At 50.0% G+C, this 71,750-nt stretch overlaps 1 long non-coding RNA gene across 1 annotated transcript; it reads right to left on the bottom strand.

The window, feature by feature from the left end:
• Nucleotides 1-22,728: 22,728 nt before the first annotated feature.
• LOC118353959 (uncharacterized) lies at nucleotides 22,729-43,385 on the bottom strand. Its single transcript, XR_004813700.2, has 3 exons — nucleotides 43,001-43,385; nucleotides 35,237-35,408; nucleotides 22,729-24,836 (listed from the first exon to the last, which is right to left on the bottom strand). It is a non-coding gene; the product is annotated as an uncharacterized LOC118353959 (long non-coding RNA).
• Nucleotides 43,386-71,750: the final 28,365 nt, after the last annotated feature.

Genomic DNA, 71,750 nt, shown 5'->3' with positions numbered 1-71,750 from the left:
CCCCTTCTCAGAGCGCTTCACTAAAGGAAATAAATCCTAATGAATAAAAGACAGCACCATTCTGAATTTGTGTTTTCCTGTTCAGAGAGCTTAGAACCAGCAAGCGAGGATGAGGGAGAGGTTGAGGGGAGGAGGGAAGAGAGAGGGGCACAGGGAGGGAGAGAGAGAGAGAGAGAGAGAAGAGGGAAACAGAGAAAACAGCCATCCTGGGAGAGGAAGACATGGGGCTCTGAAAATACGACCAGGCCTTGGGTGATCCCTGTAGGGAACAGAAGTTGATTATGAGTCAGAACAATAAAACTCGCAGAACTGGATGCTTTGCAGAGGTCTCCAGACCTCCGCTCTCTGGGCTCAGTTTACTCTTTCTGCTGTGTGGAAAGCTAATTTGTTCATAAAGAGCAAAGAATACAAAATGTACTGCCGTGCTCTCTGAGTGCCAGGTAGGAATCTGGGCAGGTGCGCACGGCCATGCTTCCGTGTGCCAGCAGGTCCCAGGCCCAGCCTCTTGCTGCCGACTGCCGATGCGATGAGCTCCCGGGCGTAGATGAGATGGTGACAGCCAAGCAAGGCTTTCTTCCTGGCTGTAGACTTCGACGCAGTGTCGGGCAGCCTAGCAGGGGCAGGCACTGGCGTCTGGATGGCAGGGCACAGGCATGGGGGGTCTGGGGTGAAGAGCACTCCTGGCTCTGTGGCCACGGCCTCTGAATGTCCCCATCTCTCTGGGCTGTGGATGGAAATGCAGCACCTGACAGCAGGCCTGGCCTGGCCAGCTCTGCTCGAAGCAGTTTGCATGGAGTAACTGATTTTTTTTTTAAAGATTTTATTTATTTATTCATGAGAGACACAGAGAGAGGCAGAGACACAGGCAGAGGGAGGAAGCAGGCTCCATGCAGGGAACCTGATGAGGGACTCGATCCTGGGACTCCGGGACCATGACCTGAGCCAAAGGCAGACGCTCAACCACTGAACCACCCACATGCCCCTGTACTAACTCAATCCTCAAAAATCCCTGTGAGGTCTATTGCATTAGCCTTCCTATTTGACATATGAGGAAACTGAGGCACAGGGAGACAAGTGATTGGCCTGAAGCCAAGAAAGCAGTGTCTGAGCCGGGGTTCGAGCCTGGGCACTCTGGTTTTGGAGTCTAGGCCCTCAAGGGCCGGGCCAGGACAGCAGGGGTGATATGAGAATTCACATTTCTAACGAGCATCCAGGTGATGGTGATGTTGCTGGTCTGGAAACCCCACTTTGACAACCACCGGTCCACAGGAGTAGCGTTTATTGAGTTACTTACTGCCTGATGGCCCTGCTGTTGTTACGAGGACCATGCCGGGTACCTCGCTCTCTGCCTCAGTTTCCATCTCTGGAAAATAGGTTTGTTGTGAGGCTGCAGTAAGTCAGTACGCCGTGTGAGGTGCTCGGGCTGCAGCTGCAGGTGGAGAGTACCCAGGGGAGCATGTTAGCCAGGCACGGGGGTCTCAGCCCGGTTATCCCATAGCCCTAAGTCAGGTCAGACAAGACACTGGACGGACAGGGGGCTGAACAAGGTGGGTCTCAGCTGCTCAGGGGTCTTGCTGGGGGAGCACCAGGCGAGGTGAGCATCTCCCACTTTGAGAGAAGTCGGGGTCTGGGACTTCCCTTCACCCCCCTTCTCTCCTTGCTGGGGCTTCTTGGGGTCACTTCCCAACAAACCACTCACACCCACATCCTCCTTGGAGGATTCAGCGTGGTGCAGCGCTGATGTGCTAACTGTGGCTGTGGCCCCTCCACTTCCTCCTCGGTCATGGTTGTGCACCCCTGGTGTCCATTCACGTCCACTCCCAGATCCATCCGTAGCACAAGCCCTTTCCTGATGCCAGTCTCCAGGGGTGGGCACCTGGAGGGGTCCAGGCCTGACAGCAGGGCCGGGGTACAGTGACCGAAGACCCTCTTGCAGGGATGTTAGATCCAGTGGGGCACCACCCACTTCTTGTTTGGATGTGAGTCTCAGAGAGGCGTGTGTGGACGATGCCCTTAGTCAAGTGGGGTCTGGAAGTAACTCTTCCCCTGTCTGGTTTTTTGCTCATCTCTTGACATGGTCACTTTTTGCCTTGTGGAGTGACAGAAATAGCCTTTCCTAGGGATTAATGCCCAAGAAGTGTCCTAGGAGGGGTTGTGACTACAACCTCGGGAGGGAGAGAGGCAGGAATCTGCTCTCCAGCTGACCAGCTGTGTGGCCCTGGGGGGGTTGCAGCTGCCTCTGAGCCTTCCTGTCAGGGAAAGTCAGCCCACGAGAGAGTCTTAAAGGTAATGCCGCCCAACTCACTCATCCAGACAGGAAGGATGAGGCCCGGGGAGGCCCGGGGAAGGGAGGATGGCAGGAATGGGCCATACCTCTCGAGCGTGCCCCGTGACAGGAGGCCTTGGCAACACAGAGCTGGATCCGAATCCTGGTCTGGGTGACCAGGGGCCAATTACCTGACTTCTCTGTGCCTCAGTTTCTTCATCCCCAGCAGCCTCTTTGCAGAAAAGCAATGCAGCAAATGAGCAAGTTCCCTTCTCTTCCCACACCGGCCGTCTGCGTGTTCTAGACTCATTCCCCCTGTTCTAGACTCGTAGCCCCGCCTGTGTCTGCGCCTCCCTGGTGAGGCAGTGGCCTGGAGTCCAGGACCAGACCAGGGCTCGTGTGTCCGCCTGTCACTGGGCATCTCACGTTTCATTGAGCAAATAGATTTTTGGTAAATTGGTCATTTGATGAATTGACTATTTACTAAATGGATTTTTTAGTAAATTAACCCAGAATCTCTTCTTCTTAGGGCTTTCCACAAGAACTGGTAAATAAGATAATGCATGAAAATCATTTATTATAGGGCTGGCGCGTGGTCGGTACTCACCGAATGTTCCCATTATTACTATTATTGTTGTCACGGTTGGGGATGCTGTTGCTGTAGTGACAAAGTACTATGGATGTTGGCCGGTGAGGATGGCAATACCCCACTCTTGGTGGAGGGGCAGTGGGGCTGTGATTTGGCAGAGGGAGGGGCTGCAGGAGCAGAAGCAGACCTGGTCCCAGGCAGGAGCCCCATTATGGACTGAGCCGGGACCAGGTGCAGAGGTGGTCACGCTCAGAGTTTCGGAGCAGGGACAGAGGCCTGGGATTGGTCCCTCTAGCCAGACATTGGTCCCTGAGCCCAGGGAGAGGCACAGCCTAAGGGTGGCCTCTGTGCCCAGAGTCCCCATTTGGCTCTGCCCCTCCAAGCTGCAGGATCACCCCTACCCCGGGGGGCTGAGCTCACCTCAAGCACAGCGAAGGCTCCTGAATGGCCTCCTTGTGGTGCCGGGAATCCTTGCTAGCACATCCTGCCCTTTGGGGTCAGCACTGCCCTCTCCAGAGCCCTTGGGGGGACCACCAGATGGGAACCTGGTGTTGGCTGTGAGGTCTGCTGGGCATCCTGCCTCCCCACCTGAGACACACACCTGCCCTGGGAAATGTTCCTATTTTAGCTCAGCAGCCACTGAGCTGAAATGACCACCCCCCCACCCAGTATAAAGGGTGTCAGGCTTCTAGTCCCACAGTGAGCAGCATGGGGAAGCTCATGGGTGACTGCTCTGTGCTGGGCCACATGCTTCCTGCCTCAAGGTCACATTGTCTGCCACCACCCTTTGAAGTCATTGGCCACATTTTATAGATGAGGACACTGAGGCTTCTGCAGGTGGAGGGACCTGCCTAGGGCTCCAAACAGGACCCTGGCCAAGACACTGTCTTGCACCCAGCTCCCTTCCCTCTTAGCTTGGTGCTCAGACCCTTGGGTGTCAGCGGACAGGGACCAAGGGGCCTCGTCCAGGCATCTCCACAGGCCAGTCTGGAGAGTCGAGGCTCCAAGCTGGTGGACAGGAGACAGGTTCATGGTGTGGGAGTAGAAATCCGAGCATCAGAACAGGCCAGATTCAGATACATAGGGTTTTTTAAAATGATAGTTTAAAAGTTTCTCAAGTTGCTCATCTGCTAGAAATCTTGACATGAATACCCACTAAATTCAAGAGTTGTTCTCTTTCTGCATCCAGAGGACAGCAATCCTTCTCCCTACTCCGTGCTTCAGCACTTCTGAGGGTAGGCCTCACCTCCCCTTGCTCTCTCCTCTTTCTCTCCGGCCCCGCTGCCAGTGCAACCGGTAAGGTTCCAGTGCCTCTGGAATTGGGGTGCGCAGGAAAGAAGTCCTGTATCCTGCTGTCCCCAGCATGGATGGAAAGTGAGTTGGGGCTCTCTGGTCAGGAGAGCCTACTGGGCTGGCTGAGTCAAAGCTGGGAACTGATTCCAGAAACATGTGCTAACGGGGAGAAGTCTCACAAGAGGAGGAGGTGACAACCCTTGGTTTTATATTTTACTGAAATAGATGTGGTAAGTATCATCATGAATAATAAAAATGAGCCTTCCTCACTCACTTATCTGTAAAATGGGAATGATAATAATCCTGCTTCACAGGGCAGCTGTGAGCATTAATGAGAAATGAGTAGGGAGGAGGGGTCCTCAATTTTGGCACTGTCGCCACTTGGGCCAAATACTCCCCTGTCGGGGGCTGTCCTATGCATTGTAGGGCACGTACAACATCGTTGGTCTCTACCCACTAGATGCCAGTAGCGGTTCCCACCTCTCCCCATGCGTGACAACCAAAAGTGTTTCTGGACACCATCAAACGTCCTCTGGGGACACCCCCTGGAGTAGAGAGAGCTCTGAGCACAGAGCCGGCACATAGAGAAGACGAAGGATTGCTATTTATCATTGCCATCATGATGATGGGTGTCCAGGGGCCTCACCTGGCCTGTCACTGCTGTGTCTCTGGGGCTGGCACTGGCCCAGCACATAGCAGGTACTCAGAGGTCACTGCCCATGGCGGGGTCTCCCCAGCACAGGGGGATGTAGCCCACCCCGCCACCCAACGCCCCTTCTGCCACAGGGACAGCAGCAGAGCCATGTGACTCTTGGAGAAGGCATACCTTCTGGAATTCTCCATCTCTTTTTCTCTTTCTTCTCACTCTCACCCCCTTCCGTGTTCGTGCCAGCTGGTCCCTCACAGAGCGGGTGGCAAAATGACAGGAAGCTGAGGTCTCGGTGGCCTTTGCTCCGCCTTTTATCCACCCGATTTCACGCAGCCAGATTCTTGGCTGCCACTCAGCTGGAGAAATGTCAAAACTGTATTAAATCATAGGGCATGAGCGAGGCGTAAGAGGACACTTATCACCCACCCGCCCCCCGGCGGGGGGGGACCACCTCGGCCTGGCTCCGTGTCCTCTGAGAGCCCTGCTCTTTCCCCTGCCCTTCTCTGTACCGCACCAGGGGAATCGGAAGCGCTTTTCCCAACATGAGAGCTGGAGGAGGCTGGGGCTGCCCATCTGCCAGCGGTGGCCAGCGGTGACCAGTGGTGGCCAGCACGCCTGGCTCCCGGAATCCCCGCCAGGGTGGCGCAGGGGGACAGAGCACAGCAGATCCGGCTCACGGGAACGGCCTTGTGGCTGGCCTTCTCTTCCCCCTTTCCAATCTGACTAGGACATTTTAACAGCCGTGTTGAGGGATTACAGCATAAAATAAATTTCCCTTTTAAAAACATGCCATGTGGTGGGTTTGTTCACGCGCCATCCCCAGGGTCAAGATGAAACCATCTCCGCAGTCAAGAGAGGGAACAATTTCCTCGTGCCCCCCTGGTCACCCCACTGTCCGCCCCTCTCCACGCCCCTCTGCTCTAACTACAGATTAAATTTCATTTTCTACAATTTCACATCCGTGGAATGATAGCGCGTGTGTACTCCGCGTAGTTATATTGAGATTCATCTATGCTGCGGGTTTCAGGAGTTCATTTTAATGCTGAGTAGTATTCCGTCCTCTGGAGAAACAACGATGTATTTATTCCTTCACCTGTTAATGGATATTTGAGTTTGTCTCGGGCTTTGGCTGTTACCACATAAAATTGCTCTGAGCGTTCACACGCAAGCCTTCGTATAGACAACAAGCTTTCTTTTCTTTTGGACAAATAGCAAAGAGCGGAATGGCCGGATAATATGGCAGGTGTATGTTCCAATTTTTAAGAAATGAACACATCATTTCTAACCTATAGAAGTTGGCATCTGTGCTTGAGTTTCATCTCTTACACACGTCCTCACCAACCCTGGGTGTAGTCAGTCTTTTGAATTTCAACCATGCTAATTAGGTGAATTGTTACACATTTTATATACAAGTCCTTTATTAAAGGTATGATTTGCAACTATGTTCTCCTAGTTTCTGATCCATCTTTTCATTTCTTTTTTTTTTTTTTTTTTTTTTTTTAAGAATCGAAGTTTCAAATTTTCATGGAATCCAGTTCGCTAATTTCTTCTTTAAGGATGTGCTTTCGGTGCACCTAAGAGATTTTTGCCAAACTCAAGGTCATGTATATTTTCTTCTATGTTTTTGCTAGTAGTATTTATTTATTGATAGAATTTAGGTCTATCCTGAAGTGAGTTAGTTTTTGTAGATGGTGCAAGGGATGAATCAAGGAGCTTGTTGTTGTTTTGTTTATGGTCATCCTAGTGTTTCAGCATCATTGTTGAAAAGATCATACTTTTTCCATTGAGTTGCCTTTGTTCTGGTGTCAAAAATCAATCGTCCACATGCCTATGGGCTGATGTCTAGACGTCTGTGTCACTGAAAAATTTGTCTATCCACCAACACCACATTATCTTACTTTCTGAAACCTTACAATAAATCTTCAAGTCAGGTAGTGTTGGGCCTCTATTTTTTTTTTCTTCTTTTTGGCTCTTCTAGATCCTCAGCATGTCTATTTGATTTTTTGGAATCAATTTGCTAATTTCTATAAAAAAGCCTATTGGGATTTTGCCAATGATTGCTTTGAATCTATTGATCAGTTTAGGGAGAATTTACATCTTCCAAACAACACCAAGCTCTTCCCCATTTATCTAGATCCTCCTCAATTTCTTTCAGCAGCGTTTGGAAATTTTCAGAGTTTGGGTTCATCACAACTCTTGTCAGATTTAACCCAACGTATTTCAGGGTTTCAGTGCTATTGTAAATGGTGTTTTAAAGCTCTTATTTCTGGTTTTCATTGCTAGCATATAGAAATACAATTGATGTTCATGTATTATTTTACAGCCTTGCTAAATTCACTTATTTGTTCTAGCAGCTTTTATTGTAGATTCTGTTATATTTTCTACAAAGTAATCATGACAGCTATGAATAAAGACAGCTTTACTTCTTCCTTTCCAGTCCTTTGCCTTTATTTCTTCTCTGGACTTATTATACCAGCTAGAACCTCCCATAAAAATTTGTTAGAGGAGATGAGCACAGGGATTTCAGTCTTGTTTCTGATCTTAATAGTATTTCACTATTAAGAATGATATTAACTATAGGTATATCATAAATGCTCTTGGTCAGGTTGACAAAGTTCCCTTATGTTCCTAGTTTGCTGATCACTCATGTAATTAATGTCAGATTTTGTCAAATTTATTTTTGGCATCTATTGTGACGATTATATGATTTTTCTTCTTTGTTTTTTAATATGGTGACTTACATTGACTGATTTTCCAATGTTAAACTAACCTTGCATTCCTGGGATAAATCCCACTTGATCATGATGCATTATTATTATTATTATTTTGTATTGTTGGATCTGATTTGTCAAAATTTTGCTATAAAATTTTGCATCGATGCTCATGAGGGACTTTCCTTTCCTGTAATGTCTTTGTCAGGTTTTGTTATCAGGGTGATGTCAGCTTTATAGAATGAGCTGGGAAGGGTTTTCTCCTCTTCTATTTTCTGGAAGAGTCTGTATAAACTGGTGTCATTTCTTCCTCAAACAGTAAAATTCTCAAGTGAAACCATTTGGCACTGCAGGTTGTGTGTGTGTGTGTGTGTGTGTGTGTGTGTGTGTGTGTGTGTGTGGGTGTGTAGGGGGAAAGGTTTAATGAGAAATTCCATTTTTAAAGTATCTAGAATGTCTATTTCTTCTTGATTGGGTTTTGGTAGCTGATATCTTTCAGGGAGTTTGCTCACTTCCTCTATCCTGTCGAAAGTTATTGGCATAAAAGTGTTCATTATCCTTTTCTGGTGTCTGTTCCTTTCCATCTGTTCCTGAATCCACTTGTTCCAAATCTGTATGATGTCATGTTCTCCACCTGATATCAGTACTTTTATGTCTTCTCTTTTTCTGGACCATTTGTTTCGAGGTTAATCAATTTTATTAATTTTCTTGAAGAAGAAGCTTTTGGTTTTGATTTCCTGTCTTGGGTTTCTGATTTCTATTTTGTAGATTTCTGCTGTTTCTTATTGCTGAGTTTGGGTTTAATTGCTTTTTTAAAGTTTCTTAATATGGAAACTGAAGTCATTAATTTGAAATATCTTTTCTTTCAAGGAAAGACATGTGGTGCTAAAGTTTCCCTCTTACTAGCATCCCATGAATTTTTAATATGTTGTGCTTTCATTTTCATTCACTTTAACATGCTTTTAAATTTCCCTTCCAATTCCTTCTTTGACCCATGGGTTATTTAGAAGTATGTGATCTAATTTTCAAATGTTTAGAGACTTTGTATGAAGCTGTCAAACAATTTTCCAGAATGGTATTTTGCATTTTCACCAGCAGCAATGAACAAAAGTTTGGGTTGATCTGCTTCCTCGCTAGCGTTGGTCTTTTATCTTAGCCATTCTAATGGGCATGTGGTGGTGTCTCACTGTAGTTTTAATTTGCATATTTCTAATGGTTGATCGTGTTGAACATCTTTGCATGCACCTATTTGCCATCTGTCTCTGCCCTTTGATAAAATCCCTCTTCAAGTCTTTTGCCCATTTTAAATTACATTGTTTGTTTTACTGTTGAGTTTAGAGTTCTTTATATATTTTAGACACTGTCCTTCTTTGGATAAGTGGTTTGCAAATATTGTCTTCTGTTTTGTAGCTGGTCTTGTCACCCTCTTAAGGAAGTATTTTGAAGAGCAAAAGGTTTTAATTTTGACGAAGTCCAGTTTATCAGTTTTGACTTTAATTGTACTTTTGGTGTCATTTGTAAGAACTCTTTGTCTAAACACAGGTTATGAATATTTTAACCAAAAGAAATGTTAGTTTTACATTCTGTTTTCTATATTTATCTCCTATCTATATCCATTTTGAGTTAATCTTGTGTAAAGTGTGAGGTTTAGTTCAAGGTTTTTTGTTTGTTTGTTTTTGTTTTGTTATAGTATGTTATGTTATTTACTTATTTGGGGGGGGGCAGGATATGGATGACCAGTTGTTACAGTACCATTTGCTGAGAATAGACCTTCCTCCATTGAATTACTTTTGCACTTCTGTCAAATATGAAATGATCATGTTTGTGTAAGCTTATTTCTGGGCTATTTTGTTCCACTGATTTATATATCTGTCATGTGCCATGACACATTGTCTGGGTTACTGTAGCTTTATAGTCTTAAAACCAAGGTATGTGTTTCCTCCACCTTTGTTTTTCATTTTCAAAGTTGTTTGTTCCAGTTCATTTGCCTTTTCATATGCCTTTTAGAGTCAACTTCTCTACATACACAAGGAAATTCTGTTTGAATTTTGATTGGTATTTCATTAAGTTAATAGATCATGTTGGGGTATATTGACCTCTTTATTGTGTTTTCCAATCCATGAACATGGTATATCTTTCCGTTTATTTAGGTCTTTAAAAAATTTCTTTCAACAGCATTTTGTAGTTTTGCCATACAGATACTGCACATTTTATTAGATCTGCACTTAACTATTGGAGGTTTTGGGGGGCTATTGTAAATGGTATTGTGTTTTCAAAGACTTTTACACTGAATATAGAATGATAGATTTACCATTTGTGTGTGTGTGTGTGTGTGTTTCAATCGCCTTTTAAAGAAAATTAAATAGTAAAGGAATCTTACATTTTTTCATGCTCTTTATTTCTTTGTGTAATCCATATTTCTACCTGATAATCATCTTTCTTCTATCTCTAATGTTTCTTGCACTGAAGATCTTTATATGTCTGAAGAAGTTCTTATTTCACCTCTATTTTGAAAGACATTTCCCCTGGTTAGAGAATTATAGGTTCACAGATTGTTTTTTCCTTTCGATACTTAAAGAATGTTCCTCACTGTCTTGCTCTCCTCATTCTGAAAGAAACCCAGAGTCATTGTTATCTTTGTTTCTTTGTACTTAAAGTTTCTTTTTTTCCTGTTGGCTTTTAAGACCTTCTCTTTATCACTGACTTTAAGAAATTTGATTCTGGTGGGTCTTGGTCTGTTTTTCTTCTTGTGTCTTAAATTTGACAGCTATTGAGATTCTTGTATCTTGGGGTTTAAAGATTTTATCAAGTTTAGAAAAATTATTTCTTCAAGTGTTTTTCTGACCTCACTCCCTTTCTTTCTTCTCCTCGGGGGACTCAGATTACATCTCTATCAGTTTCCTTGAAGTTGTCTCACGGCTCATGGATGTTCTTTTTATTTTTGTAAAAATGTATTTTTCTTTGCGTTCCCTTTTGGATAGGTTCCATTGCTATGCCTTCAAGTTCACCAATCTTTTCTTTGGCAATTTTTAATCTACTAATCCCATCTGATAAACTTTTCATCTCAGACATTGTAGTTTCCGTCTCTAGAATTTTGATGTACCTCTCATAAAATATATTCCATGTCTTTAACATGACTTTTGGAACGTATAAAATACAGTGGTAATAACTGCTTCAATGCCCTTGTCTGCAAATTCTAATGTTTCTGTCAGCTCAGGGTTGGTTTTAATTATTCAATTTTCTTCTCATGGTGGATCATGTACTCCTGCTTTGTATGCCTGGTAATCTTTAATTGGATACCAGGCATTCTTAATTTCCTTTGTAAGACGGTGGATATTTTTATATCCTTATAAATATTCTTGAGCTTTGTCCTGGGACCTACTTAAGTTGCTTAGAAACAGTTTGATTCTTTTGGGTCTTGATTTTAAGCATTGCTTGGCAGGACTAGAGCAGAGCTCAGGGCTGATTGCTCCCACTACTGAGGCAGGACTCATCTGAGTTCTCTAGCCAGTGCTCTGCAAGTCAGGCTCTTTTCCAGTCTAGATGGTGGCAGCAGCACCCTTCCCAGCCCAGTGTGAACTCCGGGCATGATTCCCTCCAATCCTCTTGGATGATTCTTTCCCAAGACTTCAATGCTCTCTGCACACATGTATGCTGATTAAACTATGCTGAATACTCAAAGAGGACCCCCTGCTGATTCCAGTACTCCCTTGGTAGCTCCCCTGTCTACAGGAGTCTGTCCTATGAGCTCCAGTCGCTGTGTTCTCCTAGGACTCACAATCCGTGGTGGCCACCGCTCTGCCCAAGTTCACCCACCCTGTCCTGGAAACTCTGTCACATAGGCTGGAGCAAACACAGACTCATTTCATTCATTTCCTGTCTCTCAGGGACCACTGTTCCTCATTGTCTGAAGTTCGGTGTCTTGAAAACTCTCGTTTCATATTTTTGTTTGTCTGGTTGGTGTTGATTACTTCAGACAGGAAGGTTGGGTCCAGACCCTGTTCCTTGCCTCCTGGCTAGACACGGAAGTCTGGTGTGTGGGTTTTTCTGCTGCCATAGATGGGCAAGGCAGACAGCCCCTTCCTGTTGGAGGGCCGAATAGAGTACACACCTCAAAGCTCTGTTAGATTCTGGCCCAGACCTGGGTGTGTCTAGGGAGGGTAAGTGCAACACGGACAGCCTGTTCCTGCCAGTCTGCCCACTTGTGGGCCCTTCCCAGGAATGCAGTTCTTCCTTAATATCATATCCCCCCAAGTCTCAGGACTGTGGATTCAGAAGTCCACCATCAATTTTTTTTAAAGATTTTATTTATTTATTCATGAGAGACACAGAGAGAGAGAGAGGGGCAGAGACACAGGCAGAGGGAGAAGCAGGCTCCCTGCAGGGAGCCCGATGTAGGACTTGATCCCAGGACTCCAGGATCACACTCTGGGCCAAAGGGAGGCACTCAACCTCTGAGCCACCCAGGGATCCCCCATAATCAATTTAATAAGAATTTTTTATTATTATAAACAAAGAGACATGAATATTTTAATTTTGCTTTTCTATTGTGAGACATATTACACTTTTTAAAAATATAGTAATAATAATAATACTAATAACTTGAGTGAAGCACATAATTAACAGCTACTGTGTTTGGAGTGAGTCTAATACATGCCAGGCCCTGGCTCAGGGCTTTGAAGGCATGACCTCATTTAAGATTCCCATGAGGACTGTGCTGTGGGCATTGTTATGGCGCTTATTTTACAGATGAGTAAACTGAGACTCAGAGTGGTTCGGTTTCATGCCCACACTCACTCAGCTGCTAAGTGACACAGCTAGGACTGGAACTTGGGTCTGTCGGGTTCTTCCAAAGCCCGAGCACCCAGACACTGGCCTGTGTGGCTGCTCAGTCAGCACATGCTCAGGTGCAGAGCTGAGACCCTAGAGCATAAGTAGGTTCCCCTGGAGTGCGGGCGAGCTCTTCCCTCTTCCCCTAGCCGTCTTCTGGCAGCATACTCTGGACTTGACCTGCAGAGCCGCCATCTCACCCTCTCGGGCCATCCTGTGTGGAAGCTCATGTCTTCCACAAATTGCTGTAAGAACTGGAGAATGCAAAGAAAACATGATTTAATTTCTGAAAAATGACGTTTTAGTGTTGTCTTTTTTTTCCTTTAGATGAAACTGTGGTTCTCTGAAATGTAGTGTTGTTGTTTTTCTTAATTTAAATGCTGTGTTGTTTTTTAAATAAGTATTAGGAGACCCCACCCTGAGGTGGGTTAGAGGAGTCCAGGGTCATTCATCTCCCCGCCCCCCTGCCCCTTCCCCTGGGCCACCAGTCAGGCGGACAGGGCTCTGCTGAGGTACTGAGCGAGCCAGCAGCAGGTGGCATCCTCCACTTGCTGGTCGTGCACCCCAGGGAGACAAAAGGAGCTCTGGCCTTGGGTGGGAGTGGGGGCTGAGAACCTGGCAGGTTGCTTCCAGCACTTCTGGGAGCCTTCCTCCTTTCTTGCCTGGGGTCACAAAGCCACTATGAGCGGGCAAGAGATGGAGCCTAGGCTGGGCATGGCCATGGCTCCTGCAGCGAAGGTGAAATCAGGCTTCAGCTACTGCCAGGCTGCAATCAGGTCTTGGTGTCCTCACCTGTACAGTGGAGGGAATGACACCTTCCTGGGGGGTGGCCAGATGGGAGACATCAGCAGAGGGCCCCTGGCTTGGGGTTCCTGTGTGGTAAGCCCCCACCGAGCCCCTGCTGGGCCTCTTAGGAGAAGCCTGTGTGGCTTGAGTCGGCACCAAGAGAGGCCGGGCTGGGTGAGCCACATCCATGCAGAGGCAGGGCAGGGGCAGGGTAAGGCAGGGAAGGGGCAGGGGCAGGGCAGAGGTGCCCACATACCCTCCCTCCCCTGAGACATGGATCAAACCTAACTCTGCAATGGGGCACAGAGCCTGAGCTCAACAAATGACACTTTGTACGTGCTCGGTAAGTACTTGCCGAATGCCTGTCTGTACACGCTGCTGTAACAAAGGACCATAGGTTGGTAGCTTATAAATGGCAGAAATTTCTCTCTTAGTTCTGGAGGCTGAACGTCTGACATCAGGGTGCCAGCTTGGTCACATTCCGGTGAGGACTCTCTTCTGGGTTGTGTGTGGCTGGACTTCCTGCTGTCTCTACACTGGTGGAAGGAGAGTGAGAGAGCTCTCTGGGGACTTTTATAAGGGCACTAATCCCATTTAGGGGGCTCCACCCTCATGACCCAATCACCTCCCAAAGGCTCCACCTCCTAACGCCATCACATCAGGGGGTCGAGTCTTGACCTATGAATTCCAGGAAGGCACAGACTTTCAGTGCACAGCCCTGAATCAGTACATGAATGGACATCAGTGTGTTTTTATCAAAGCCTGACCCAGGGCTGGGTCTGGCTCACGGCCGTCTGCAGAGCCTGCCAGGGAGCCCGTCCTGCTCTGGGCAGCTCAGAAAGCCACAGTGCTGGTGCCAGGGTGGAAGGATGCTTCTGAGCTGCCTCCCCTGTGCACTATCACTGAGGTGCTGGCCCCTCACCCCGTCCCCTCCCCCCCCAGCTGGACAGTAGCCTGATGGTCTGTCTGGAGTCCTTTGCACCTGCACGGGGCTTGAGTGTGGGCAGAACCAGAGGCCAGGAAGCAGGAGGGCCTCCTTCCACCAAGATCCTCTCTCTTTGCTGCCTGGGGTTCTTAGTGCTCATTTTTTTGGAAAATAGAAGATTCTATCCCCGGGGGACCAGGCACCTGCTCCTCCCCCTCCTCAGCCAATTGTTCTGCAGTGAGAGGGGGTTTCAGGGCCTTTCCTGGGTGCAGTTTTGATGGGGGAGGGACAGAGAGTACAGGGGCTGGAGTGCTGGGGAGACAGAAGGTGCCAGAAGGGAAGTGGGAAGCACCAGAGGCCCTCCTCTCCCTCCCACACTGTCCCCAGCGTGGCCACACTGATTCATCAGTGCTCTCGGACAAAGATTCACCAAAGAGCTCAGCTGAGGCGCTCATGACCCCGTGGATGTCTTCAGACATTTCTCTCTTCCTGTCCTGCCCCTTGTGTGATCACTCCCCATATTCTGTAAGGGCATCTGGTCCAGGCATTTCATTTTTCCCCTTGGAAATGAGGCTCAGAGATGGGCAATGACCTGGCCAAAGTCACTCGGCACATTGGAACAGGCTCAAGATGACAGCCTGGGCCTCCTGACTCTGACCTAGAACTTTCCCTGATGGCAGTGATCAGGACTGCTGGGCTGGCGGGCTGCTGGCACCAGGCCACGCGGCCACAGGGACCTGGTGTCCGTGCTGAGAGGTCCTTGCTGCCAAGTGGCTGCTTTTGTCTCAAGTCTGGCTTTTATTTCCCTCTCTGAGTGGTTCCAATTTCAGGAATTTTTTTTATCTGTGTTTTTATTCTCTCATCTTTCATTGTGCTTTCTCTCTGGGTAATCCGAAGCTTGCAGGCAGCTAAGTACAACATGTACATTCAAATGAAATGCAATAAAAAATAATCGAACGTGTTTCTTTCATGTCTGAGCAGCAGATTAATTCTCTGGCACATCCTATTTCCTTTTCACTCCCTCTGCTTTTTGTGGGAGATTTTTCTTCCCCTTCTTAGAATCTCCAGGATTTGAATGACCCCATGGTCCCTGTTCACTGGAGAGACACAAATGGTCCTAACTTTGCAGCCCAAGTCCCCTCGATCAATAGATTATGCTCCTGGGGCAGAGGAGAGGGACCCGCAGATGCTGCGTGGGCCTGGGAGGGAGAGGACGGGTCTCCACCGATGATGAGCATGGACAGTGTCCATGGGCAGGGCTGCAGGGTCTCCTGTGGATGACACACCTGTCACATAGGCAGGGACCCTCCTGGGCAGACTCACCTGTCCCTGCTCACACGTTGAAAAAAGGCAGGTCCTTCTTTACAACAGAGGCCTAGAACTGAGCCTGGATGTTGGTGATCTTGACTTTCAGCCAAAGCAGCTGTCGTGGGTCCCCAGTGAGAGGTGAGCTCAGCAGGGACGCTCTGGATGTGGCCACGAAGTGTAGGCTCAGCCCAGGAGGAGAGTGAGAGGCACCCACTGGAGGCAGCAGGTCGGGTTCTCCTGCCTCAGTTTACTTGCTGCCTGACCTTGGGCAAGTGTCCCACCCTCCTGAGCCTCAGGTCTGTGTCTGGAATCTGGGGACTCAGCAGGGCACAGGGCAAGGTGACGGGAGGATGAGATGCAGCAACACCGGGCTGTCAGCACGGTGCCTGGTGGGTCCTGAACGGTGGGGGGCTGGTCCTGGTCGTCCCCCTCCCCCTCCTTCCTCCCCCTTCCCCCCTTCCCTCTCCATCCGTCCAGCTCACCATGCGAGCTGCCCTGTGCCAGGCTGTGTGCCAGGCATCGGGGAGAGAAGAAAACCTCTAGTCACCTCCAGTGGCTCAGGGTCCGGCGGTGATGCTAGAAGAAGCTCTGTCAGGAGACAGAAGCTGGGCTTTCCGGGGACAGAGGAGGGACTAGCAGAGCGGGCGCCAAAGGGAAGCAGAGAGGGCCTCCTGGAGGAGGTGACCCTTGAGCTGAGCCTTGAAGGGAGCTTGGGTTTCAGGGACAGGGGTGGGGGGGGGAGGTGCATCCCAGGAGAGGGGACAGCAGGGCGAAGGCAGCGGGGCGTCAAGAGTGTGGCGGGTTGGGGACTGGGCGCTGTCCTGGGACCACAGCTGTGACCCCACAGACGACACTCCCTGGCCTGGAGCTCACAGCCCTTGGGGGGCACAGACGGTCACCGAACAACCGGCAAGCCGCCCTCTGACCAGTGTGCTGAGGACGAGCTTCCCAGGTCTCGACCTTGTCAGGACGGTGAAGGAGGGCTTCCCTGAGGAGGGGACATCTGCCCTGAGATCTGAGGGGTGAGGAGGGAAACTCTGGGGAGATGAGGAGGAGGTGTGCGCCAGGCCGTGGGGATGGCGGGTGCAAAGGTCCTGTGGTGAATTCGGGGCCTGAATGGTGGTCCCTGAGGCCGGTGGAGGCTTGAGGGGAATGGAAGAAGCTGGAGGGGGTGAGAGGGGTTGAGGGTGACCCCAGGGCTCCTGGTACAGGTGAAGCCTCCAGTGCAGTCACGACCCGGGAGCCAGGTTTGTGGGGGAAGGTCATGGTCACCAAGGTCACACCTCTGTGGTCTTTCCCTCTGACCTTCCAGGTGTAAGAGGTTTCTTCCTGCCTGTTCATCCAGGGTCTTCTCCATCCCTCCCCTGCCCCTAAGGATGCACCCCCAAGGGGTAAGGAAGACAGAGGCCCAGAGAGGGGGTGCAGTCTCCCGAGGCCCCACAGCGAGCTTGGGCAGAGCTGGAGGCAGCTCCCGGAGCAGGGTCTGCCCCCGCATTGCCGCCCGCTGCCCCCTGGACATCACGGCGGGTGGGGGCCCCCGCTCTCCAGACTCCGCCCACAGGCCCGGGGCTCGGGGCTCCCTCACCCCCTGAATGAATAGCTGAAGAGCCACCGTGTTCGGGGTCAGCTTCCAAATGGTTCAAAAAGAACTTGATAAATGGTCCTGTCCTTTCCCAGGAGATTTCAGATCCCCTTTTTCTGTATTACTTTTATTCATCTTTTATGGCTGTTTCTCGAACACACGGATCCCCTGTCTCCTGTGGCGATTGGAGGTCCCGGGAGAGCCTCTCCCGCGGGGCTGAGGGCACCTGGGCACCTGTCCGGGGTGGCCGGGCCTCCTCGCCTCACCCTCCCCGGTCGGTCCTGGGATTCCTCATGCAGTACAGGGGGTGGTGAGCTCCCCGTCAGCAGAGGTCCCCAGAGCCTGGGCAACGCGTTGCGGGAACCCAGGAGGCATGGAGTGTGGGACCAGGGAGGTGACCAGGCCCGCACCTCCGCAGCCTCCCTGGAGGAGGAGGACATTCCACCTGGAGGAGGAGGACAAAGTGGAGACAGAAGAGGGAGTGGTGGGGAGAGGTCGGGGAGGAGGGGAAGGAGAGTGCAGTCTGCGGTGATCCCAGGGCAGGGCAGGCTGGATTTGGCACCACAGGGTCTGATTCATCCCCTCCGGCTCCAATTCCTCCTCCCCACCCCACCCCCCTGCCAAAAGTGACGCTGTGTTTTCCCCATTTCACTGATGAGGAAACTGAGGCTCAGGGAGGTTAGATGAGTAAGCAATGAAGCTAGATTCGAACTCAGGTCCCTCCAACTCTTCCCCCCAGACCCCGTTAGTTTCCAAGTAGAACATGGGCTGCTCCGAATTGAGCACTTCCCTTGTGCCAGGCTCCAGGCGAGGTTCTCCGTCCGCCGTGTCTTATTAACCCACAGAAGGCCTATTGCCAGACACCGGAGGGGATGTGCAAGCCGGGGGGTGGTGAGCAGGCTGGTAGCAGGTGGGGTGGGCAGGGAGGAGTCGGGCAGGTTTGGGGCGACAGGCAGGCAGGTAGGTTGGGGAACTCATTCGTGTTTGGCTCTGTCTCTCCAGCCCCACCGTCTTCACCTGCTCGTGTTGCTGGGCCTTGGCGTGTGGGAGCTTTGGGGAGGCCCCTGTGTCTTTCTCCGGGTGGTGAGGGCCCTTCCTGCCCATCGCCAGAATTCGAGGGGTGGGGCTGAGCTCTGCTGACCCGCAGGAGTCCGGTCCTTGGGGCCCTTTCCCTGGGCAGCCCAGCCTGGGGCTCTATCCTGTCCTATTTCACTTAACGCCCATCTCCTCAGAGGAAACTTCCTATTTCCTGTTTTTCAGGTGAGGACCCTGAGATTCAGGGGGTGAGGTGACCCTGTGGATGTCCCACAGCTGGTGATGGGGAGGAGCCAGGAATAGAACCTCCTCTGGGAGATAAGGAGCCCCTTCACCTGGGCTAACCCCGGGGATCCCTCCCCGTGGGCCTGATCCCTGCCCCCATCCTGAGGGTCCCTTGCATCTCAAGCCCGGCTGAGTGCAGCGGGCCTCTATTTTCTTCTATTTATTTATTTATTTATTTATTTATTTATTTATTTATTTATTTTTATTTTATTTTTTATTTTATTTTATTTTTTTTCTATTTTCTTCTCTGGGTAGGTGTCTGACGGTAAGTCCTATGGCCTCGATCCTTAGATTTATGCAAATGGGACAGTCTAGAAGCTTCTGGAAACCATCCAGTAGACAAGCCCAGGCAGACCCAGAGCACTTCCCTGGGGTTCATGCTTGAGGATGCCCCCTTCCAGAAAGGTTTCCTTGGCACTTCTCCGACACCCCCAGCTGATGGGAGGGAGTGGGGCAGAGAGAGACCACGGGGAACCCCGCCCCCTGGGCCTCACCCATCAGGCACTGTTCCCTGAGCACCAACCATGTGCCCTGCACTTTGCACGCAGCCTCTCATTTGATCCTCACAACAACCCTATGAGGTTAATAATATCTTAAGCCTTATTTTACTGTTGGGGAACTGGGGTTCAGAGAGGTCAAGCAACTGGCCTGATGCCACAGTTAGTGAGCGGTAGAGGCAGGGTTCAAACCTCCCACAGACACAGTGATTTCCTCATCTGGCTCCATCAGGTCTGGCTGTGTTCCCCACCCCCGGACACGACCGTGATCCTGGCTCCAGCGGGCTGAGTGAACCTGTGCCCTGCCTGGGCGACCTCCCTGCCCTGCCCCTGCCCAGCTCTCCTCACTCAACTTCATCCTTTTCCCCAGAGCCCCTCCCTCTGTCTGTCCTCTGAGACTGCCAGGGCTGCTCCCTTCGCCTGGAGAGGCTGCCCCCCTCCTCTGTGCCTGGACAACTCCTATTCACAACTCCTTTCAGGACTCAGGTGGGATAGCACCTCCTCCAGGAAGCCACCAGGGTTTCCCCAGCGCAGTCATGTGTCCTGCTCTGGGCTCTCCACCCCCTGCTTCCCTGGAGCCTGGAGCACTGACCACGTGCAGTTAGGGTCTTTGCCTGTGTGCCCCCCCCCCCCTCCCCGCACTGAGATTCCTGACGGCTGGAGGCCTCACCGTGGCTTCTGCTTGCTGCCAGGTCTGCCCGGTGCACGTGGCACTAGATCAATACCTATGGAGCGAGCGGATGACCCTCTGCAATCCTGCGGGCCTCTATAGGGTCTCCCGGGGACGGAACTCGAGGAGACTGGCCCCAGGCTTCCCGCCCCTCAGCAGACCTGGCAGGGGACAGCCGGGGAGCTCCTAGGTGGTGCTGGCAGGAGTCACGTGGCATGTGATGCAAGTCCTGGTGGTGCCACTGGGACCGGAGCGGGACCGGAGCAGCTCATGCCCTTCTCTGTGCCTCAGTCTCCTCATGTATAAAATGGGTCAATAGCAGCCTGTCCCAGGGTGGACCTGAGGATTCAGGGAGGGAAAGAGGCCAAGCACCTGGGCCGGGGCCCGTACACAGTCATAGCTTCATGAATGCACATTCCTTCAGAGGCCATCTGCTCCCCCGAGCCCGTACCACATGACACTCAGGGTCAAGTCACTCTCCCTTCCCCTCTAATGTGAAGGCTCTTTCCGCAAGTGCCTGTTTGCCTGGCGGCCCCTGAGACAGACCCTCAGCTGCAGGGAAATGCGGTTCCAGCCAGAAGGTCCCCGGAGCAGGGGTCCTGTAGGCTGGGTCGGCTCCTCCAGGCGGGCCAGGCCTGCCGAGGCTGCTCAGGGCGCTGGAGGGGTTACCGGCGCGCTCAGCCTGCCTCCCGAGAGCAGGTGTGTGAGCATGCGGCCTCCTCCTGGGCTGGGCATCCCGTGGTGTCTTGGCTCCACTGATACAGAGACGGAAACGTGGCTTGTCCCCACTGTGGCTGTCCTCCCCCCGTGCTGTTCTGTGAGGTGCCCATGCTGATGATAAAAGGAAGGCTTCAGAGCCTCCGGAAGCCAGGCAGAGGGTGATGTTTCTAGGAAGACAGCAACAGGGTCTCAGGCCAAGGCCCAGGATCTCCAGGCCCAGGGTCCACCATTGGACCTGGGACCTGCTTCTTGACAGCGAGGACATCGGGGTGGTTGGAGGGAGGCTGTGGGCACAGACACAGGGTAGAACCTGGTGCTGTGGCAAAGCAAGGGCTTCGAGGCCAACCGGCAGGCCGGTGCTGGAACCCCAGCTTTGCCACTTATGTGCCTTCAGCCACTCTGAGCCTCGGGTCCCCCTCTGTCCAGGGGGAGGAGGATGAGAAGCAGAGATGCTGCCTGTGACGGGCACAGAGGAGCCCACCTCTCTGAGCTGGCCTCCTGCCTTGTGGGGGGCTCCCGTCTCCTCACTTGCAGGTGGCCACGAGGAGGGACTCCTCTGCTTCGGGAATGTCACTTCATCCATCCTCAGAATAGACCATGAGAATCTCTTGGACTTCCAAGGCCTCTCAGGTTTCCAGAAGCCCCTGAGAAATGCCACCATGCCTGGGGTCTGCCCCCAAAGCCTCTGTGAGCGGTACCCCACAGGGAGTGGGGGCAGGTGGCCAGGAGCAAAGTGTGGGTTCCAGAGGTGGGGAGGAGCCGGGGCGGGGAAGGCTGAGGCATGGGAGGTGGCCTGCACTGCAGCCTCCAGCAGGGGAGGGCTCTGCAGGGCTCAGGGAAGGGGCCAGCATTGGCCACACCCTGGACATCCCCATGGAATTCACTTATTACCATTGCTGGCTGCGGGCCTCGATCTGTCCCCCGTGGAGTGCCACAGAATAAAATCCCAATTGCCTTTTGAATACTTGCCATCCTAATGTGCTGATGGAATCAAAGGGTGGGTGGTCCCATTTGAGGGGCAGAGGGGGCAGGGCAGCAGAGAGGGCTGTCCCCTGGGTCAGGGCCAGTGAGGAGGCGGCGGGAGGCTGACAGGCCATTGTCCTGCATCAGACATGAGGCCAGAAGCCAGGAGGGGAGCGTGAGGCGGCTCAGGTGACAGCAGGCAGGGCGAGACCACATTAGGAGCACCTGCCCACCTGGCCGGTAGATCAGCTGCTTTGGTCGGACCAGCACCGCCTGCCCTGGGGTGACTCAGGGCCACTCTCGACGCCTGCTGGCCCTTCCTGCCCTGATCAGGGCTCTAATTTCTGCCTCCTGCCGTCTTCCTCAAGACTCAAGACCACCTCCAAGACCCTTCGTGGGACTCTGATTCGTGCTTCAACAAACATCCTGTCTGGGCCCAACACAAGACAGGCTCTGGGTGGGCAGATACTGCTAGTGGGGAAGACTCATTCATTCATTCAATGAGCTCTCACTGAACGCCTGCAGTGTGCCGGGCACTGTTCCAGGCACTGACCAGCAGTGATGAGCGAAGCAGACTGGGCCCACCTCCCGTGGTACTCACACCGAGGCCTCCTGCTCCTAGAAGGAGGGGTGCAGACCTCGGGTGTGTGTAGCAGACCTTCCTTATTGGGCAGGGTGAGGGCCCCAGGTCCTGGCCATCCCTAGCCTGGTGCCCCCTGACCTCCTCCCTGGTAGCCCCCTGCAGCCTCCCACCCCTGCTTCTGGACCCTCCTAGACAGAACGGCAGGCTTGACACGTTCCAGGGGTAGCTGGTGTCCAGTGCATGCCATAGTAAGAGCCCCATGTGGACTGTCTCTTATTCCTCATGACCCCTCCAGGCCTCAAAGCAAGGAGGGTGACAGAGGAACAGCTAGTGGGTGAGGACTGGAGGATTGTGGGGAGCATATGTGAGTGGCACACAGGCACAGGGAAGTTGAGCCCACGATCATGGAGCCAGTCACCAGAAGCATTGGGACCCAGCCCAGGTCCGGCCAACTCTGGGGTCCCAGGGGTTAAGCTTTGACTCTACTGTCTGCAGAGGAAAGCAGCCGGGCTCCACACTCAGGCGGGTCCAGCTCTGGGCTCCATCCTTCACCATCATTGTAACCCTAGGAGAACTGCTGGACCTCTCGGAGCCCCAGTGTCCTCATCTGTAAAATGAGGATGACACCACTTCCCTGTCAAGACCCTGGGAAATGAAAGATCAACCTTTTAAAAGCCTCTCGCAGGTCAAGAAACAAGCCAATATCCTTGCTTCTTCCCTCTGTTCCCCTCTCTGTTTCTTCCTCCCCTCTCCCTCCCTCCCTCCCTCCTTCCCTCCCTTCCACTCAAGAGGCAGGAAAGCGACAGGACTGGACCCTACACCTGTGCGTCCCGTGTGCTCACAGTCACACTCACAAGGGCCTCACGCTTGTAGGCAGGTGCACATCCGCCATGTGCCGTGCCCTCCCCCTGGGCCCGTGTCCACCCAGCGCCAGCCTCGCAGAGCCCAGAGCAGCCTGGCTTCTTCCTCGATTTGAGGCTCCCAGGAAATTAAAAAAATGAAAAAACGGTGAAACAGAGTCATAAATGGGGTTAGAACTTCAATATTTACATTGTACAAATTTACACTTTCATCAACAAATATGTGGGGCGCTATAGTTGTGTGATTGAGCAGATGATCACAGGATCTGTGAAGAAGCACATTCCTTCCACATGTGAGGCTGAGTAGATGGGAACCTGGACACATGTTGGAGGCTGTGAGTGAAGCTCTGTGTTCGTCCGTCTGTCCCCGTGGCCCCGTGGTGGTGAGGGGCTTCCTTTGGAGCAGCATCAGTAGGTCCTGCGCTGGGGACCTTGCAGACTGCAAGGGCTCGGTCCTTCCCCGTGGGGCCCGCACACTCATTTACATGCACAACCGCACGTGCACACGCGCGCCCTCGGTGGGGAGGCAGGGACCCGACATTTGCAAACACGCTGGTTTTAGAGAAGGAGCCGCTGTGTGTCATCTTGTCACTTCCGAAGACACAGAGAAATGACAGAGTGCTTGGCTTTGGGGACAGCAGCTGACACTGAGGAATACCCCAGGGGCGTTTCTGCAAACTGTGGCTCGGGAATGGGCCCAGACCCCCACCCAGGGGTCCTCGGGGTGAGGCAGGTAGGGAGGAAACAGAAGCTTCTGGGGATCCTACCTCGTGCCAGGCTGTGCCTGGCCGGCTCGTCGTGTGGCTCCCGGCACCTGCAGGCCCCCCGGGTGAACGTCATCAGGTCACTGTTGTCACAGATAGGAAGTGGAGGGAATCGGCCAACGCTGAATCCTCGACTTGTCCACTCTGATAACCTCTTTAAGGTATGTTCAGAGGAGGCCGGAGGCCTTTCCCCTTCAGCTCCCAGTGCTCTCTGGACCTGCGAAGGGGGCATGAGCGCCACGGCCGCGCCAGGCAGGGCTCCGGCCCCTACGCCTGCCACTCCTCCCCCTCAGGACCTCTCCCCCCAGAAATACCAGGCCTCGTAGGAAGAAGAGCAACAACACGAGATTCATCAGTTTTGGTGAATGCCCTTCCCCGGATAACCCACAATTCTGTCAAGCGGTTAACAGAGCTCTCACGATAGGATGAGTCTTATTTCACACCCTGGTCTTACCTACTGGAAAAACGAATTTCGTCAAGTCTCCTAAAGCACGTGGAGGGAGTCAGATCTCCTACTCTGATGGCAAAATTCATTCCATTTGACTCTTTAATCCCGTCTCTCTGCAAAACGTGGAGCTGCAGTTGCCGCGCCCGCTCGCCCTGCACTCGCTCCTCGTCCTCCCGCGGCCTCCTCTCCCGGCGCCCCCACCTCCGTCTCCCCGAAACAGCGCGGCCGAGAAGCGCAGCTGGGCTGATGGGGACCACTTGGTTGCTCGGGACAATTTTTTGGGGAAAATGACAGAGCTCGAAGCCTGCCTCTCAGCGTTCCAGTGGGGAGAGAGGCGCTCGCTGCTGGAGGCGATTCGCAGACCTGGCGTCCGTGGTCTGTGCAGCAGGAGGGAGGGACGGGGGGTGGGGGTGGGGCGCCTGGAGGACGGCGGTGCCTCACCCCTGCTGGAGCCTGGATGCTGCTCCTGCTCTCATCCCCGCTCTCCTCCCTGCCCCTCTTCCGCTCCTCAGCTCCTCCCACCTTTTCAGATCCGAATCCTGCATTTGGGCCCAGCACTTTACAGTTTGCAAAGAACTTCGTTTGTTCATTGATTCATCCATCCATTCATTCATGTTGCTTGCACTGTGGTCATTGGGGCTCGCTGTGCATCATGATCCTTATCAAGTTCTGGGGTTACAGAGACCTACAAGACACAACCTCTCCCTCTGGGACCCCAGGGTTTGGCAGCAGAGATGGGGTATAGTCGAATGGCCATGACTCTTATGAGAGATGTGTGCCGGGCACACGGTAGGTGCTTCTCTCAGTTAGACCGTGTTGAGAAATTTGTAACAGAAAGTCCACAACAACAGCTCAAGCAACCGAGACATGAAACGATCATGAGCAAAAAGATGTCGGGAGGGAGGTAGTTCCGGGATCGATCAGATGCTCAGTGATGCCAAGAAACCTGGGTCTTTTCTCTTTCCTGTTTATCATCCTCTACTACGTTGGCCTTTTTCCTTATCTTGGTGCCTCAGGGTAGCAAGACGGCTGCCACAGCTCCCAACATCGTCTCACGGGCCAGCATTCAGGTCTAGAGGAGGGAGTAGAGTGAGGCAGAAGTATTTCCCAGGAGCTCTCCCCACCAGCAGGTTTCCCCTCACACCTCCATGACCAGATCTGGGTCCCACGCCCACTCCTAAAACCTCGTCTGGGGGAGGGGGAGGCGGGCCAGGCTTGGCTTCACCCCTGGGCCGGGGAGGCCCGCCAGGTCCGAGCCTGTTGCTGCCGAGCGAACCCAGGGCTCTGCCGGGGAAGGAAGGAGGGGCGGGCCGCTGGGTGGGCGGCCGCCCATGTCCACCGCCTTCTGGTAGGGGCCGTGACCGAGGGTCCCGGGCGGGGTGGGGTCTGGGGTGGTGGCCAAGCCCGGGCCCTGCACGGAGCCCGTGTCCTCCGTGGGCCGTGTGACCTGGTCCATGCACAGCCCCCTCCCTGTGCGGTGGGGCCAGGACGGCACCTGCCGAGGGGGCAGTTGCACAGGTGCCCAGGTCTTGGGTGCAGGCCCCGGTGTGAGGGGTGCTACCAGCTGTTGGCCGTGGCCGCCATCAGCCCCGTCTGTGAAATGGGCGCTGGGGCTCCTCAGGGACTGTCCCTGGGGTGACAAGGGCAGGAGGATGACTTCACGCGGGGGAACGCTTCCTGTGTGTGCGGGCGCCCCTCACGCGTGCTCGTTCGCTTACTCCTTGCGGCCACCCTGGACGAGGCAGCTGTCTGCACCCCCATTTCACAGCTGAGAAAACGGAGGCTCAGGGGGTGACCCGGGTGTGAGGGCGAGCAGATTCCAGCCACCGTGCTCGGACCCACTGCAGGGCCCGGGTGGAGGCGGCACAGGCAGGTGCGCAGGGGTCCCTCCTGGCCCTGCTGAGCGTCCCCGGGGCCCCTGGTCCGGCTGGTGGCCGGCTCCTGATCGATCCCTGTCCCTCCGGAGCTCAGGGCCACGGAACCTGCCTGAGGCATGGGAGGACTTGCCCCTGTCCTGCTGCCCCTTCACTCCATGATAATAAACGGACAATTCCGTGTCATCGGTGATGGGGGCACACGTGATCATCAGACACGACTGTGTCTTGGCCGTGAGTTGGCAACGCGCATTCTGGGGGAAACAATATGCACTTATGCAGAACATAAGCATATGCTAATGATGGATAATTATGGTCCGTATTTATAGATTTACCAAAACATGTAAAACCACTTCTGACAATCATACACCTACAGGCACATCACGACTTAGTAACAGAAGCTGGGGCGGCCAGTGTGGGACAAAAGGGACAGCCCAGCCCTGATGGGGGACCTTGTTGTCACCACTGCTGGGCCCCCAACTCAGGCCTGCACCCGTGGCCACTCTGCCAGCCCTCCTGGTCCTCCTGGCTTCCCAGAAAGACAGAGCCTGTGGGGAATGGGCCTGGGAGAGACCCTGTGGGAGAGTGAGTTTCCCCTTTTCAGATGGGGAAATTGAGGCCCATTCACTCAGTCACTCTCCCACCCAACTGTGTGCTGAGTGCCTAACATGCCCCAGGCTCTGTTCTAGGTGCCAGGGACTTGGCTGCTATTTGGATGAGGACACAGAGGATGATGGTCGGTGGTGATGAGCACCTGGGGGGACACAGAGGATGATGCAGGGTGGTGATGAGCACCTGAGAGGATACAGGATGATGTTGGGTGGTGATGAGCACCTGGGGGGACACGGAGGACAATGCCAGGTCGGGTAGGTTCCCCAGCTGTATCTCTAACACACCTGCCCAAGGGGCTGCGGCTTGCTCAGGTCTGGAAGCAGACTCAGGTCTCCAGGCCCAACCACTCAGAGATGCCCAAGGGCTCCTGCAGGCTGCTGAGGGAGCCCCTAGTCCGTTAGGCTATGCAGCTGCTTGGGGCCTAGACTGGCCTCCACCCCTGGCTCCACCCACCCCACCATCTCCGCCATGCCCTGTGGGCACCCCTTCCTAGGCACAATGGAGCAGGGACCAGGGGAGATAAACAGAGCCACTCTGTTCCAGGCACGTGCTGGAACTGTCCTCCGTGAGGTTGGCGGCACCCTGGCCCCACCCCTGTCACAGCCGGTGAACTGGGGGCACCGGGGTCCCAGAGCAAGGATTTCAGGGGCCCTGTCTCTGCACCTGTTCACGCATTCCACAGTGTTTACAGCCAAGCCCAGTTTGGTGTTGAGGGAGCGGCAGGGACAGATCTGGCCTTCCTGGCTGGCATGGGGCCTGCCGGGGGGATTGCTCCAAAGCCCTCGGGTGATTCCCACAGGCAGACAGAGGCCTGGAGATTTTAGAGGATTCTTTCTGGCCCTGACATTTTGTCTGTCTGTCTAGCTAGCTATCCGCCCCCCCCCACCCCCGACCATCCATCTACATCTGCATCTGCGACTCTCAGTTACAGCAGCACGTGCTCTGCACGGCTCACTCACCACAGTCAGGGCTCACCTGGTCCACGAGGGAAGCCTCCAGTCTCCTGACTTTTAGACGAGGCATGGGGTGGTCCCAGAGCTGAGTAGAGTAAGACTAGGTCCAGGCCCCTTCCCTGGGCCCCGTCACTCACCTCCTCCACCTGCCAGGGCCCGAGATGCTGCTCTGCTGCCCCCCAGGGCCCGGGGGCCAGGAGTGTCCCATCCTTACGCCTGGCTGCCTTGTTCTGTAACCCTTACTTGATGATTGGGACAACGGTCTTTTAAACTCTGCACTAATGACCTCCAATGATTTTAACATCTCATTATCTAATTTTGCTTCAGATGCTCTGATTCTAATCTTCTGTGAGTGTTGCTTTCAGCCAATCTAGGAAAAGACACTGTCTCCAGCCTACACAGCCAGTCCCCGAACCTGGGCCCTCCCGCTTCCCTTTGATTCACAACCAAACCGTCCTCAGCTGCTCCCTTCTCCGGGGCCCACTTCAGACGTTCTGAGTTTATGGCTGTCACAAAATGTTATTAGCCGTGATAATGGCAATTAGAACAATTAGGCCGGGCCATAAACCAACTCAGGATTTAGGACTGACAGTGAGTTTCTTGAGCCCAAGCGGCTGCCATCCACCTGCCGCTCTGGAGCCGCGCTGCCCTGTGTCATGGGGGCACCTGCAGGGAGCCCCCCACCCCATCCAGGGCCAGGGTTCCTTGCCTGTTTGGGTTCCAGCCTCCACCTCCCTTCCTTCCTCTGAGCCTCCTGCTCTCTCCCCTCCCTGCGCTCAGGACAGCATCTCAGTAATTATCCCCGGGGCCTCTTGCATTCGGATTCCAAACCCCAACAGTGGAGACTCAGTCTCTGTTGATGGTCCTGAGGCCCGTCGTGGTGGAGGGAGGCAGCGTGGCCACCTGCTAACCAGCTCTGGATGACTGTGGTTTCCCGTCTAGGCCCTGCCACGGCCTCGTTGTGAGATGAAGGGCAAGTTACTTAGGCTTCCTGAGCCTCCCTCCTTTCACCCTGTAAAATGGGCACAGTTACACCGGCTACATCCGGTTGTTGTAAGGATTTAGCAAAGTAGCGGGAGGCCGACGCCTCGGCTCATGTGTGACCCCTGCAGGCAGCCCCCGGGGGACGCTCTGGGCAAACCCAGGGGCTCTGTGTCCCAGACCCTCATCCGTAACACGGGGACCGTGACAGTCCGGTGTGCAGGCCGCGCGGGCACCCCGTGACTCCCGTGGGTTAGATGTCTGGGGCCGGGGAGCCCTCGATGCACACTCACGGGCCTTGTACCGCGATCAGCGTGTTACTCAGCGGGCAGGGCCGCGCCCGCGCTCTTTGGGCACCAAGCCCTGCACAGGCCCGGCCGCGAAGGCTGGCGCTCAGCAGAGCAAGAGCTGGGACTTGGGAGCCGACTGCCGGGCTCGGGCTCAGCTCCACCGCTTCTGAGCTGGGCGGCCTTGGATGAGTTTCTAAGCCTCTCTGAGCTTCTGCATCTTCATCTGTAAAATGGGGGGGAGCGATGGGGCCTCCTTTGTAGGATTGTCGAAGTGACGAAGTAGGTGAGTGCCCTCGAGTGCTCACACAGTGCCCGGCACTGGGCATCAGCTCTTAGGGCTCCAGGCCCCGAGGGAGCGCGGGCGCCGCGGCCCCTACAGACGCCCCTTCCGGCCACCGCTGCGCTGACCGCTGGGGAACCCAGGCCACTGGCCCGATGACACATTCGGGAACAGACCGTAAGCGGCCGTGCTGCATCGTGTGGGGCTGTGGGGCGGACAATTAGAGGACGGGAGGACCTATAATAAAGGGCTCATGGCGGGGAGGGGACAGAGCGTGGCGCAGGAGCCCAGGTGGGGAGAGGTGCCCGCAGCCCGGGGCAGGACTGGCCTCCTCCCTGTTCTCCTTAATGGCAATGAGTTTTCTTTTAATATAAGTGATGCATATTTATCATAAAACCCTTGGAATGTGAAAAACATATATAAAGCACTGGCGTCTCACCAGCAAAGATACTAGCTAGTGCCTTTCTTTATTTTCAATTTAGATTAGCGCATATTTTTCTACTTGATTTCCCGTTGGTGTGACCGTGTTCTGATCACCTACCATTCGCTTCACTGGTGAGGGAGGCGGTGTCCGTCCTGGACAGAATGGAAGGGCTAACCCCATAACACCTGTCACCGGACAGATGCGACTGACCCGGGTTTCCTGCTCATATACACTTGCAGCCTGGGGGAGGAGGATGCTGCTTGCCGTGCAGGGCCACACCACGCTCGCACGGGGAGCGGAGGGGACCAGCTCAGGCTGGGGAGGCTTTGCAGGAATAAGAGGGTGCTATGCCCCCCTGGTTCCCGTAGGAGAATGTAATTGGTCTGTGTGACTGGTTCCTCACTGGCCGGTCCCTGGAACCCCTTAGGCGAGGGCCTGGTGGACACGGGAAGTAGCGGGGTGGGAGGCATATCTGATCTCTGTCAGGCCTTTGAGGTCCTGTGAGGTTCAGAGCTGTCAAGGCAACATAGGAAATTTTAGGGCTTACAATACAGATGGTCAGGGTGAGCTGGTGTGTGATGTGATGACCTCCTCCCACTCCTGAAGGAATAAGTAATTTCTCTTTTTAAAAAATATTTATTTATTTGTTTGTTTGTTTGGTAGGGGAAGGGGCAGAAGGAGAGACAGCCCTCAAACAGACTTCCTGCTGAGTGTGGAGCCTGATGCAGGGCTCGATCTCATGACCCCGAGATCATGACCTGAGCCCAAATCAGGAGCCAGCTGTTCGACTGACTGAGCCACTCAGGTGCCCCAACAAAAGGACTTCTCACTCCTGTTACAGGTCCATGGGGTCAGCGGGGAGGGCTCTGCTCACCCAGATACCCGGGGCCCAGGCTGATGGGGCGCCACTGTCCTGGGGGGTCAGCATGTCCCCACGGGCTTCTCAGTCACACTGACAGGGAAGAAGAGACCGGAGAACCCTGCTCTGACCCTTAGGTGCTCCCCCGGAGGCTCACTGCCCCCCTCCATTCAAGCCGAGACCATGCAGGTGATGGGGAGGTGAGGCTCTCCCGCGGGGGCGCCCAGAAGGACCCCTGGGTCTCAGTGAACCCCAGCCTCCCTTCTGCATGCTGTGCTCTTCTCCTGACACTCCGGTCCGACCAGTTTTCCATCTCATCATCTATTCTTTTTTAAAAATTAATGAATTTAATATTTCATCACGATAAGTGCCCTCCTGAAGCCCCACCACCTATTTAACCCACCTCCCCCCACCCCCCGCTCTGGTAACCATCGGTTCTCTATGGTTAAGAGCCTGTTTCTTGGTTTGTCTTCTCTCTTTCTCTTTTTTTTTTCTTCCCCTTGCTGATTTGTTTTATTTCTTAACTCCTGCATATGAGTAAAATCATGTAGTATGTGTCTTTCTCTGACTGACTTATTTTACTCAGCATTATCCTTTCTAGCTCCATCCACATCTTTGCAAATGGCAACTGGGGACTGCAGCACCCAGTGCTTCTCCGTTACATCCGGGCCAGGCCCCGTCCCTGCTCCCCTGCACCTCGCGGGGACTCCTTGCTCTTCCACTCTCATCCCATCAGCCACTCATTCTCCACACGTCGCAAGAAGAAGAGCTAAGAGCATAACTCAGTGCTGCGTCCTGTGGCGTCCTGTGGCGTCCTGTGGCGTCCTGTGGCATCCTGTGGCATCCTGGGTCCTTAAAGCCACCTGCAGTCTGGCTCCACCTACCTCTGTATCCGCACCACCTGTCACCTTCCCTCCATTCAAGGTGTTCCAGTCACACAGGCCTTTCTCCTGCCACCTGAGCCTCTGGGCCTTTGCACATGTTGCTCCCTCTGCCTGGAGCATCCTCTAGGACATCTCACCTGGCTGACTCCTCCTTGGCTGTCATGTCTCTGCACAGAAGTGTCGCTTCCTCCCTCACCACGTTGTAGCTGATTATTACACCCTGGGATCTAGCTCTGTACCTGGTACCTGACAGGTGTGTCACCATACGGACCCCGCCTGTCCAGGGCCCTGAGAGGGGGGAGGAGCCTGTGGGCCGGGGAAGGGAATGATGAGGACAGGGGATGTGGGTCCGCGTGTGCCCAGGGATGCCAACAGGTCTCCCTGCCCTGCTCCCTGCTCGCAGCTGCCTGGACAATCAGGATGGAGCCAGAAGCCCCAGCCCTCCGTGAACAAGGCCTGGCACACACAATTGTGAATAATGAGGTCATAAGCCCTCCTAACCTAGCAGGGCCACTGGACCACCAAGAACGTCCCTCACAGGTACTCTGTTGACTGTGGTGGGGGTCACTCTGACCTCAGGCAGAAAGTTGATACTCATAACACATAACGTCCATTGAGAACATAGTATGTTCCAGATGCTGAGCCGAGTATTTTAAATTCTCAGTGCCTCATTTATTCACCCTGAATATCGTTCATGTATTCTCCTTCTTTCTTCCACTTGTTGGACATTTACCAAACCCTATGGTAGCCAAGATGCTATAGCGGAAAGCAAACCAGTATTTACTGAGTCACCGTCATCTCAACTTATCCCTACAATGATCCTTTCTTACAGTCAGGGAAATGGGGCTCATGGTTCAGGCTGAGGTCACACAGCATCTGTTCCAGGTCTTGTGGTCACCCAGTGAGGGACTATCAGACGGTGACATCTCTCATCCATCTCTGTCCCCCACATGCAGGGCTCCCACTCTGCTCAGGGAACAGTAGTATTGCCCACTGTGTGACGGGTACTGCACATCTGCCCCCATGATGACCTTTAGCACATAGTAAGCGCGCAAGGCAAGACCGGGTCCTGGAGACAGATTCAGATCCTCGAGGCTCGGGATTTGCCCGTTGCACCAGCAAGCCTGTGGCTGAACCAGGACTCAAACCCGGGCCTGGCCCATCACCTTTGCTAGCCCTAGACACAGGGATGTGTGATTTCAAGAAAGGCAGGAGGGCTGTATCTACAAGGTGAGTACATCTGAAGCTGAGACATCTGGCTGCAGAAGGAGACATGAGACAGAAGGCAGAGAAGCGAAGATGAACCCCGAAACAGAGAGGGACAGACACGGCTGCCAGGCCCCTGCTCCAGGCCCGGGTCAGACCCGAGTTCCCTACGGTCCCAAGGAGCCCCTGGAGCTCGTCCCCTCCCCTATTATTCTTTGCTTAAACTGGATGAGAGTTTTCTTGTTACTTACAGGGAACCCTGACTCAATGCCAAAGAAACCTGTTTACTTTTAAAATCTGCATTTAGGGAAAAAAAGCTCATTTCTAACAATGCGCGTGTCTCAGAGAGCCCTCATAAATAACAGAAAAATAAGTTTTTGTGAACCTTTATAGGAAATAAAACCTGCAATCTGGGCACATACTTGTTTAACAAGTGATAATTAACCGCTGACAATGTAATTTCAGCATGTTTTTCATTAAAAGGTAATCAAAGACGGCCGTTCCTGCTGAGTCCAGTCTCCCTCGTGCAGCTCAGCCCCTCTGCCCACAGCTGCCGGGCGGGCCTGGAGGGCCCCTGCTCCCTGCCAGGTGGGACCTGGACCCCAGACCACGACATTGCTATTCCATTCTCTGGGCTTGCTGGGCCCCACAGACTCCCGGGAAAGCCCCAGGAGACGGCTCAGCCAGCTCCTCTCTCACTAAGGGATCATCTTCTTCTCCAGGTGTCCCAGCCCCAGATGTGCCTGGAACCCCAGCAGGGACGCCGCTCGGACCGCAGCTTCAGGGAGGGAGGGGGCACTCCTGTGTCCGCAGCCCCTGCCAGGCCTCGGTCCCGGGGGCACCCAGCCCATGCTCCATTTGACAGGGAGAAAACTGAGGCTCAGAAAGGCAGAGTCAGGGATGTCTGGGTGGCTTGGCAGTTGGATGTCTGCCTTTGGCTCAGGACGTGATCCCGTGGTCCCAGGGTTGAGTCCCACATCGGGCTCCCTACAGGGAGCCTGCTTCATCCTCTGCCTATGTCTCTGCCTCTCTCTGTGTGTCTCTCATGAATGAATAAATAAATAAATAAATAAATAAATAAATAAATAAATAAATTACTTTTTAAAAAAAAGGCGGAGTCACTTGCTGAAGGCCACACGGCTTGTGAGCGACCAGAATATGTGAACTCTGACCTGCCTGACTCCCGGGTCCCTGCCACCCCCACCCCACCCCCAAGTCCCTTTCTCTGGTGAACCCTGACCCTTCTGTGTTTTTGTCTCCTCATCTGTAAATTGAGGGTAATCCTAGTCCTCTCCTTATGAGGCCGTGTGAGGAGGAAATAAACTGATATAAATATATCACACACATACATATATTTACACACATGGCTCTTAGAATACTGCCTGGCTCTTAACATATGTTAACTGTAATGAATATTAATTATTACTGTTAATAATCATATAAAAATCATATCAACAAAATATTGATGCTATTATCAGTCCCTTATTATATAAATAATTAATACTAAGCATAGCATCAGCTTCATAGGGATATACTATGTTAACTTCTTTCCTCCAACCACAGGCCATTGGCTCTGCCCCTTTCATCATCTCTGTATCCATGTGGGACTCTGTCCAGAGCTCTAGCATTCATTTATGAGGGAAACTGAAAGAAACCATGATGCTGAGTGTAGGGGAGGAATTGTTTCCCTGGTCTTGAAGGTCCGAGTCCTCTGAGGACAGACATGCTCGTTTTCTGCCAGCTGTCATCATTAAGGCCCACTTCTCTGACCCATGCTTGGCCATGCCAACCATGACCTGTTGGGACATTTCTATCCCCTAGGTCTTCCTCACTATCCCTCAGAGTTTATACTGCTTCCATGCTCCCTCATCACACCAGCTACACAGAACCACTCAGTTCTGCTCACAGAACATTCCATGCCCTTTCACATCTCTGACTTTTGCAAATACTGGCTCCCTTGCTTGGAGAACTTTTCCCTACATTTCCTGCCTGAGGAAAGGTGACTCACTGAGGTCCACCTTGAGCCCTGGTCTGTCTGCCCTGGCTGAACACAGGGCAGAGGCTCTGGATCCAACTCCTAAGGCAGCACCATGTGCCCCACTCGGCATGAGGCCTGTGTAATCTGTGTTCAGAGAACACTCAAGGTGGACTTTATTGTTTCTATTTTCCAGCTAAGGCTCAGGGAAGAGAATTGACTTGCTCAAAGTTACATATCTAGAAAGCGCCAGAGCCCAGGTAGAGACCCATGTCTGGCCAACCCTAAATCCTGGGTTATTGATACAGCCCCAGGCTACCTCCTTTCTACTTTTGGACCATATGTATCCAGAATGTTCTTCCCCTAAAAGCAGCAGAGTATGGTGCCTGTGAGTTGGCACTCACATTTGTCATTGATCTGGGACCCAGGTGTAAATGTTCACAGCTTGGCCACGGGCCTACTCAAAAACATGCTTGTGGACACTTAAACACTCCCAAAGACGTTAGTGAGCATATCCACTGAACTCCAAATCTGTGTCCTCATCCTCATCCTGGCCCCATGTACCAAGACTGGGGCCATATATCCATAGATCCATAGATCCATATATCCAGCTGCCCCATGGGATCCTCAGACTTGGTGAGCCCAGATGGCCTGGGGTGGGTGGGGCAGGAGACAGACACAACTTAGAGACTGGGTTCTGACTCCTGCTTCTGAAAACCTATTCCCTACAAACTCTAGAAATATTTGCTCAAATATAGAGAAAAGGACAAGGATATCCCCAGGCAGTGGAGAAGAAATGATAATCTGGGTGGCAAGTACCACGCTGGGGGTGGGAGTGAGACTGCGAATTTCGGTGACCCTAGGGCTTTATCCTCACAGGGATAAATAAGGTCCTGTGCCCATGGGCACCTACAAGTTGCATATTTGGTCCTTATACAGAGCTGGGGGTTTTGAAGTCTTACATCTTCAGTGAAAGAGTGTATTAGAAACATATATTCTATTGGGAGAAAGTAGGAGATTGCAGGGAATCCTGTCTGTCTCTGGACTCTGAGTGGAACTAGACCAAAAAAGAGTTATCTTTGGAATTTGTAAACACAGGCCAGGACCTTCCATGGGCTTACAGTTTTAACTTACCTCATAAGTTTGATTTCTGAACAGAGGTATGAAGGCACTAATCCATAATTAGACCCAAGTGGATGGTTCTTCTGGAGCATCTGAAGAATCCAATCCAGATTAGCTCAGTAGGGCCACCTCCTCTGCTCAGGCTATACCAGATTCCCACAGAGAAGGCCTTAATGAAGAGGACCTTGAAAACCAAAATTACAAAAGAAATGAAGAATGGATATCTTAAGCAAGAGGTAACAGACAAACAAGAAGAGAGGGTAATTTAAAAAATGCCAATTAATAGAATGATTCTAGGGGAAATCTAATACAAGTATGCTTAAAATAAAGACATGAAAGGAAAAATCTAAATCATAAGAATGGTGGGGGGAGGGATGAGCAGATGGAGCACAGAGGGTTTTTAGGGCAATGAAAATACTGATATGCTGTTAGAGTAGTAGATACATGTCGTTATACATTTGTCCAAACCCACAGAATGTAAAACACCAAGACTGAATCCTAATGTAGACTATGGACTTTGGGCGATTGTTATTTGTCAACATAGATTAATCAATTATAACAAATGTACCTCTATGGTAAGTGATGTTGTTAATAGGAGAAGCTATGCATGTGTGTGTGTGTGTGTGGGGGGGTGTTATATAGGAAATATCTGCAACTTCCTCTTAATTTTGCTGTGAACCTAAATTACTTTAGAAAAGGAAATCCTTTTAAAAATCATCACAATAGGACCAGATATTGTAAAAAAAAAAAAAAAAAAAAAAGCAGGTATGTTGGAAAATAAAATATTTTAAATTGAAGTACATAATTTTTCGAAGATTTTATTTATTTATTTGAGAGAGAGAGAGAGAGAACAGAGTGAGAATGAGCATGAGTGGGAGTGGTAGGGTCAGAGAGAGAGAGAGAAGCAGGCTCTCCGCTGAGCAGGGAGCCCAACATGGGGCTTGATCCTAGGACCCTGGGGTCATGACTTGAGCTAAAGGCATACTTAACTGACTGAGACACCCAGGCACCTACAAGTGTATAATTTTTGAAATAAAAATATAATAAATGAATAAAATAGCAGATTAGGCAAAGATAGGAAGAGAATAAGTGAATAGGAATGTAGACAAAAGGAAACCTTCCATAATACAGATCAAAAAAGCAAACTGGTATAAAATATGAAAATGATATCAAGACACATTAGATTAGATTTGAATAAGATAGTCCATCAAACATGAAATAGGGGTTCTAGAATATAAGAAAAGAAGGCATGAAAGGGGAAATGATCAAATTGATAAGGAACCAGAATTTTTGAGAATTTTGAAAGATGATTTTCAGATTCAGGAAGTCCTATGAATCCTAAGAAGCCTTTTAAAAAATCTATATTTATGGAGAGACCTAGCTTTACTTCTAGATTTTCCTATGCCTGTATCTGTATCAATGGAAATCGATGAACTACAACTCCAAACATAATATTGAGAAGGAAAAAATAGACACAAATGAGAGCATATTGCATAATTCTATTTATAAAAAGTTCTAAAACAGGCAAAACTAATCCATAGTGTTAGCACTGGTTAAAATTGGTGGAGTGGTAGTGTATGAAAGGGAGTAGGAAGGACTTTTGAATATACATTAGAAATAGTTCACTTTAGAAAAAATAAAAGGCAACCAAGGAAAGGATGGATCAGCTAAAGAAAGACAGATTGACAGCAGACCATTCCACAGCAACAGTTGAGACCAGAAAACAGTGGAACAATATTTTTTGGTTCCAAGAGGAATAATTGCTAAAGTAGAATTCTAGTTCTAGCTAGGCCATCACTCAAAATTGAGGGAGAGAACAAAGATATCTTTAGATAAAAACTGAGTTTCCTACTCACCAGATCTCACTGAAAGAATGAATAATGGATCATGTCAGAGAGAAGGATGTTGAACCTAAGGGTTACAAAGGCTTAGCATGAAGGCAGGAAAAGCAAGTCTAGCGCTCACTGACTAAGTGAAATGAGAGGAGAACCAACAATAACAATGAGAACTCGGTTAGGGCAAGTAGAAAAAGACAATGGAATTGACACTAGAGGAAACCAACCTCCAGGCTAGTGGAGGCATTTGAAGGGGCAGGGTCGTTCAGGGGGAGAGAGAGCTGCTGAGTAGTTTTAGGCTGTGTTAAGTCTAGATGAGAACACCTCTTTCATTTTAAGTCAGCTAACAAACAGAGAGGAGAGGGGTGCTTCCAAAACAATAGAAGCAGAAAGGTAATGGAGGATATTTGATCACTGTTATGGGCAGGAGAAAATGAGTCAAGAAGAGAGCAAAGAGAGAAGCAAAGGAGAAAACCAGGATGGACAGAAAACACAAGGTGAAAGAATCCCAGCTCTGCTATTTGTCATCTTGTGACTTTAGCAAATGCCTCCCCCTTGGTCTTAGTTTCCTCATCTATAAACTGGGGCCAATGGCACAGTTTGTTAAAGGGTTCTAGAAGCACATTCCATGGAGGGGCTTTGGGAGGACTAGTCCAGTGAGCACCATAGGAGAGGGAGCCACTGTCAGTATTGCCACAGTTCGCTGTGCCAGGCATCATCTAGGCTCCCAGAACAGTCCCTGAGGCAGGTACCACTGCCATCATCACTTTACAGGTTGAGGAAACAGGCATGGCAGGGAGAACCATCCCGAGATCACAATGCTGGGGAATGGCCAAGGACACAAACTCAGGTCCTCTGCCCCTGAAATCCCTGGTTGGCTGTGACTTTGCATAGCTGACCTCACCTTTCTGTGCCTTCATTTCCTGATCTGTGTATGGTGGGTGCACAGGGAGGTCATGAGACTGGCAGAGATGGAGCACATGAGCTCTCAGCATCTTTCCCAGCACACGGTGACCACTCTATGGATTCTGAGTCATATAGACAAGGAGCCCAAGAGCTGACATGACCTCATCGATCTGTGCCAACTTGTAGGCATCAGGCTCTGGGCTAGAATGGAGCTCTGGGCAGGAGCATTTGTCTGCCTGTTTCACTGATCAGGCCTGGGGAATGAATGAATGAATGAATGAATGAATGAATGAATGAAGTATTCTCAGGTCCTACTCTGTGCATCCATTATTCTCATGAGAATGCTCCTCATGCCTAGGAGCTTCCCCAGCAGAAAGCAGATCCGAGAAGCTATGTGGCAGCAGACACAGGCAAGCCTTCTGTCAGGACAAAGAAGGCCACCTGACACCAGCCCTATTCTTCCCCTTCCCACTTATCACTGCCTGACATATTTTATAACTTCATCCTGTATGATCTATATTCCCCCGTACACCTCCAGCTCCATGGGAGCAGGGACTTTGTTCATTGCTGGGTCTCATGATTGGTGCTCAGTGACATCTGTTGTGCTGTTAAGCTCTGCTCTGGGCTCAGAGCACTGCTATGATATCACTGCTCTGAGCCTCAGTTTCCCCATATGCACAGCAAGGAGATGACATCCCCTTGCATCACTGCAGGGATGCAATGGGACTGCTCGTCTGGTCCTTGGTGCAGGGTGACAGGTGGAGGAGCAAGGGACCGCCCTCGCCTCTTTGCAGCCAGGGACCTTGTGTAAGGAATGGATTTTATGAGCATTGCAGGGCGAGCGTCTTCTTTTTTCTTTTCTTCTGTGGTGATAAAGCTTTCTGCAGTGGAGCTTTATTTTGTCAGAAGAATAAGAGATTATCAAAGTGGCTCAAGCAGCCTATTGAGGAAATTTCCACAGGGACAGAGGCTAGAAGCGTCTCTCCTAAGACAATCTCTGCTTTATCTTTGCTCTTCACTTGGTCGATCGCAGCAGCAACATGTTTGGAATGTTTGCCCCGCGTTTTCCCCATGTTCTTTCGCCCACACCTGTGAGAGCCGCCTCCCGCTCCAGAAATGAGGACTCAGAGGTGTGGGGGGGAAGTGCGATCTGCCCGCGGACGTGGCTGAGCTTGGACTCAAACCCCAGTCTATCTGACACTGAGGTCCCTGGTTCTTTGCTCCTTCAACACCCAGAACCCCCCAGTTGTGTCGTCATCCACACCTACCTGGCAGGAGTCAGTGTGTCTTGTAATAGGGACATTTAAATACTCATGTTTAATTGTGTAGAAAGAAGCTGGATCTCATTTCATAGGAGCCACTACTGCCTCCTTTGATTTTTAGAACTTCCTCTGTCTCTAAGAGCACTTCTTGATGAGCAAGGACAATTTGAAGAGTGTAGCAAGTATAAGAGGATCCCTGGCTGCCTATCCAGCCACCTGTGTCCTTCGGGGTGTGCTTGACTGCCTTGGTACAGTGAGCAGGGTCCCCTTGATCCAGTTCCTGGCGAACCTGCTAGGGCTGCCCTGAGAGCCTGGACTTACTTGGGGAGAGCAGAGGGCACAGGGGAATCTGAGCAGGGATGGTCCTGCTGGGTGGAGCTGAGTCCGGGGACTGTCTGGTATGGTCACTGGGTCTCTGTACCCAACACCATTGACTGAGATAGGAAGTAGATAGGTCTTGGGACTGGTGGCAGGTCCTATAGGTGATGGACCCCAAGCTAAGTCATGGTCACGTGATTCCCTGGGCGCACCAGGGATCACTTCCAGGTTCCTGACCCCAAGCACAAGAGTGTTCAGCTTGGCTACACAGAACTGTGTACTCACTCCTCTGCTCCTTGAGGCTTCTGGGATGGAGTCCACACTGCATGGGGCTCAGGCTCTTTGGGATCCCTTCCCACTGCCCTCTTTGGCAACCCTTCACTCCCCTCCCACCCCTATCACTGCTAATTAGGGGAGGGGGTTGGCTGTCACTCAAATGGTCAGACACAGACAAGTGCATCACACTGGGGAGCCAGGGGTGGGACCAACTCTGACCCTGACCTGGGTCTCCAGTGAGACCAGATGAAGGATTTCATCTCCGAGGCCCCAGGGAGGGTGGGAATTTGGAGAAGCATCTTCTCCTCATGGGGGAGGTGACCAAGGCCCAGAGGAGAGAATGACTTGTTTGACATCCTGGACCTGGTTTCTCCTAAACCTGAGCTCTGTCACAGCATCACCTGGCCTCGGGGTCTCACAGGACCATCACAGCGACAGCACCAGCTTCTTTCCTCATCCTCAGGCCACTCAGCAAACTTTCCTATCCTGACATTAATTATACTTCTCGGAGGTTAATTTGCAAGGAGACAGTAAAAATGTGTTATTCAAATGGCAATTATTAAAGTCATGCTGGGGGTTTGCTCCATAATAGGTAATTATCTGTGACCTAATTGTGAAGGCAATGTAGTGGTTCCCACTTAGCTCCTTCCACTGAAGCCAGAGTTAATCCCAGGGAGTGGCCCACCCCGTGGCGTCACTGACACTTGCTCAGTAATAATTTTATTAAATCCAAAGTGAAGTCACCTTAGGAACCTTCTCTGAGGAGAACATGCTGGAGGTGCAAGCCCCTGGCCGCAGATGTCTGAGTGGACACACTTTCCTCAGAGTGGGGAGCTTTCTGCTCAATGAATCACTTCCTCTCACAGGCAGCCGGCACGCATCGAAGCATGCATCCCCTTACGCATGTATGCAATCATTCATCTGCTTGCTGTTTCTTGTATGTTCACATCCATCATTCCTTCCCTCATGCTTCAGGGGTATTTTTCAGACATGCATTGTTTCTTTTTTTGAAGTCTTCAAATACTCAGTCACGTGCTATTTAATTCCTTGCTTCACCCTGCGGTTCCCTCATCTCAACTTCTGCCATGTCCTCTCGTTCACTGCTTCTTTCTTCCCCTGCTCACCCAAGTGCTCAGCTCCTCGTGGTCATGGGGTCTTCCTTTCTCACCCTCCCCGTGTCGGCCCCTTCTGGCCCTCACTCATCCCTGAGTGCTCAGCTATGCTCACGTTCCTCACATTTCCTTCCTTCACCTGCTTAGTAGTTCATGTCTTTCCTAATTCATTCATTCATCTAGGTACATCATTTGACAACACAAGCTTCTCTGTGAGTGTGCTCATATGTTGGCTGGTCTGTCTGGTGTGCTTCCTGCCACCCCCACCCCACCAGCCTATCCTGGGCACCGCAGTAAAAAGGGCCTGTTTCTCCCTTTCTTTTTTTTCTTTAAGATTTTATTTATTTATTCATGAGAGACACAGACAGAGAGGCAGAGACATAGGCTGAGGGAGAAGCAGGCTCCCAGCAGGGAGCCTGATGTGGGACTTGATCTCAGGACCCTGGGATCATGCCCTGAGCCAAAGGCAGATGCTCAACCACTGAGCCACCCAGATGCCCAGGGCCCTGTTTCTCTCTGAGCACACTTCTCATCATGGTGTAATAATGTCAAACACACATGGAGGGAAGTACATACATGGTGAGTGGAGCTTAGAGAGTTCTCAGTAGCTGAACATGCCATGGCACCCACACCCCCCCCAATGCCCCTGTGCCCATCCCAATGGCTCAAGCATTGTCTGAGTGTGGGTCCCCTGGTGGCAGTACCTAGGACAAGGGTTCTTTACCTGTGGTCCAGGCAAGAAGTTAACACTTGAGGGCAGCACGACTGTGTTATCAGTTCTGTGACCAAGGGTGGGGGCTCAAGACCAGATCCGATGAGGAACCAGAAGGCGGCATTAGGCACACAGGGCACAGAGCTACCTACCAGAACAACCAGAGATGGGTATTTTATAGGAGCTGCCTCATCATTGCTTGAGGGATCTTCTCAAAGCAGGAGCATCAACACCCAGACAGTTATGTCCTGCCATATAAGGCATTGGAGCAGGATTTGGTGGCCGGAGAAAACCACTCGGCCAAGCGCAAGGGCAGGTGGTTGGGGCCTGGTCTCAGGCTGAAGTGGTCAGGGCAGGTCTTTAAACTGGCACGTTGGGCAGCCCGGGTGGCTCAGCGGTTTAGCGCCGCCTTTAGCTCAGGGCCTGATCCTGGAGATCTGGGATCGAGTCCCATGTCGGGCTTCCTGCATGGAGCCTGCTTCTCCCTCTGCCTGTGTCTCTGCCTCTCTCTCTCTGCGTATGTGTCTCTCATGAATAAATAAATAAAATCTTGAAAAAAAAATAAACTGGCACGTTCCTCAGGCTCTTCCTTCCCACCCTCCTCCACCTCCGGGTCATTTACTATCCTCCATCCGGGCCTCGCCTGGACTCACTGTCCTGCTCCACCCAGATGGATGGATCAACCAGCCCAAAGGCTGCATTTTATATATTGGGGAGACTGAGGCCAGAGAGGGGAAGTGACAGATTTGCAGATCACCGGCTGGCTGTGCGACAGTCTAACCCCCACTTGGGGTCCACCTCCTCCCTGAATTCTCTGCCAGAAACATTCAGGGAGAACAAAGCAGAGAAACAGGGAGCCGCTGCCTTTGAAAAGTGGAGACTGATCTGCCCTGGGGGCTCTCTGCTTTTTAGAACCCCTGCCCTGCAAACAACACACACACACACACACACACACACACACACACACACACACCCCAGCCACATTTGCTGAACCGCAGGGGCTGCCAGTCTCACTTCAAAAGAAAAGCATGTGATCGCTCACCCGTGTGAATCTAGCATGCTATTGATGTAATTATATCCAGTTAAAATCCCATCTGGAGAATAGATTACAGGAGAAAGGGTTTGACCCCGGGAGAATGCAATCACCACGCAGGTACTTTGATGCCTAAACTTACTTCATTTAAATCGAGAAAGAGGACACAGCCTTTAAAGGTTACCCTCCCTCTTCACAATGGGCTGGGTACAGGGTCACGCGAGCACTTGCTGACCGTGTGAAAGGTCAGGGTTTGCCACTTGTCTAATCTGGCCCTCTCGTCTCTCTCCATTGCTACCAAGATCTTCCACAAGGGACTTACCTCCTGCACAATGGGTGCCCCCTGCACAAAGGACTCCTTCCCTTGCACGACTTATCCGCAAATTTTCCTTGCAGCCTGGGAGTCTTTTTCCTCTCCGTGGAGAGACTGGACACGGTTACTGGGCCAAGAGACACAAGGCTGGGCAGCCGAGAGATTCCATTTCAGATAATCTGCTCCATCCTTGTGCCACTAGTAATAGCTACCAGCTCCCGAGCTCCTGTTCTGGGCGCTGAGCCTGGTGCTTCCCACAAACATTCGCTGCAGCCCCGCAAGGGGGAGGCTCCTTTATGTGTCCACCATTGACTGTCTCCTCTCTGGATCATGGTCAAGCTGACCCAGTGGTCTCTCTGGTTCCATGGCTCTGCCTGCCTGTAAATCCCACCCTACCCCTGCCTCTGGACTCATGAAACCTGGCTAGTCTTGCTCTCAGAGTGAAGATGGCCACTGAGCAAGCAGGATTGGTGCAGAGGATGCTGAGGTGCCCCCCCCCAACCCCCTGTTCTCTTATTTAGGAGTGGGGGCAGATAGTGAATTGTCATGAAGGAGGAAAGTGGTTCCTGACTGGCATCTCACGGCTGGCTGTGGCTCCGAGTCATGGGGAGAGGGATCTGGGAATGTCCACTGGCCAAGCCATCAAAGGAAATTGGCCTTTGGGTTGTCTTTGGCCCGAGGACCGGGAGTCATGAATGATGGCTCACCCATCAGATGTATCTGGCACATCAAGCACCTTCTCTCTCTAGAGATCATGTGATCACTTGAATAAATAGGAGCCATCTGTTGATCATCTACTGCACTCATTTGACAAATATCTACCGAGTGCCTACTAAGTGCTGGGCACAGTGAGCCCCATGAAGCTGGCAGTGAGAGACAAGCCAGATGGACCCCCAGCTCTGTCCGCTGTGGTTGGCATCTTGGTCACCACGTGAGAGCTCCCCTTTCAGGCGCTGGCCACTCCTGCTGCACCATCAGCCCCCCACAGCCATTTTCTACTGGTCTTCCATCTTTTCTTGTCCTTGGGGTTGGGGATGGGGTGGGTGAGGGAAACCAATGGCCCATGGAGGACAAATCACAGAACCAAGTGGGGGATCTTCCCCCTAGGAAATGAGCAGTTCTATGCAAATTAATTTAAGCTCAGCCCGTAACTAAAGAAGAAAAAAGAGCTGGTTAGATTCATTTTCTTAGTCAGCTTGTTCAAGTCTAGGATTAATCTACTCATCAGCTTAGCTCATCAGGAGCAAACATGCTTCTTCAGGAGTTTTCTAACTGAAAATAATGCCTCATTAAGTTAAACATATTAACCTGAGAACAGAGTTGATGTCAGACAGACTAATGAACGTCATTACAGGGAATGCGCTGTAGTCGGCAGAGGGACGGACCAGCCACTGGCAACTGTGTGCAGATGTGCTCAGCTGTTGTCTTTTGGGTGGTGGATGGTGGATGTGGAATCCCGGAGGGAGGGACACAGGAGAGGAGATAGCCAGGAGCTGCGGGGAGGCGTGCCCCAGAAGCAGTGCCCCCCATGAAATCCAGCATCTTTGTAGGTGGTGAAGGGTGCGTGGCCAAGGGAGGCATCATGTGTGACATGACTCATTGCTGGGTCTGAGGGGAGGGACACTGGGTTTAGCCTCTCATACAGGCCAGAGAGGGGCACCTGGGTGTCTCACTGGTTGAGCATCTGTCTTCTGCTCAGGGTGTGATCCTGGATACCCGGGATTGAGTCCTGCACTGGGCCCCCCGCAGGGAGCCTGCTTCTCCCTCTGCCTATGTCTCTGCCTCTCTCTGTGTCTCTCATGAATAAACAAATAAAATCCTTAAATTTTTTTTAAATGAATAAATAAAACAGGCCAGAGGGCAGGAGGGTTGGAGTTCGGGCATCAGAACACCAGGGTCTAGTGCCTGGCGTCCTCCACATCCCAGTGGAGAGGTTCTGTTCCAGCCCATTTTACGAAGCAGAGTGTGGTGCTAGGCACTTCCACATGTGTTATATTCAGGCAACCCTCGCAGAGACTCCCAGGGAGATGGGTATTTTGGGCCTGGGATTACAGATGGGGACATTGAGGCTCAGAACAGCGAAGGAGCTTGCCCAAGGTGACCAGTGTGTGGGCGGGAGAGCTGAGGCTGTGACCTAAGCTGCCTGATCCTGGTGGAGGTTTCCTCTCCCAGCCCCATGGCCTCGCCCTCCTGGTGGGCTCTCTTTAAAGCCCTCCTGACTCCATCCTTGGAGACTCTGTGATTTCTTAATTACATCTGTGGAGAGAAGCGCTGTTTCCGCAATCACACCAGGACCGGGGGCTGTGAGGCAAATCACAGGGCTTAGGAGCCAGGTAGATCTAGATTTACATATGTCCCAGGAATATACCAGCCATGAGCTCTGGGTCAAATGAGCACTCTGAATGGAAGTTTCCAACACACAGTGGGCACTCAGAACACGGGCCCTCTGTTGTGAGTCGGCTCCAGGCACACCCGATTGGATTTGGTCATTGGTGAGTCTGGGCAGGTGGAAAGCAGAGGCACAGAGTTGCCCTTCCTGCAGAGATGGTCCAGTCCTGAAGGTGGGGATGGAGAAGAGTGGGAAGGGTCTGGAGACAGAGGTGGAAGCACTGGGACTGGCCCAGAGAAAATCTGGGAGACAGCATGGAAGTGGTGCCTGGGCCAGAAGAAAGAGTTCTGTATGAAGGGCCAGTTCCGTTGGAGGCTCCATCCAATGTCAGGTAAGGGGAAAACATAGAAATCCGTATTTACCACATCACCATCTCCTAGCTGACCCTCTGGCATCTTCTTCTCCATTGATGTATAAGGGGATGGACAGATGCTAGGCCTATGCTTGAGCCATTGTGTTGAAGATCTCATTTGATTCAAAAAAACAAAACCCTCCCCGAGAGGTGGTTAGTATCAGTACCAGGTGTCAGGTGAAGACACAGGCCCAGAGACGTTGACTCGCCAGGGTGACGCAGCACAGAAGAGACGGCTTTTCTACCCAGGGCTTCTTGACCCCAAGGACCATGATTGCCCCACCCGCCGTGGGGCTGCCCACATTCCTGCTACATGCAGACGTCTGGAAAATGCCTGCTACTGAGTCCTCTCCCTTCCTGACTTGGCTCCGAGGCAGGAGGGGTCTCACGTGAACACTTCCCAACCTCACCTCCGGGGAGGCAGGCCCCACCACCGCATGGCAGCGCAAGCCCGAGGGACCCGACTCAGAGCTGCTGTTCCTGCCTTGCGGAGGGGGCCCCGCTGCTCACCGGGGGCTGAGAGCTCCCCTCACTGTGAGCACCTGCTCCTTCAGAAGGTGGGCTCCGAGCATTCTGGCTAAGCCTCATGGCTGCAAACTTCAGGTGTCGAATGGTGCGATGTCGGGTTTAATTTCACCGCAGTCATTTCTGCAGTTATGTTTAGCACCGTTCTCCTCCATAAGCTCTTTCTTGGAGAAGTGCATTCAGCTCCATCAGAAAATATAAAAGGATGGGGATCCCTGGGTGGCTCAGCGGTTTAGCGCCTGCCTTCGACCCAGGGCGTGATCCTGGAGTCCCGGGATCGAGTCCTGCGTCTGGCTCCCTGCTTGGAGCCTGCTTCTCCCTCTTTCTGTGTCTCTGCCTCTCTCTCTCTCTCTCTCTCTCTGTGTCTCTCATGAATGAATAAATAAAATCTTTAAAAGAAAAAAAAGAAAATGTGAAAGGAGATGAAAAAGTCAAGCTTGATCAGGGGAGCTGATCATCATGAAGGATGCGTGATAAGTGACTCCGAACAGTAATGGGGCTGTGGAACCGGGACACGGACATCCCCGTGTAGACAAGAGCTGTCTTCCAACACAGGAAGCCCTGCCTCGCACAAGAGGGAGTAGATGTCCTCTTGTGGCCTGACGGACTGTCCTCTGGTCAAAGCTGTCTTGTGACGGAGATGAAATGGGCTACCTTGTGGGTGGTGAGCTTGCCGTCCTTGGGGGGGTATGCAAGCAGGAGTTGGATGACTACTTGTTGGGAAGCATAATAGGAGGACAGTCTAGGTTGGAGACACATCACAGCTTTTGTGGGGTGGCATTTTGGGTCTCTTCACTTACCACTGCCCCTGCTCATGTGAGGATACCAGCTGTTCAAACTTCAGGGGCTGTGGGAACAGGATCCTGTTCTCCGACATTCGTGGGGTTTGAGGAACAGAGACACTTCGGCGGGGGGATGACCCATGAGGGGCCCCTCTGTCCCCCCACGGGGCTGATTTGCTCTGAGTCTTCCTTAATCAACTTCTTCTGACTCAGGAAGGAAGCTTAATTTCAGCCTCTGGAAAAAACTGAAGTGTTAAGAAACACGAACCCCCCATGTGAGTCCCCCCCAGGGCTCCGGGCAGGGCACCAGCCAGCATTCACATCTCCTCCCTCAGCCCAGGCCCCTCCCTGAGCCGTTGGCTACTGCTCACTTGTTAATAGAATAATTACCACGGGCTCTAGGTGTTTTCTTGGAATTGATCTGCCTGTGAAAAGTATGCTTTGGAGACATGAAATATCCACCAGGAGCCTTAAACGAATTACACTTTATCAAGAGGGGAAAACAGTGTGCTTGAAACCCGCACTACAGGGAAACGGGGGCCAGGGGGGCTTCCGGCCGGGAGGTGAGGAAGGGCCTGTGTGTGGCTGTTCCCAGGGGGGCCTGACGTCCTGGGTCACTTTCTGTGTCGTGTGAGGCCGCATTTCCTGCTCCTGTGCCCACGGGCTCTGTCCCCACAGGGAGAGGGGTGTCGGAGTCACTCCCCTCCCCTCTGGGGGTGCCGGCTTCGCCTGGAGAAGGGAGAAGGGAGGTGGGGTCCTGGCCTCTCCTAAGTCCCCTCAATTCCCATCTGCTGGGGAATGAACCCTGGAGACCCTGGGCAAAGGGGTGCAGGGACCCCGATCCTCAGGAATGTGGTCCTCTGGAGACATCTCACCTGAGATGGGAGACTTGAGATCAGCACCCCGGCCCTGCCCCCACAAAGGCCCCAGTGGGGCTCTGTGCACTTAGATGCTCAGGCAGCAGGTGTCGCTGAGGGCCTGCCTGGGCCGGCTCGGTGCCGGGGCTGGAGGTTCGGGCAGGACGAGCCCCGGCACCCACCCTCGCTCTGCACGCAGTGGGGGCACGTCAGCCTCTGTCTCCTGTCTCCTCTGTCCCCTCACCCTGCTCAGGTCCCCTTAGCCTGTGTCACCACCTGACTCTAGATACAGCCGTGTCTGTTACTGTCCGTCACCCCATTAAATGTCAGCTCCCCCCCCCCCAGAGCTGCGTCCCCGTACCTGGAACGGCCCCTGGCAGGTGGTAGGTGCCCCGTTCGGTGAACGTCCTTGGACGTGCGCGAAAGGAGGGGACGGGAGGCACGGGAAGCCACCGGTGTCCCTGTGGGTGAAGGGGAGCACTCCGGCAGACACGGGCAGGGCCCCCAGGGCCTGGGCAACATGTCGCTGAGAGCGTCCAGGGTATGGGGCCTCCAGAGCTCAGGACCAGCAAACTCCACCCTCCCTGACCAACGTCACCGCGGCCCCTGCCAGGGACAAACGTGCCTCCTTGCACGGCGGCCAGGTCACTTGGGTCTGCACGGCCACCGCCAGCCTCAGCCCCAGCCCACCCCGCGGGTGGAGAGAGGTCTCAGCTGGGGCTTCTGGGAGACACCTTGGTCACTGGCCCTCTGCTCTCTGCCCAGCGTGGGCCTTGGCCTTTGGGGCTGGCTGGCCCGGTTGGTAGGCTCGGGAGGTCTGTGCCCTTTGACAAGGCAGCCGGGTAGGATGCCAACGCTCGGCCTGGCTGTCCCTGCCTCTCCTGGGGAGTTCAGAGGAGCCGAGGTCTTTGAGGCAGCCTGAGACACCTGCTAAGGAGATTAACTGTCGTGGCCAGAATCACAGTGCGGGATCCCAGCGGGCACCTAATGGAACACAGATGAGTTCCAAGCTTGGGTCGGCTGCAATCTCAGGAGGCTGTCACCAACTATAGGGACAGAGTTCGCTCAGCTGCAGAAGCCTTGGGTTGGGATCAATGAGAAAAAGCAGAGCTGGGAAGTGACAGTGAGCCACTCCACAGTCCAGGCTAGGACCCTCGAGAGCAGGCCAGGTCCTGCCAGGGCTCCCTAGATCCAGGAGGCAGCAGGCTGGGGCCAGGGCCCAGGTTTCGTCACCAGCTCGGCCTCTACAGCCACCAAGACCTGGTTTGATCCCCACTCCTACCTGCAGGACCCTGGGCACATGACTTGAGGTCTCTGAGACCTAGTCTTCTCGTTTGCACCCTGGCTCCTGGGTGCCAAGTTCGTTTTCCCTGTGGGAGGACAGGAAGTGAGGAAGCTCATGCTCTCCCAACACGGGCTCATCCCCGTCACCTTCCAGGAGAGTTGCCTGTGGGAAGCCCTCATGCCTGACTTTTCCTGGGTGTGGAGGACCCCTCAGCCCTGGACTGGGAGTTGGGAGGCCCTGTGTTGGCGTGTGGCTTTGGGATGGCATGCCCTCTCCGCCTGTTCTTCCCAAGGCATCTGTGAAGGGAAAGGAGCCTTACTGGAGGCATGAGGAGACTCTCTATCTAGACCTAGGTGGGTGGGGGGACTTGGAGGTGATACAGCACCCCCCCCCACCGGTTTTAAAGCATTGGAAACACGCAACACACTCCCCATGTCCTGGTGGTCCCAGGCCTCAGGGGTGACTAAGGGGTGGAGTGTATCTGTCCTGTGTGGGTCCCGGTCCCCACTGGAACCCAGTGAGGGGAGGACAGAGGAGCAAGAAGGCAGGTGGGAGGGTTTCACACATTTATTGTCATCCCATGACTTGCTGGGAGCCAGGAAAAGAGCTGCAAAAGATCTGTGTCTATGTCCTTGCCAAGCGTACAGATAATTGAACTGATTTCTCTAGCTTTTCGAGGGAAGAGCTAAGTGCCAGAGAGGGTTGAGTCTCATTGCCATTTCATGACGGAGTGGGGTCCGGGGAGGCTGGGCACCTGGAGTCTCACCTCTAGTGAGGGGCAGCTCGAGATGCAGAGCAAAGCAGACCCTCTGAGTCTGCACACAACCTGCTACCAGGTATGTGGGGGCCCAGAGCCCTGGGCACAAGGGACAGAAGTGGAGGGTGTTTAGTGCAGGGGCTGCAGGGGGGCCTCCATTTGCATTCCAGGCAGGCATCATACCTTCAACGATCAGAGGCAAGCCTTTTGTGTTCATCTCCTGGATTCTCTCCTTGAAGGTAATAATTAAAGCAGACATTCGAGTAGTAGCTCTGGCCTCTCAGGAGAGGAGGCAGGGAGTGTGGTGTAGACCTGGGAGGGCCTGGCTGTCAGGACTGGTCATGCTCAAGAATGGAGGCTCCCCTATTGCCAGGCCACCTCTCTTAGGGAGAAGGGACCTCAGACTCCTCTCTGCACTTTCCCGGAGGAGGGCTGGGGGTGGGGGGAGCAGAGGAGGGAGCCATAGAGGAGGAGTCAGGAAGGGATCCCCCACTTCCCTGCTGTGTGACTTTGGGCGAGTTGCTTCCCCACTCTGGACCTCAGTTCCCTCATCTGTAGATGGGAGGCATTGATTCCCTCAGCCTTTCCCTGGTGGGGTGGGATGGGCATGAGCCCTGAAAGCCACACAAATGGACGCCCAGGCCTGGAGCAGCCGTGAGGGCAGTGGTCAGGGCTGGGGGCTGGAATCGGCCACAGATCCTGAGTGGAGATCCATCCTGTGAGCTCTAGCAAGTTCTTTAACGCCAAACAGTCTAGCCAGTGCGATCTTCATCCGAAGCCTTTAGCTTTCACAAATCATTTTTAATAACATGCCACCCTGTAATTACTGCAAAGCCTCAAGAGGAATAAGACGTACTGTGGACATAATGAACTAATTATTGTCAGGTAAGTAAGTCACAATCAGAAAGCAAGGCTGGAGCACGCACGGTCTTTGTTTGTTGCTGGGCGCCAGCCTTGGGCCCTGGGAACCCGTCTCTGGCGTGTACTCAGGGGGAGATCGGGGCTGGTTCTAGGCAAATGGGCAGGGAGGGCATAGGAAGGGGGCGGCTGTGTGGGGTGGTGCCTGGAGGTTACTGAAAACCTCATCCCCGCAGACAGGGCAGTGGGAGGGTAGGGACTGTGTGGGTCCCGTTCAGGGGTCCCTGGGGTCAGCCGGGTGCCCTTGGGGTGGTGACTTAACCTCTTAGATCCCGAACTTCCCCACCTGGAGGGCAGAGCTGGTGAGCCCGGCTCCCAGGGGCGGCGAGGGGCACAGGGGAGGGGAGGCTGTCGGCGGGGCCGGCGCACAGCAGGTGCCCAGGGAAGGAAGCTGCTGCTGCCTGGAGCTGGGTGTGCAGACGACAGGCTGAGCTGGGCAGGGGTGAGGTGGGGTCCTGGGTCCTGGCCCTCACTGTCCCATCCCTGATCACCTGAGGAGTTTCCAGGCACTACTCCACAGCAGGAGGATGGTTAGACATTGAGACTGACTAGATTTGGAAGAACAAGGTTCCAGATGACATGTAGATTTTTTTGCAGGGAAGTTCCAGGCACAGGGAGTGTGAAACTGAGCCCAACACTTATAGAATCTGGTGACAAGTTCTCACCTGACTGCATGGGCCAGGCCAGGCGTCCAGCAACAGGTGGGACGCAGATGTATCTTACAGATAGGAGCAGCTCCATCCATCATGGGGGCCTGGGAACTCCAGGGAGTGAAGCCCACCGGGATTGGCCTCAGTCCGTGAAGGCTGGGGTTAGAGGTATTGCTCCCTCTTCCTCACTCCCACCTGGGCGGCTCTGAGGCATGCTCTGCATCACATCCCCGGTGGTCGCCATGGGACTGAGGCCCTGCTACCTGTAGCAATCACCTGTTCAGTAATGTACTTTTTATGAGAGTCCTTCTCTTCTCCGTCCTCCTGATGCTGATCTGGGCCACTTCCCAAGGAAGCCTCTCATCCTCAGGTTCTTGTCATGGGATCTGCTTCTGGGGAAGCCAAGGTGGAGGGGTGAGGGGAGGAGTTGGTCCTGTGGGAGCAAGGCTGTGACCCATGTCATGGGACCCCATACCAGGGTCCTGACGATGGCGCTGAATATGGGAATAGAGCCAAGTCATCTCATGTGTCTCCTCAAAGGTCAGGCACTGTTCCTTCCTCATGACCTCATTTCACATCACAACAGCCCCATGGAGTGGGTTCCTTCACTGTCCCATTTTACAGGGGAGGAAACTGAGGCACACAAAGGTTAGGTAACTTGCTGAAAGGGAGCAGAACCAGCCACCAGGCAGACTTAGGGTTTTGCTTCCTCAGTTACCAGCTGCATTAAAGGCCCTGAGTAGCCCCGCAACAGAAATCCAGGCAGTTCATAGCTTTTCCCAAACATGTGAGAAGGATCTGTCTGCTCAGAGCACTGTCTGACCAGCTTTGGGACTGCCAAGCCCCAAGGAGCACAGCTCCTTGCACCAATCACAGAGGCCGTAGGGATGGGCTGAGCTGACCAGCTTAAGCCAATCAGCAAGCATTCCTTGAGCTGGGCTGGGGGGTGGGGGGAGTTAACCCCCCTCCCCCGTCCAAGCCAAACTGGCTGAGTGTTGTTGGGGAGGGGGGTCCACATAGGAATTCCTGCGTGTTACTGTGCAGGTGAAAGGTTCAGGGTTCTGGCTGGCAAAACCCCACAGCTGGGATCCCTGGGTGGCGCAGAGGTTTGGCGCCTGCCTTTGGCCCGGGCAGCGATCCTGGAGATCCAGGATCGAATCCCACGTCAGGCTCCCGGTGCATGGAGCCTGCTTCTCCCTCTGCCTGTGTCTCTGCCTCTCTCTCTCTCACTGTGTGCCTATCATGAAAAAATAAAAAAACATTTAAAAAAAAAAAAAAAAACCCCACAGCTGTCTTCTTCTGAGTTGGGGTAAGGGTGAGGGCAAAGTCAACAAATATAATTAGAAAACAAACAGAAGAGGTAAAAACACACCACTAATGCTTACAAAATGTGGCAGATCTTATTTCATCCCTAAATGTTTAATGACTTCGGAACTACTTTTATCCTAAAGCTAGAATCCTATAGTTTTGGAGCTGGAGACACCTTCAAAGTCCCTTGATCGAGTGCCCAGATCTTGGGGTGTCTGATACTATTTAGTCTTCAATAAAAGGGACCATGGACTGTTGGAGAAATGGCTGATTTTAGGGCTGAGGAAGGGATGTATAAGATGAGCCTGGAGCACGGTGTATGTAGTACCAGAAAGTAAGGAAGGGCTCAGAAAACACTCCCGGGGCCCTGGCAAAGGGACTCAGGACCCGTAAAGAACTCCCAAAGACAGAACAATTTGAGTAGCAAAATAATGCCGTTCTGGACTGTAACCCAAAGTGTAAAATAAATATCTGTGAGTCCACACTGATATAAATAATCGAATAAATAAATAAGTAGGGGAGAAGAGGAAGGTCTTCCTCACAGAAGAATTCCAAATAATTTATATAGTTGACCCTCCAACAATGTGGGGCTAGGAGTGCCCACCATCCCCACTCACAACCTGCAGTCGAAAATCCGTGTATAATTTTGATCCCCCCCCAATCTTAACTACTGATAACCCACTGTTGACGGAAAGCCTTACCGACACCAGAAACTGTGCCTTAACACGTATTTTGTGTATTTGTTATATATGGTATTCTTACAAAAATGTCAGCTAGAGAAAAGAAAATATTAAGGATATACTAAGGCAGGGAAAATGCATTTAAAATACTGTAGTGTATTTATTGAAAACCTCCACCTAGGGGCAGCCCTGGTGGCCCAGTGGTTTGGCGCTGCCTTCAGCCCAGGGCAGGATCCTGGAGACCCGGGATCGAGTCCCACGTCAGGCTCCCCTCATGGAGCCTGCTTCTCTCTCTCTCCCTCTGCCTGTGTCTCTGCTTCTCTCTCTCTCTCTCTGTCTGTCATGAATAAATAAATAAAAGCTTTAAAAATTAAAAAAAAAAAAAAAGAAAAGAAAACCTCCACCTATAGGCAAGCTGGCTGGGCCAGGACAGGGGTGGCAGTGGCGGCAGTGGCAGTGGGCGTGGCTCCCGGGATGACAGGGTCCTGGAGTTGGGTTTGCTTCAGTTCAGCTGTCACCCTGGATGGGGACAGTGGCCTGGGGGTGCAGTACAGCTGCCTCATTTGCCTGGAGGTGTTCCGGTGGCCTGTGGCCATCGTCAGCTGTGGCTATCTATGTGTGGTGCAGAACTCCTCCAGGGGGCTGCGGGGCTAGGTGTCCCCATGGGAAGGAGCCCGAGGCCCATGAAGGACCCTCTGCAGCTCCGGCCCAGCCCCAGATCTTTCTTTTTTTTTATATCACCTTTTTAAAAAAATTTTTTATAAATTTATTTTTTATTGGCGTTCAATTTGCCAACATATAGAATAACACCCAGTGCTCATCCCATCAAGTGCCCCCCTCAGTGCCTGTCACCGAGTCACCCCCCACCCCCTGCCCACCGCCCCTTCCACCATCCCTAGTTCGTTTCCCAGAGTTAGGAGTCTCTCATGTTCTGTCTCCCTCCCTGATATTTCCCACTCATTTTTTTCTTCTTTCCTCTTTATTCCCTTTCACTATTTTTTATATCCCCCAAATGAATGAGACCATATAATGTTCTGGGGCCTGTACAGGGGACTCTGGGCACAGGGTGACACAGATGCACGGCGGCATCTCTGCCTTCCATATGCGTGCCTCTGCTCCAGCCCAGGCTCCTGCCCACTGGCTCCGAGCACCTGTGGCCTGTGGCACACAGGGTGACCTTGGCCCTGCCAGGTACTCAGAGGGCAGCATGCGCCACCCTCAGAGTACCAGATGCCTCCCATTGGGTTCCAAGGAGACTAGAATGTGCAGCTGCAAATAAATGGCTTGTGGCTTTCGCTGTCAAGCCTTAAAAGAAAAATTGGAGCATAAGTGCACTCACTCAGCTCAAGCCGGTGTTGCTTCTGGGTCAACTGTATTGCGCTCTCCAGAGCTGGCGCTTCACTCCCTGACCCTTGAGCGTGGGTCCCCACTTAGTGATTTGCAGAGACTAAAGTGGGGGAAGGATCAGGGCCAAGGCACGGGGGAGTGTTTACAGTGGAGAAACTGGGCAGTCATCACCCTGACCAGATGGCAGAGGTCAAGGGCACAGAGATAAGTCACATGGGTAGCATGTGCCCCCTGATAGAATGTGAGGAGGAGAGCACTTCACCTCCGTGCTCTTCTTCCCTAAGTCCACAACCCCATCTAGTCGTGAGGAAGGCATCAGGCCAGCTCAAAACTGAAGAGCCTTCTACAAAGTACCTGACCAGACTCCTCAAGATGTCAGGTCACAGGGCACGAGAAAGATGGAAGCTGTCGCAGACCAGATGGGGGTGGTGGTGGTGGTAGGGAGATAGGAGGACAGAATGTAGTGTATCCTGCTGAGACTCTGCAACCGAAAAAGGAGGAAAAACTAGTGAAGACTGAATAACGTCGAGAGTGTAGATGATTGCAACGTGGCGATGTTGGTTTTGTACTTTAACGGAATTTCTCTAGCTACAAAAGATGTTAGCAGGAGGGCGAACTTGGTGAGGGGTACGAGGGTACTCCCCATACTCTCTCTGCAACTCTTCTGTGAACCAAAGTTCTTCCAAACAAACAAACAAAAAAAATCAATTAAAAAAATCATTTGGGGGCAGCCCAAGTGGCTCAGCGGTTTAGCACTGCCTTCGGCCCAGGGCCTGATCCTGGAGACCCAGGATCGATTCCCGCGTCAGGCTCCCTGCATGGAGCCTGCTTCTCCCTCTGCCTGTGTCTCTTCTTTCTCTCTCTCTCTCTCTCTGTGTGTCTCTCATGAATAAATAAATAAAATGTTTTAAAAAAATCCTTTGGTCCTATTCCCTTACTTTAACATGGGAATGAAGAGAGGCCTAAGGAGGTCACCTGACTGCAGAAATGTTCTCATGGGGCCATTAGTGGAGAATCCAGGCCTGGCATTCCTCATAGTAGAGAACCTGACCATCAGAGGCCTAGATACATCAGGGGATATGTTTTCTCACCAAGGAGGCAGCTCCAAGATGTCATGGGTCCCCGCATGCTCATCTGTTTCCCCAGACCACCCTGCATGCATGGACCACCTGGAGGTCCCAGTGCAAATGTTCCATCTGAGCCTCGGGCCCCCTTTCAGGACAGGCAGTGTGGGGTCCATGGCAAGCCCAGTGAATGCCCGGTGACAACCTCTATCTCATCGTGTCGGCCTGAGCTGTGTCAAAGGACTATTGCAGGAAATGTAATATTTTCCATGTCTGGCTGGAACTGTGTCATATAACTACCCACAGAAGCGGTGGGGAATGTAATGTTTTTAAGCAGGGGAACTGCGGCAGAATGGTTGTGTGTCAGCAAGGGAGAATAGGAGGGTGACTGTCAGTGGGCGGCCCACTATCTCTGCCCCTCTGCCGACAACCTTATTGTCCTGGCTGTCCCCTCCTTGCACCTGCATGACTTAGCTGCTGTGGTTGGGCAGAGCGAGGCTGACTCCTCACCGAGGCCTCATGGGAGGGCCAGAGCCCTGACTCCCTGTACTCCACAGCTCCGAGCTCTGTGCCACTGCCCCTTGCTTTCCTACCCCCTTTGCTCCCCTGTTCCGTTCTCCTCCACTTGGGCCCCCTGACCAGCCAGGTGGGCACTTTCCCACAGCGTGGAGATGAGTGACAGTGGCTCACCACTTATAATCTTGGCAACCCTTTAAAGTTAAACCCCACTTTTGGGACACCAGGATGGTTCAGTTGGTTAGACATCTGACTCTTGATTTGGGGTTGGGTTATAATCTCAGGGTTGTGAGATTGAGCCCTGCGTGGGGCGCTCAGTGTGGAGTCTGTTTGAGATTCTCTCTCCCTCTGCCCCCTCCTCCTGCTCATGCTCTCTCTCCACCTCTCTCTAAAATAAAATTAAAAAGAAAAAGGATCTTTAAAGTTAAACCCCACTTTAAGCAGACCTGCTGTTGACTTGTCGCAGTCCTGCACCACTAGCGGGGTGTTCTCTGAAGCAGTCGCTGTGGAGGACACTTGAGCAACAGCTACACAATTCAAAGACACCCATCTTTTCATCCAGCAATTGTGCTTCTCGAAGTTAGTGATTCTGAACAGCTCAGGGATATGCATTTATGCAAGGGGGTTCTCTATAGCATCATTTGTAATAGCAAATAAAACATGGAGACAGCTTAAATGTCCATCAGTAGGAGATTGGTTAAATAAATAATGGGGCATCCATACTACTGAATACTAAGCAGTCATTAAAAAGATTGAGTTTGGTCTCTGTGCACTAACATGGGAGGATCTTTACAACATATTTTTGAATAAAGGAAACAAGTTGCTAAAATATATGAGCAGCGTGATGCAAAAATATTCTATCCATCTTGGTTTGTGCACAGATAAATATGTGGAAGGATGTGCACCTTTGTTGGAAAATCCTTGGGAAAATCCATCATGCATCTGAGACTCCTCCGTGCCTTTCCAAGGTCACTTGTGCTCTAGATCCCATCCTTTCAAGCCTGCTTAGGAGCATCACCCCAGCAGCCCTTCCTCCCCCCTGCACTATTAAAGTGTCCCTTTCTACTGGGATGCACACATCATGTGAAAACATGCCAGTGCCTCTTTCTATAACTACAAAGAATAAAACATACAATAAATTAGAAAAAAAAAACCTCTCCAATTACAAACACAGTTTCTTTGCTTTATTTTTACAGTTAAGCTCTTTAAAAACATTATCCATACTCATCATCTCCTGCTTCTCTCCTCCAATTTATTCTCAACACACTCATATCTGGATTTCTTCCCCACCTTTCCATCCACAACTGCTCTTGGGGACATGACCAGTGACCTCTGACTGTCACATCCAGTGAGCATTTTTCAGTTGTCATCCTACTGGACAGCATTCCTTCTTCTTTGAAACACTCTTCCTCCTCTTGCCCCCACACTCCCTGGATTTCCTCCTGCCTCTCTGGCTGTCCCTCTCTATTTCCTTTCCGGGGTCCTTCTTGGCTCCTCACTCTGTAAATGTGTGCTGTCCCTGGGCTCCATCCTTGGTCTTCTTCTCCTCACCCTCCCTCCCTCCTTTAGGGACCTCACTAGATGGTATCCATTGCTTGCTATTCATATGCAGATGTTTCCAAGTTTGGGAACCTGGACCTCTCCCTGAACTCCAGGCTTTGTATGCCTCCACCTGGGTATCCCACAGGTATCCAGTGTCCTTCACACATCCCAGCTGGAACCCTGGGTTCCACCTGTCTCAGTTCCCCACCTGCTGCCCCCACCATCTCTGTCATCTCCATGAGTTGCAGTTGCTCAGGCTGGAATCCTAGAGTCAGGCTGGATTCACTCTCCCTCTTCCTCTTGAGTCTCATGTCACATCTGTCAGCAAATCTTGTGGCTCTCCTTTGAAACATGTCTGGAATTGACTTCTTTTCATCACCTCCACAGCTCTGTCCCTGGTCTCCATCCCAGTCACATCCTCTCTCTCCTGGATATCATGATAGCCCCTGTCTCCTTCAAGAGCTGTCATCTCATGGGAGGCTCTGTGTCATCTTAGAAAACTTGTCAAATTAAGTCCATCAGCATGTGCTAAAAACTTCTCAATGATCCCATCTCAGTCAGAGAAGAAGCCAGGGTCCTTACAATGGACTGCCTAGCCCTTCATGAACTGAGCTCCCCATCCAATTACCTTACTGAGCTCATTTCACTACTCTTCTTGCTCCTTCCTCATGTGGTTACAATCCGATTGTGGCTGGAGCAGGAATTTGGGTAAGATGGGAGCATCTGGGCTCTGGCCAGGCATTTTTTTTTTGTTCATTTATTATTCTTTTGTAGTCCTCCGTGTGGTCTCTTTGGGTGGATGAGTTTGAGCTTCCTCACCAGCCTCAGGGCTGGCCATATGGCAGCTCAGGGCTCCAGTATGAGTATCCCCAAGAACCAAGCAAAAGCTTCATTACCTTTTATGGCATAGCTTGGAAGTCACATGGTGTCATTTTTGCTCTACTCTTGATTGAACAGTCTCTAAGCTTACCCAGTATTTGAGGCAAAGTGACATAAACCTTATCATTCTGATGGAGGAGAGTCAAAGAATTTACAGACATGTTTTGAAATGGACACAGATAATGTATATTGGTTTTTAAATTCTTGCAAAATTTTGAGTGGACTTCTGGTAGAAAGACTACATGTTTGCATAGAGAGAAGAGGACATAAAATGACCACAAATACCTGCCTAAAATTCACTTTGCCTAAGATTATGTCCAGATCTGGTTTCAGCCAAGATAGAGTAACCCCATTTCTCCCATATCCTTTCTCTGACAACTAAAACCTCTGGATAATGCAAGAAAAACTCACAGGGAGAATGTGGAAGGTGGAAAGAAGTCCTATGACTTCAGGACTTTAGGAATAACGTGGCAGTGAGTTTCCTGAGTTCTCTCATTGTGTCCCATATACCCTAGACCTGGTGCAGTGGCAGCCTCCAATCTGAAATACCAACAGGCACAGACAAAAATTAAGCACCAAGCAAAGCCTGTTTTCCCTTGGCCAATAACCAGGGAAAGGGTGACCTAACACAACAAAACATTTTTTGGCAACACTATCCTATTTTACTGATACACCAATGGGGAAGCCACCCATATTCATTCGCAGGTATCCACAGGACAAGCAGGAGATGATTTTCCAGGGGTGGTGCTCTCAGTTCCCCACCGGTGATGTCAGTGGTGATCAGAACTTCCAGTGATGATCAGAACTTCCACCTCTACCCAGTATCAACATAATTGAATGAGGACATAAAAAGCAGGGTTAGTTAACACTCCACATACTCCAGACACCTTGCTCTGGTCTCAGCAGGGAACAGTGGAGAGATGAATATAATGGAACAGCAACAGGATTGAACAAGGGAGTGTGGGGCAAGGGTAGTAGCCTTCTGGTCTCCCCCACCTACCTCAATATCAGTGGAGCTCATTGAGAAGCTGGGCTTTCACCCCCACTTGTCATCAACAAGGCAGAATGAGGTGGGGCTGTGAGGCAGGATTATTTTCCAATCCATTCTCCTTGCCCTGTGTCAGTGAGGACAGAGTGGTGACTTTCACCTTTTTACATGCCAGGCTAAAAATTGGAAGTCTCTAAAAGTTTTGCTGTTGTCATTGTTGTTTTGTTTTAGATTCCTTGAGGTTTTCCATGTAGACAAGCATGTCATCTGCAAATACAGTTTTATTCCCTCCTTTCCAATCTGTGTGCCTTTGTTTTTTTTGCCTTACTGCGAGAACTTCTAACACTATGTTGATAAGGTGAAAACAGATATGCTTGCCTTGTTCCTAAACTTAGGTGGAAAGCATTCAGTCTTTCACCATCAAATACAATGTTAGCTATAGGGCTTATTGTTGCTACTTTGGTAGATGCTGTTATTACACATAGGAAGTTCCCCTCTATTCCTAGTGAGCTGAGTGTTTTTATCATGAATAAACATTAAACTTTATCAGATGTTTTTACTTCATTAATTTACATGGTTATATAATTTTTCTTCTATACCCTGGTGATATGGTGGATTATATTGATTTTTTAAAAGATTTTATTTATTTATGAGAGAGAGAGAGAGAGAGAGAGGCGCAGAGACACAGGCAGAGGGAGAAGCAGGCTCCATGAAGGAAGCCCGACGTGTGACTCGATCCCGAGTCTCCAGGATCAGGCCCTGGGCTGAAGGTGGTGCTAAACCGCTGAGCCACCTAGGCTGCCCCTACATTGATTTTTGAATAGCCAACCAGCTTTCATACATACTTCATGTATACCCTACATGTTCAAAATTTATAATTATTTGTATACATTGCTGGATTTGATGTTCTAATACTTCGTTGAAGATTTGTTTTGCATCTAAGTTAATGAAAGATATTGGTCTTTAGTTTCCTTTTCTGTACTGCCTTTTGTGGTTTTGGTGTCAGGGTAATGTTGGCCTCACAAAATGAATCGGGAAGTGTTCCCTCCTCTTTTATTTTCTGGAAGAGAGTGTGTAAAATTGAAATTAATTCTTTAAATATTTGGTAGAGTTTTCAAGTGAATCCATCTAGTCCTGGGGATTTCTCTTGGAGGAGCTTTTTAATTATAAGTTCAATCTCTTTAATAGTTATAGGACTATTCGAATTGACTATTTTATCTTGGTTGAGCTTTGATAGTTTGTGGTTTTCTCAAATTGGTTAATTTCTTCTACTTGTGATGTTATGTGCATGAAATTGTTCATATTATTACCTTACTGTAATTTTAGTGGCTGCAGGATACATAATAATATCCCCTATTTCATTCTGAAATTGATTACTTGTGTCTTTTCTCTGTACATCTTTGTCAGTCTTTCTGAATTTAATTTTATGAATTTTTTTCAAAGTACCAGCTTTTTGCTTCATTGATTCTCTGTACTCTTTTTCTATTTTAAAATCCATTGATATGTGTTGTATACAAGAAATCCACTTTAAATATAAAGAAACAGTTAGATTAAAAGTAAAGGGAAGGAGAATAATATACCATGGTAGCATTAATCAAAAGAAAGCAGAAGGGGCTATAGTAATTTCAGATAGAGCAGACTTCAGACCAAGGACATGTATCCGGGATAAAGAGGAGCATTACATAATATAAGGTGGTCAATTTTCCCAGGATATATAATAGTCCTTAACATGTATGCACTCACCACAGAGGGTCAAGCACAAATGGAAAGTTTTATGTAAAGCAAGAAATAGGTGAACCCACTCTTTTTGGAGACCTCAGCATTCTTCTATCAAAATGGATAGGCATAATATCAGTAAGGACATAATTGAATTCAACTATACCATCAATCAATTGGGTATAATGCATATCCATAGACTACTTCACTCAGCAACAGCAGACTACAACATTCTGGGCCATAAAACACACCTTAATACATTAAAAAAAAATAGAACTCATACAATGTCTGCTCTCAGACCATAGTGGAATGAAACTAGAAACCAATAACAGAAAGGTAGCTGGAAAATCCCAAAATACTTCAGTAACAAACAACACACTTCTAAATAACACATGAGCCAAGGGAGAAAACTCAAGACAAATTAAATAATATTTTGAACTAAATGAAAATGAAAATACAACTTATCAATATTTGTAACACAAAATGTAAGTATTTAGAGGGAAATTTATAGCATTGAATGCACATTTTAGAGAAAAAGAAGGATATAAAATCAATCTTTTAAGTTTTCTGAGGAAACTAGAAAGAAAAGGGCAAATTAAGTCTAATATAAGTGAAAGAAAAGAAATAATTAACATCAATGAAATTGAAAACAGGAAATCAATTGAAAAAAATCAATGAAACCAAAAGCCTATTTTTTGAAAAGATTAATAATATATTTTTAAAGATTTATTTATTTATTCATAGAGAGATACAGAGAGAGAGACAGAGACACAGGAAGAGGGAGAAATAGGCTCCACGCAGGGAGCCAGATGTGGGACTCAATTCCGGAACCCCAGGATCACGCCCTGAGCCAAAGGCAGATGCTCAACCACTAGGCCACCCAGGCATCCTGAAACGATTAATAATATTAATAAGCTTCTATCGAGCAAGGCCAATAAAAAAAGAGAGAGGAATAAATGATCAATATCAGAAATGAGAGACAGGACATCACTAAAGATCCCATGGAAACTAAAAGGATAATAAAGGAATACCATGAACAACTTCATCCCCATAAATTTGATAGATGAAATGGATCAATTCCTTGAAATACACAATCTACCAAAATTCATGCAAGAAGAATTTGATGATCTGAACAGGCTGATATTTTTAAAGAAATTGCATTAATAAATACTTTCTAAAATGTCCAAAAAGCACCAGGCCCAGACTGGTTTACTGGTGAAATCTACCAAACATTTAAGGAAAAAATTATACCAATTCTCTACACTTTCACTGAGCAGATAGAAGCACAGGGAGTACTTCCAAACTCATTCTATAAGGCCAGAATTACCCTAATACCAAAACCAGACAAAGACATTAAAAGACATAAAAGAAAACTACAGACCAATATCTTTCATAAACATAGATGCAAAAATCCTTAACAAAATATAAGCAAATAGAATACAACTATATATAAAAAGAATTATGCACCATTACCAAGTGGGATTTATCCCAAGCATGCAAGTCTGGTTCAACATTCAAAAATCAATTGATGTAATCCATCACATCAACAGACTAAAGAAGAAAAGTCACATGATCATATCAATAGATGCAAAGAAAACATTTGACAAAATTCAACTCCCATTCATGTTAAAAACAACAACAACAAACCTCTCAATAAACTAGGAATGGAAAGGAAATTCTTCCATTTGATAAAGAACACAGACCACCCCTGACTTACTCTGGTTCAGCTTATGCTTTTTCAACCTATCAGTGCTGTGAAAACAATACACTTTCCAAAGAAACCATACTTCAGATTTTGAATTTTGATCTTTTCCCAGGCCTGCAATATGTAGTACGATATTCTCTCATGATGCTGGACAGCAGCAGTGAGCCACAGCTCCCTGTCAGCCACATGATCATGATGGTAAACAACTAATACACTTACAACTGTTCTTTTTTTTTAATTTTTTTAATTTTTATTTATTTATGATAGTCACACAGAGAGAGAGAGAGAGGCAGAGACACAGGCAGAGGGAGAAGCAGGCTCCATGCACCGGGAGCCCGACGTGGGATTCGATCCCGGGTCTCCAGGATCGCGCCCTGGGCCAAAGGCAGGCGCCAAACCGCTGCGCCACCCAGGGATCCCTACTTACAACTGTTCTATATCCATATAACCATTCTGTTTTTCACTTTCCATACAGTATTCAACAAATTACATGAGATAGTCAACACTTTATTATAAAATAGGCTTTGTGTTAGATGATTTTGCCCAATTGTAGGCTAATGTAAGTATTCTGAGCACATTTAAGGTAAGCTAGGCTAAGCCATGATGTTTACTAGGTGTTAGGTGTATTAAATGCATTTTTGACTTACTATATTTTCAACTTTCCAATGGGCTTATCTGGATATAATCCTATTATAAGTTGAGAAAGATTTGTATCTTATCCTATAGCTAAGAGTAAATTGAAATTTTTCCACTAAGAAGGCAAGGATGTCCCTTCTCACCACTGCATTTCAACATTGTATTGGTAGTCTCACTTAATGTAAGACAAGAAAAGGAAATTAAAGGTATATGGACTTTGAAAGAAGAAACAATACTGTTTTATTTCACATATGACATGATTGTCCATGTAGAAAATCTAAGCATTGACCAAAAAAAACCTCCTAGAACTAATAAATGATTACAGCAGGGTTATAAGATACAAGGCTAATACACAAAGGTCATTTTCTAATCTGCCAGCAATGAGCATATGGAATTTGAAATAAAAAATACAATGCTATTTACATTTGCCCCGCCCAAAGAAATACTTAAATATAAATCTAACAAAATATGTACAAGATCTATATAAGAAAAAAACATTAAATGTGTAAATTGCCCTGGGTAACATTGACATTTTCACAATATTAATTCTGCCAATCCATGAGCATGGAATATTTTTCCATCTCTTTGTGTCTTCTTCAATTTCTTTCAGAAGTGTTCTATAGTTTTTAGGGTATAGATCCTTTACCTCTTTGGTTAGGTTTATTCCTAGGTATCTTATGCTTTTGGGTGCAATTGTAAATGGGATTGACTCCTTAATTTCTCTTTCTTCAGTCTCATTGTTAGTGTATAGAAATGCCACTGACTTCTGGGCATTGATTTTGTATCCTGCCATACTGCCAAATTGCTGTATGAGTTCTAGCAATCTTGGGGTGGAATTCTTTGGGTTTTCTATGTAGAGTATCATGTCATTAGCGAAGAGGGAGAGTTTGACTTCCTCTTTGCCAATTCGAATGCCTTTAATGTCTTTTTGTTGTCTGATTGCTGAGGCTAGGACTTCCAGTACTATGTTGAATAGCAGTGGTGAGAGTGGACATACCTGTCTTGTCCCTGATCTTAGGGGAAAGGCTCCCAGTGCTTCCCCATTGAGAATGATATTTGCTGTGGGCTTTTTGTAGATGGCTTTTAAGATGTTGAGGAATGTTCCCTCTATCCCTACACTCTAAAGAGTTTTGATCAGGAATGGATGCTGTATTTTGTCAAATGCTTTCTCTGCATCTAATGAGAGGATCATATGGTTCTTGGTTTATCTCTTGCTGATATGATGAATCACATTGATTGTTTTATGAGTGTTGAACCAGCCTAGTGTCCCGATTCCACACAAATCTTAAAATAATTTGTTCTAACTGATTCTATGGAAGCAGAAAAGACCCCGAATAGCCAGGGGAATTTTAAAAAAGAAATTTTAAAAAAGAAAACTATAGCTGGGGGCATCACAATGCCAGATTTCAGGTTGTACTACAAAGCTGTGGTCATCAAGACAGTGTGGTACTGGCACAAAAACAGACACATAGATCAATGGAACAGAGAACCCAGAAGTGGACCCTGAACTTTATGGTCAACTAATATTCTACAAAGGAGGAAAGACTGTCCACTGGAAGAAAGACAGTCTCTTCAGTAAATGGTGCTGGGAAAATTGGACATCCACATGCAGAAGAATGAAACTAGACCACTCTCTTGCACCATACACAAAGATAAACTCAAAATGGATGAAAGATCTAAATGTGAGACAAGATTCCATCAAAATCCTCGAGGAGAACACAGGCAACACCCTTTTTGAACTCAGCCACAGTAACTTCTTGCAAGATACATCCACGAAGGCAAAAGAAACAAAAGCAAAAGTGAACTATTGGGACTTCATCAAGATAAGAAGCTTTTGCACAGCAAAGGATACAGTCAACAAAACTCAAAGACAACCTACAGAATGGGAGAAGATATTTGCAAATGACATATCAGATAAAGGGCTAGTTTCCAAGATCTATAAAGAACTTCTTAAACTCAACAGCAAAGAAACAAACAATCCAATCATGAAATGGGCAAAAGACATGAACAGAAATCTCACAGAGGAAGACATAGACACGGCCAACAAGCACATGAGAAAATGCTCCGCATCACTTGCCATTAGGGAAATATAAATCAAAACCACAATGAGATACCACCTCACACCAGTGAGAATGGGGAAAAATTAACAAGGCAGGAAACCACAAATGTTGGAGAGGATGCGGAGAAAAGGGAACCCTCTTGCACTGTTGGTGGGAATGTGAACTGGTGCAGCCACTCTGGAAAACTGTGTGGAGGTTCCTCAAAGAGTTAAAAATAGATCTGCCCTACGACCCAGCAATTGCACTGCTGGGGATTTACCCCAAAGATACAGATGCAGGGAAAACGCTGGGACACCTGCACCCCGATGTTTATAGCAGCAATGGCCACAATAGCCAAAATGTGGAAGGAGCCTCGGTGTCCATCGAAAGATGAATGGATAAAGAAGATGTGGTTTATGTATACAATGGAATATTCCTCAGCCATTAGAAATGACAAATACCCACCATTTGCTTCGACATGGATGGAACTGGAGGGTATTATGCTGAGTGAAATAAGTCAATCGGAGAAGGACAAACATTATATGGTCTCATTCATTTGGGGAATATAAATAATAGTGAAAGGGAATATAAGGGAAGGGAGAAGAAATGGGTAGGAAATATCAGAAAGGGAGAGAGAACATGAGAGACTCCTAACTCTGGGAAAGGAACTAAGGGTGGTGGAAGGGGAGGAGGGCGGGGGTTGGGGGTGACTGGGTGGCGGGCACTGAGGGGGGCACTTGACGGGATGAGCACTGGGTGTTATTCTGTATGTTGGCAAATTGAACACCAATAAAAAATAAATTTATTATTAAAAATAAACAAGTTTCAAAACTTTAAAAAAAGAAAAGAAAAAGAACAAAGCTCTGATGGAAGAAATCAAAGAACTAAATAAATAAGGAGGTATCCCATGTTTATGGATATGAATATTCAATATTGTGATATCAGTTCTCTCTAACTTGAACTATAGATTCAATGAAATATCAATCAAAATCTCAACAAGATTTTGTGAATATTGACCAACTTATTCTCAAGTTTATATGGAGAGGCAAAAGACCCAGAATAGCCAACACAGTACTGAAGAATAATAAAAGTTGGAGAACTGACTCTATCCAAGTTTCTCCATAAATACAGTCAACTGATCTTTGGCAAAGGAACAAAAATAATGCAATGGGGAAAAGACAGTCTTTTTTACAAATGGTGCTGAGAAAACTATACATCCACATGCAAAAAAATGAAAGATTAATCTAGACATACACCTTATAGCCTTCACAAAAATAAACTAAAAATGAATCACAGACCTAAAGAGTAAAATGTAAAACTATAAAACTCCTACATAAAAAAAAAATATATATATAAAACTCTTATAAGACAACATAGAAGAAAATCTAGATAATCTTTGCTTGGTGATGACTTTTAAGATGCAATGCCAAAGGCATAAGTCATGAAGAAAGAAATGACAAACTGGAATTCCTTAAAATTAATTTTTTTGATCTGTAAAGGACATTGTCAAGACAGTAGAAAGGCTACAGACTTGGAGAAAATATTCGTAAACGGCATATTTGATAAAGTACTATTGTACAAATGTATATAAAAAGCTCTTAAAAATTCAACAATAAGAAAACAAATAGCCTGATTAAAAATGGGTCAAAGACCTCACAGGCACCTCATCAAAGAAGATATATGTATACAAATAGGTATATGAAAAGATACTTCACATCATATGTCATCAGGGAGATAATGACAACAGACACTACACATCTGTTAGAATGGTCAAAATAAGGACCCTGACAACACCAAATGCTGATGAGAATATGGATCAACAAGAACTCTCTGTTCATTGCTGGTAGGAATGCAAAGTGGCACAGCCACTTTAGAAGACAGTGTGGTAGTGTCTTGCAAAACTAAACATACTCCTACCATATGACCCAGCAATCACACTTCTTGGTATTTACCCACAGTAGTTGAAAATTTATGTCCACATAAAAACCTGCATGCAGATGTTTAGAGCAGCTTTATCCACAATTGCCAAAACTTGCTTCCAAGATGTCCTTAAGTAAGTGAATGGATAAATAAAAAAGAAATGAGTTATCACACTATGAAAAGACATGGAAGAAACTTGAATTCATATTACTGAGCGAAAGAAGTCAATATGAAAAGCCTACATACTATATGGATCCAACTATATGACATTCTGGAAAAGGTACAAATATGGATACAGTAAAAAAGATCAGTGATTTCCAAGGTTTAGAGGGGAGGGAGGGATGAATAAGGGGTACACAGAGGATTTTTGGAACAATGACATTGCAATGGTGGATACATCCTTATATATTTGTCCAAACTAAACTCATGGAACGTATAAGAACAAGAGTGGACACAGATGTAAACTATGGATTCTGGGTGATAAAGATGTACCAAAGCAGGTTCATCACTTGTACAAAATGTACCACACTGGTAAGGGACATTGATAATGGGGAGACTATGCACATGTAGGGACAAGGAATATATGGGAAATCTATATACCTTCTGCTCAAGTTTGCCATGAATCTAAAACTTCTCTCAAAAATAAAATTGTTATTTATTTTTCTTAAACTTCTACAACTAATAAGTGAGTTCAACAAGGTCACAGTATACAAAATCAACACACAAAACTCAATCACATTTCTATATACTAGCAACAAAAATGTGGAAACCAAATTAAAACACAATACAATTTACTATTGCCCACAAGAAAATTGAACTCTCAGGTATCTGAGTAACAAGACATGCATATGCTCTGTGCCCTGACAATTACAAAATGCTAATGAAAGAAATCCAAGACCTACGTAAATGGAAAGACGTACAAAGTTCAGTTTGGAAGATTCAACACTAGTCAAGATGCCAATTATCCTCAAATTGGTCTATAGGTTTAATGCAATTCCTATTAAAGTCTCAAAAAGGCTTCTCTGTAGACATAGACAAGCTTATTCCAAGCTTTGTATGGAAAGGCACAGAGTACAGCATATTTAAAACAAGTTTTGAAAAGAATAAACTGGGAGGAACCACTGTAGCCAACATTCAGGCTTACCATGTACCTACAGTAACCACAATGGTGTGATGCTGATGGACAAGATGGGCTCCGTATCAGTGGGACAGAGTAGAGAACCCAGAAATAGACCCATGCATATGTGCCCAACTGGTGTTCAACAAAGGTGTACAAACAATTCAATGGAGGAAAGATAGCCTTTTCAGTGAATTATGCTAGCTCAATTCAGCATCCATACACCCCAAAAATGAGCCTCAACCTCAGGCTCAAAATTACCTCAAAAATGGATTAGAGACTGCAACATAAAACGTGAAACAATGCAAGTTGTAAGGAAAAAAAAAAAAACGTAGAAGAAAACTGGGATCCAGAGGTTCTTAGACTTGATATCAAAGCACAATCCATTTGGCAATTCAAAATTTTCACTGCTTTGTCCTGCCCATGAATGACTGCGAAAGCACCTGAGTATTGATTTGGGGGTTACGCATAAGTTTTAGCTAGTAGGCAAATTTTCAAATATGGGGACTACAAATAATGAGGATGATAGAGCGATAGATGGTTAGATGATAGATAGATAGATAGATAGATAGATAGATAGATAGATAGATATGCAGAAAGGGAGAGACAGAGAGACAGGGACGGGGTAGGTGTCTGTGGGGGCTGCACCCAGCTCCCTGAGTGAGGACTATTTGCAATAGAAATTCTGCACTTTACCAAAGATTTGCCAAGGGCTTCCTGGAAATGCTGCTCTCTCCAGGGGCCAACAGAAGGATCTGGGTTCACCAACGGTTTCTTTCCAGGCCCTGACGCCGCCCTTGAGAGCTTGTTCAGTTTCTGTTTCAAGTTCTGCCCAATTCAGCCAGAGATTTTCTCCGTTCCCACTAGGCACCGGTTGTGTGCTTGGCCCTGTGGGGCATACAAGTGGGTCAGACAAGGTCTGTGTCCAGAGGGAAACTGGCACTGTCAACTCTCTCACTCAGGAGGCTTTTGGGAACGTCCCAGAAGCTTGGCCAGGGGCAATTTAATGAGGCCCTCCTCACTGTGCCCAAATCCACCCAGAAACTAGATTGCAGACTTGTGGGGGAGTCTGCAGGGTTCAACTGCCTGCAGAGGGGAGCCGGTGGGGAGGGGGGAGGAACATCTCCTCTGGCTCTCTCACCATCGGCGTGCGTACTGCACAAAAGCAACTTGCTATGAATAGTTGTTTAGGTGATATGTTGACAAGATGATCTGAAACTATGATGGAAACAGTTGGAAAAAGCTTGTGAAAGCACATCCTAGTTATGCCCAGAGAAGGCCAACGAGAAGCAAGGGGTGCCTTCAGAGTCTCGGTTCCCCACAGGCCAGGCAGGCATCCCTACTTGCAGCGTCACCCACCTCGTTTTGGAACTGCTCATTGTCTTAGGTGGGCTGAAAGAGAAGTGTGTTCTTGGTAGAGGGAACGGCAGGTGCAAAGGCCCTGAGGTGGGAGGAAGCATGGCCAATTCAGGGTTCTCTAAGAAGGCCCCCATGACTAGAGTGGAAACATTTGGGGGCAGTGGAGGCTGGGGATAGAGGAGTCAGGCCAGGCTGGAGTTGTCCCCAAAGCAGTGGGAAGTCACCAAAGCTGCTCTCCACCAGAGCTGGGGGAGCCAAGAGGACAGAGTCAGAGAACCTGCCCATTAATTCTCGTCTTCTCATGTAGCCATCCGCATGGAGCACACCCATATGGTCCTGTTTGATTCCAATTTTCTGAGGTTTGGGGCCATCACTCAGGATTGTCAGCTAACTTCTTTCCATTTTTTTCTTCCCGAAACTGCTTTGTTCTGAGACCATCCAGAGCCAGGGAGAAGAGAGGCCCCGATGCTGGCACATCTTACCCTGGGGACCTGCTCCCTTCTCCACATCCTTCTCCTTCTCTTCCAGCGGGTAGGACGGGCCTGGAGGCTGGCCAGCTGGGAATGGGGTGGAGGTTGGGTAGGGTCGAGGGGAGGCACACAGGGAGGAGCCAAAGCCCAGGTTCCAGCCTGTCACAGCCCAGCATTTGGTCCTGGAGGCTCCAGGGAGATGGGGTTCAGAGGAGACAGAGGCATGTAGTTGAAGGATTGACATGATGGGAGCTTCTGGGGACACAGCAGGGTCTGAATATAGGAGTAGAACCATAAGCAGAGTCCTGGGGTCCCTGGGTGGGGAGAAATAGACCACAGAGCAGCGCTGGGGCTGAGGCCCAACTCGGGGGGAGAGAGAATGTTGTTCCAGCTGACATCAGCCACCCACCGGCATCCAATGCTCACCAAGCCCCAGGGCTGGGCTTGCTGCCATGTCTGGGGCTGGGCTACAGCTTCTCAGATTCCCCAGGGCAGGGCTGAGCCCACAGGCGGGCAAGTAGCAGTCCCAGGATGGGGAGCAGAGGGGGGAGAAACAGGTAGGACCCTCAGTGTCCACAGATCTGGTTTATGTAACATCTGAGTCTCCCAGCCACACCCTGGGGAGTCTGACAAGGGCTTGGGCTGGAGGTGAGTACTGGGCACGCTGAGCATGGTGAGCAACTGCTGAGTGATGTCTGTATACCTGGCATGGTCCTAGGTCCTCGTGTGTTTTATCTCATTGAACCTCATGAGGTAGTGACCGTCATCCTTATTTGGCAGACAAGGGAAATGAAGCTCAGAGAGGTGAAGTGACTTGCCTGAAGCCACACAGCATGTAGCTGGGATCTGAACTTTCCCAGAGCTCAAAGTCTTAACCACGACTCTGTGCTTCCTTAAGGATGAGTGGTAAGAGTGGCCCCATGAAGCAGAGAGGGAGAGGGCTTAGGGCAGAGGACAG

Source organism: Canis lupus, chromosome 2 (assembly GCF_003254725.2).
Source record: "Canis lupus dingo isolate Sandy chromosome 2, ASM325472v2, whole genome shotgun sequence".
Lineage (NCBI taxonomy): Eukaryota > Metazoa > Chordata > Mammalia > Carnivora > Canidae > Canis > Canis lupus.
This window is presented reverse-complemented; position numbering and strand designations above follow the sequence as displayed.